We start from the raw sequence: 60,948 nt of genomic DNA, 5'->3' as shown, positions 1-60,948 counted from the left end.
TTCTCCAGAACCCAAAACCTTGGCAGGAAAAATGTTTTCCTGCAGCACCATCTTGTGGTCCCTGGTTTTAGTACTGGAGATGTTCCTCCCCTCTGCCTGGGCCGGGAAGGTTTTTCTGCACTCTTGGGAACCACACCCAGCTTTCAGCAGCCTCTTTTGTAGCCACAGAGGTACCGTGAGGAGCCGGGCAAAAATGATTGTGCCCTCTGGTAGCTGACCTGGGCCCTCATCGACTTCTTGGAAGGGATAGAAGGGACAAAGGAAAATTGAATTTGGTTTGATATGCATGATACAATCAGCAGCCTAGGCACTGGGGAAAAGACATGTTTCAGTTAGATGGGAGGGAACCCCATGCTGAAATTGTTCTTTAATATGGTTAGGTCCAGGAGCACAAACTACAAGTAAACAAAAACATTTTCTGCACGGGATCTGAATATCCAGTGTAAGCAGGCAGCCAATCAGCTGATCAGAGCATCCACCTTTCTGTGACATTGACAGTACAGTTTGCATCACACACAGACCTGTGAATAAATATCTGTGCTGTGACCCTAAGGTGGCAATCTTGACCTTCAACAGCAATGAAATAGCTCTTATGACATCTTAGGCACAGAGAGCAGTTATTTAAGTGATACCCATGGCTTGAAAGCTATTAATTCAATGCATTGTCCAGCTAACAGAGAAATTAAAATGCAAAATCAGAACTTTTGTCTTCTCCAACTGAAAAGCAAAGCTTCCAGCTTTTTAGAAAACCTTTGGAGCAAAGCTGCTGCATGGAAAAGGACAGGCCACATGTTTGTGCCCTGTGCTCTGGACTGCTGTCCCACTAAGGGGAACACAACCCTGGCTGTAAATTTTCATCTCACCTCCTCCTCTAACAGAACATTTGGCTTGTGCTCCTCTTGTTCTGGTGCTGCCAGGCACAGTGACTGCAGATGCACTGATTGCTCACACTTAGATACAGTTGGTTTATCAGTGTGTCCCTTTGTCAGGATGTTATGTGACATTGAAACAAGTTGTACTGCCATTGACATGGAAACTGGAGGAATTTACTGCCCTTCAAATCAAAATCATGAATAACCACATGAAATCCTAACTTCTGTGGAGCACAACTCACTCTCCATGATCACCAGCCACAGGGATTTCTCTGGTTTGTCACGTGCACAGTTCAGCTGTGACAGTGCCTTGAAATTCCTGCAGCAGGGAACATTCTTTTTCTTTGTCAAGATGTCTATATATGTGCTTCACCTTCCATAAAAATAATATCAAAAAAGAGCAAATACACATCAGATTTAGAAAGCAAACATTGCCCTATTCAGTTTCCATTGTTCTGTTGCTCCACATCAAAGAGAGTGTAATACCTTTGCTTACAAAATTTTAACCAAATCATCTGTAACACAATGCTCATGACAGTGGTTGCAATGTCAGCCTTTAAACCCCTGCATATAGTTACATCTGATCAGCAGCAAGCCCTTCATGAGATCACCCATATGCATATTCCACCCACATTACACTTGGATTTTAAGTGATCCACTTTTTTATGACTTAGGAAACCAAGAAAAATGTTTTAAACAAGGAATTATGAATGTACAAAGTTTCAAAGAATCACTCATAATATTTACTCTCCAGCTTAGGACCAAAGCTCCATTCCTGCCAGTTGCAGCTCTTGGAAATTCTGCTGCATGGACTTCACAGCCCCAAAGAAATATGACAAGTGATTGTGTTATTATGGGTGATATTGACTTCCACTGACATTCTTTCAGGTGCTCACTCTGCACTCAGCTGTCAAAAAGTGTTACACATTTGTTTCTTTTATTTTTGTTACACTACAGAGAAATGGAAAAAAATTGCATTTTGGAATCACCTACTTCAGGAGACAGGTCATCCTAGGATCAAAAAAAGTTGTGTGGTGCAGCAATACCCAGCAGAGAGAACAACTCCAGAGACAACACTCTCACAGTTTCCTTAAGTGCTCTATATTTTTGCCAAGCATATCTTTAAAGCAGTTGCCCAACAGCAGATTTCCCAATTCCTCTGTAGCCTGGTAAGGAATTAGCTGTTCTCCTCAGCCAGAGTAGCACTACTGTGCCGTGGGGCCATCCAGTATGGAACCAGAGCAAGCTTCCTCTCAATACCAATTGAATGAGTGACAGCACTCCCTTAATCTTTTTCTAAGGCTGACCCCTACGTTCAGATGGACACATAACTGCTCTCCTTATATCCCTCCACAGGGATGCTGTGGATGAAAACAACACTGACTTCACTGTTCAGGGGTTGCCATGAGCAGTTTGCCTCCCAGTGTTACCAGGTTGTTTTTTTGTACAGGAGGTATAGAATGAGTGCAAGAAACCAGAATGAAAAAAACTTTAATTGCAAAATCAATAATATTATCAAGGGTTAACAACTTTGTATTACTCCAATGCTAAAATAAAACATGTCCTTTTCTAGGAGAGAGCTAAATAGTCCTGGTGACTTCTGCTTGATTTTCAGGATCAGGTGGATGTTCCTATACACCAAAGGGAGAAAAAAAAAAATCCCAAACATGAGTGTGACTTGATTTAGGGACACCTTTACATTTCTGCCAAATCAATACTCTCCCTGAAATATTTCTTTATTGTCTAATGACCTCCCTAACACTTTATTATTTCATGTGACCTTTAGCAGGCTATAGCTTGGCATGGTCACATGAAGTAAATAGCATTTCACTCTCAGATTACATTTATTTCAGTAGTCAGTTGCTCTTCAGAATGAGGAAGAATGGCAAGAATGCCAAGGTGTGGAGCTTTGGGAATGCCCCAGCTACAAACCACCCTATCCATACAGGAAGAAAGGCTCCTCAGTGTCTGTACATGGATTTGCCTCTCCTGAAAGCAGCAGACCCCATTGTGTTTCCACTTTTCATGCTGCACTTCGCACGTGAGATAAGGAACACTGAAGTGGCAGAGGGCTTTACCCTCAGCCTGTCCATGGCACTGCTGGCAGCTCAGCACAGCAACCAAATTCTTGCAAACTCATTACCTCTCCCACCACAGGAACTGGAGGTGATCCCTGACAATGCCTTTGAGCAATTCTGCTGCACTGGCAGGCAGCAGGTATTTGGTAGTGCATATCTTTAGTATTCTACACAGACTCAACAGAACAACCCTAAACTTAGAACAAGAAAATACCCCAAAGTTAGTTTACCTTCCTTTTTTGTCATTTTGGTTCTTTAGGTCAGTCCAGTAAGTGGCGATGGATCTCTTCATCACGGCTCTTTTTTTCAGCAGCTCTTTTTTCCCGTGCAATTTTCTGTACTTTTTTGCTGATCTTTTGTAAAGGATTGACACAAGGACTGCAACATATTAAAACAGCTGAAACTGGTTGATTTCCAAAGTAGGAATTTAGAGAAGGTCACCTAACTTGAGCCATGAAATCCTAGCTCCAGTGAAAAAACCTCAAAAGGCTATAGTTGATTTCAGAGGCCATCATAAGATTCATCACCAGAAGAAAGATTAAGGTGAGGAGACGCATTTCAATGTTTTTCCCATTTCTTACATTTTTTTCATGAATTTCACCTTTTGATTCATACAGAATCACTCAGGACAGAAAATACCTTTAAGGTCATCAATCCCAGCCATTAACCCAGCACTGCCCAGTCCACACAGGGCACAGCCAGGCCTGGGACACCCCTTGCTGCCCAGCTCTTCCTGAGAGAGGAATTCCTGCACAGGGCTGCTTGTCTCATCCCCAGCAGGCAAGGATAGGGAGACAATGCAACCATGACCAGAAATTTCCCCAGTAACAAATTAACAAAATTCTGTTGGCTTCTTAACACAGCTGTACTAGGGATTGGGCAGGAATGAAGAAACTTTTCCATTCAATTTTTAAAATCTACTCCGTATTATTCAAAAACAGGGCTATTTAAGTGCACCTGCATTTTTCTAACCTTTAGTGTTTTAACCTACCTGTCCTTGCATGTAGTTCTTAAAGAAGACTAACAAAAGTGAGAGGATTAAGATAGGCTGGCACAGTTATGGGCATAGCAAAGCCATCAGAGCACAGCTCTAGACAGGAAATACTGCGCTGATAGCACACAAGGGAAATTGCCAATTGGCAGGGAACAGATGTGTAGATTCTGCTTCCTGCATGAGAAACACCATGGGAAGGAGGCAAACACACAGTTTGTCCATGGGGATGTGGAAAGTAACAAAGCCTCACTGGCTTGGGAAATTAGATCAGCTAGAATTGATCAAGTGCGGCAAGGAGAGGAGTACTCAGCTCCCTCTATCAATATTACAGGAGTTTCATGTTCCTATATTTTCTTTGTCTGGCCATGGTATAGAAACTTGGCAATTTACTCTAGAAGAGGCACAGTGGAGTTAAACAATTATCCCAAATTTCATCAGTAAAAGTCCTCTTATTTTTTTCCATAACTCTAGAGAACAGTTTTTACTTTTGTGCACACCAGTTGCATTTGTACACAGATTTGGCATTGTACACAGGACTCTCTCAACAATGACTGTATAATGTTGAAAACAAAATAATTTCTATCCAGAGAGGTTTTTGGCTTATTAAAGGAATGTTTCTCAAAGCTCTATCAACTGTCTCTAAAACTGGTAAAACTCAAAATTACAGTGTGGTAGGATTGCACCTTTCCTCGAACTTAAGTGTATGATATTGGAAATTTAAACCATTTAGCATCTGGTTAGTTACTGCATTAAAAAACAAAGCAAAAAATCAAGTCAGCAGAAGAGCAAAATTCCTAGCTTTACTGGCCATGAAAAACCACAGAAATGATCATTTAAACATTAATGTGAATTCTCCCAAAACGAATACATATTAATTCATTTTCCAGAAAATTTATGATAATTTCATGTCGATTCTTTGCCTCCTGCTTTCAGAGTCACTGATGACTCAGTGCAGCTATCTGTATGCTGAGCATCAGCTGTTGAGCACAGTGTAAGATGTAATGTGGAGATTTTCACAGCAGGTTTTGTCAAAACGTGGAACTCCACAGCAAACAGCCATCTGCCAGGCAGCCTCATTAGTAAAGTCTATGTGTGTGTGTATATGTGCATGTATATGATCCCACACAGACTACTATGTCTTAGAAGAATAAAAGTTTAACACTTGGAAAAAAAATCTGCACTAAAAAGACAATTCTGTCATATTAACCAAGTTGTAGCACCAGACATTCAATATGAACTACTACCTAAGCAGAATAAAACATAGTTATGTTAATTCATTCCATCAGTTTAATGACCTTGATGTTGTGGAGTTTACATTTTCCCTGCATCCTGAGAACACATACACATGCTGAAACACTTCACACTATCAGACACTAAACTGCTTGCATAGAACTTGCAGGCTGTGAAGCGCCCTATACATTAAAAACCCCACTCTGCATGTTAGAAACATTGGAGATCATTAATTCCCAACTCACAGCCCCTCTTCTCACTCTACTCAGGCCTCATACTTTGTTCTTCCCTTCCTTGTCTTACTGCATAACTCCAGGTCTGTCCTGGAGGGAATCTGCTTTTGTGTTTTACATGCAACTTGCCAAGCAAGTGAAGTAAGATTAAGTCCAAGTCTTTTATTTCCAGGTCTTAGAAAGAGTACTGGGGCATTAAATAACCTTTTTTTCTTTAAGCCAAATTGACTCTCTGTTTTATGTAGCTCCAAAATAGGATTCCTCTTTTATATTTGAACATTAGTTTCTTGCCCTTTTTTTCCCCCAATCTTGTCTCCCCTCACCTAGTTAAAACATGTCAGTTCTCCATATTTTCACCATTTAGAACCAGTACATCATAAATTAGGTCTGGTCATGTGCAAACACTTACCTTCTCTGCAAAAGGGCACAGCAACAGAACGGTAGAAATCCCAAAAACAAAAATCCTCCTCCGGTAATCAAAACCACTCGAATGGCCAGCTGCACGTCTGTGGAGCCAGCAGAAGTTTGCATTAGCTCTGAACAACTCTGATACAGACACTGAGGCTCAGGTGGCACAATCACCTCTAAGAGAGACACCTTTGGTGCCATGAAATCACAGCTCAGACAGGTGTTTCATCAGCAAACTCTGAGTGTACTCAGACACACTCATGCCTAAAGACTTCAGTAAATGCCAAGGAAAACTGCCACCTCTCAGATGAACTTAGAGTTGGACTCACCGATCACCACAAGGATCTATTCTAACTTAAATGTTTCTATGATTCAGCAGCACAATGGCAAAACAGTAAATGTTAGGAATGAGCTCAGGTGAGAAAGAATTGGTCTCAAATTTCACTTCAGTTGGAAAAGCACAAGTGTTTGTTTAGTTTCAGAGGCAACCAGGGTTTGGTTGAGCCTAGGGCATGGGGCACTGTTGAGTGGGGGGAATAAACAATAGTTAAGAAAACCAATCAAAGTCCTCCAGAAGCTGCTTTAAGAATGAAGACAAAATCTTTCAAATGAATTCTATTCATCTACTTCAGTTCATAACTTTTGTAGCATTTTCTTAAGGCCTCATTTATTCCCAGTGAAATTCAAGGCAAACTTCCAACAAGAAGAACCATTCAGTATGCAGCCTGTGACCAGCTGAGAAACACAACTGCCATGAGTCTAATATCTGCTAAGTGCTTCTATTTTGTCAACAGATTGCTACAAGGCAAACAGTAAGTGTTTGCATTTTCTTTGGACATATGCTGTGCATCCAGGAGCATTCAAGGAGCTCATTAATCTATGAACAAATAATTCTGTAAAATAGTCAGCCCTCGATATTGATGTCCAAACAATAAAAGCTAACTGGAATGAGGAATCAAGCAGTCACAGATGAATAAGCATATTTAATTTTAAAATTTGCTTCAGTATGTATCTCAAAAACGAGCAGAGGAGCTATAATTTTCATTGTACAGCTTTTCTTCTTGCTGTAGTGAAGTGCCTTTTATACAAACTATAAAGGGCCAAACTAGGACTGAATATTATTAAAACCTTGAATTTCTGTAATTTGTCCCTAATTAACAAACGATTCTGATAGCACTGAATAAAACTTCCTTCAATCCAAAGTTATCTAGCTGGTAGTAACTCCAGCTGCCCCAGCACTGGAATGTGGAGCTGCTCAAGCACAAGAAAAAATTCAAAGTCTTATTTTGACCTCAGCATGCTCCTGAAGAAGCACAAACAAGAGAAAGTGAATTCATGTTAACTGACAAGTAACCTTGGGGTTTCATATCTGTGTTAAGTCAGCTCATCCTAAAAATTGGGATATCACCTCTGAAATCATTGGAGGTATACTGAATTATACCAGGAAGAACTAAATCACTAAGTTTGAGATTATGGTTTCTTTTTACTAACTTATTATCCATGTTCAGCAAGATTGCTTGTGTCTGAAAACTCTTCCTACATTGTTGGTTTTTTGTCCTTGGATAAATTAAGAATTTGACTGGACACAGCCCCTGGGAAACACATTGTAACTAATGCTGGTAGAACAGGGAGGATTAACTATATGGCTGTGAGAGGTCCCTTCCACACCCAGTAATTATGCCTATAATAAAACACCTCTAAATTGTTTGCTTTTTTCAGTTTATTGAAGCAACCTCCATGAAAAGCAACAACTGTTTCTAGAAAGCTAGACAAATAGGAAAAGTTTAGACTAAAAATTAAGATTTTACACAAACCTTTCAGTAGAGCAAAGATAACTATGGTGTTATAAGGAAATATAGGATCTACAAAAAGAGCTTTTTGCATTTATATGAGGAAAAAAATCATGCCCACCAAGTTGATGCTCAAAGGAAAAAAGGAGGTAAAATGTAATGTTAAGGCTAAAATTTGATAATACAGAACCACTGACATTTTGGTTATAAGAGACTCCTGCAGATCATGTAGAGCAATCTTCCTCCTGAAGCAAGGCTACCACCAATATGAGATCAAGTGAATTGTATCTTTTCTATCCAAGTCTTGAAAACCTCCAAGGCTGGGGACTCCATCCTTTTTCTGATGAACTTTTCCCTCCCTAATGTCTGAGCTGAATTTCTTAAGCATCAGTTAGTGGCAATTCCTACTTGTTAAATCATCTGATTCTTCCAGGAAGAATTTGTGACTCTTATTTTTGTAACTCCCCTCCCAAACAGGCTTCAGTAGCTATTAAACAGCCAATTAGCCTCCTCTTCACCATGTAAAACACAAATCCAGTTCCTTCACTTTTTATTCACTGCACTTTCATGGAGTCACTACTTTGGATTAACCCCCACTCTCAGCAAACAAAGCCTTTACTTCATTCTTTGTAATGACATATGTGACTATATTTATTTGTATGGCACTTGTTCTTTGTTTGTACTGGGCTTGACAGTATCCAGAATATTTTCTATTAATTAATTGTTTCCTTTATTAGTATAGATGAAGAAATACATGCAAGCTTACAGTTACTTTAAAGAGAGGGGTGTCCTGGAAAGCCAAAGGTACAAACAGCAACAAGAACTATACTGTGTGACCAGGGGCAGGGATTGCTCTGGGGCAGCAACCCCGAGCAGCACACTCACCATCTCTCACTGGCATGTAGCACTGCTCCTCCTGGCCAATTCTGAAAGGACAGCAGTGAATTTTTGAGCATTCAGTCAGGTTCAGGCCTTCTACAGGACAAGGAGTTAAGAGTCGCTCATTGCTGAGGCGGCAAGCTTGAAAAAGAAAAAAAAACAAAAAACAAAAACAATGTTGGGTAAGATGTCTGTCCTGGGAGCAATGTGAAACAGAAGGAAGCCATCACTTTGGTGTATCAAGAATGTTTTGATTAATTAAATCTGCCATGACACAATATCATTGACATTTATATATGTTCTCTCCCAAAAACTAACCAATTTTTATATTGAAATTAGCAGAAAAGCTAAATCATGTCATAGAAAGTCTTCTGCAATTTGCTTTGTTTCTGTAAAGATCTATTACAAAGCTGAATCTAAACATTGTGGCACATTTTATACTTAGGTTGGGTAAAGTAAGTGAAAAAGACAAACTAAGTTTTCTGACTGTTCTGTTTCTAATTAAAAACTAGCAGAAATTTAAGGCTTCTTTTCTTTTTTGTAGGACTATATTACAACTAACCATCTCTATTTGGCATTTATTATTTGTTTCTGCAAGCAGCTGAAAAAACAGCTGCTATGAAAACCCCCCCACAATACAGTTAATGAACAACACATTTAAGCAGTTTTTGAGATTTCCTATTTAATAGCAGATTTATTGATAATCATGAGATACTCTGTGGGAATGGTTTGAATGTGTAAGATAGTTATAAATAGCAGACGCCTCTGTATATTTAATCCCTATAAAACATCATATCTCATCCCTTATGTTACACAGCAGCTGCAAAGCATCATTTGGTTCCAACAACTCCCCCAGGACTGGCTGTATTGTCAGTCTCACATTTATCAGAGACATTACTGGTAGCCAAATTCAGTTTATTAAAAGGGGGGGGGGGGGGGGGGGGGATCAGGATCTTCATCAGTCCTCCGTGTTTACTTAGGCCTACATGTGAGCAGTAGTGGTGGAGACACACTGATATTAATGCAGAAACACACCAAGTGAAAAGTGCATTTCTCCTTCTCACTAGTCTATGGTCTGGTTATGGAACCAGGCTGGCAGTTTTTATACAGAACAAATATATTTTGTGCTCCTATTATTTTGCTTTTTGATATTAGCAAGTTAGCATTGTGATTTCCAGTTGTCATCCTATTGCAGGGGTTCCATGCTGTTATCTCCTATTGCAAAAGTTCCATACCTTCTTGGTGTTTCTCATCATCAGCTGCTCAGAACACTGACTCTTCTTCACAAAGCAGTCACTGACTCCAGTTCCCCTCTCAACCAGCCACTCTTTTACAGCACTCTTCTTCTCATTGGGTACAGCTGTGGCCTGTTAAAGTCAGGCCTGCTCCTAATCCTTGATAATTGGCCCAGCAACTCCTTAGGGGTAAGATTACTTTCTACACTATCTTTATTTTCTTGTATTCTACTCCCCTACAATTTCCGTCTCTATAATTTTATGAAATAATGTAGTTCTTGTAATTTTACTTCAGCAGTCCAAAGGTGAGTGGATCACTGTAATCTAACAGGCCTGAAGCCTTCCTTAGCCACCAGAAGTGGGAGAGACACCAGTGTGGGACAAAATCCTTCTTTCATTCAGACTGTGACAAATTCCTTTTCTCTCTATGTGTACATGGGAAGACTGGAAAACTAGTCCAGATGAGATACAACAAAGCTAGGCATGGTGGATCCCATGCCAAACTTCCAGCATAATTCCAGCATTTCCAGCACAGTCACATCACTGGTGATGGAGGTTTTACAGGAGGGTAGCAATGCAAACAAATCTGTGATTGTCCCAAAGAGGCACTTAACAATCCTATTTTCAAGAGCTCTAGTGAGTTTTGCAGTATTAGACTGAGGGTTTTAAACACATGAACTGCTGACAGTGATGGGAGGGAGGGTGGACTGGAAGTGAGGCAGAAGTGGGAAGGAAGAGAGAAATAAAGCTGCAGGGTGAAGTGACACTTACTCATTGGACTGAAGAAGCTTAAGAAAGATTCAAATACACCTTTCATTGTCATGTTGGGTTTGCTGGGTTCCTCTGCACTCTGCTCTGAATCAGGCTGAATCGGTGCTGCGAGAACTGAAAGTTCACAATGATTAGCTCATTACCATCAAAACTATCCGTAATTAATTAAAGCAATGACATTTTCATACTGATTATTACTCATTAGGAAGGCATTTACAGTCATCAGGAAACTGTGTCTACTGATGGCTAGCAAGGTTAAGCACAGATGTCTTTCTGTTGTATTCACTTATATTGCTTTAAATTGCTTCATGAACCACAATGAGTAAAGAACTAAAGCTGTAAAATTTAAATTAAAGAATGCATTCAGGTGGAAATTGTCAAGGATAAAAAGCCCTGCTGCTCACCTATGAGGTGCAGGTTAGATGAAAAAGCTTGCTGCATGTATAGTTATATTTTTCCTATGCACACAAGCAGAACTTCTAACTTTTTAAAGATCAGACCCCAATTAAAACACAGAAATATGGTGAAAGGCACCTTTATCAGACACAACCAAACATGCATCTATTCCAGCTTCTTATTTCAGACAGTGACCTGCTGCAGTTGCATAGTAGAGCAAAACATCTCTAAATATAGAGGTACTGTTTACACAAATGCTGCTGATTTCTTACTCTGGGACTTCCCAATCACCTTTCATTTTCACTATTCTAAAAAAAAAAAAATGGGATCAGTAAACCTTGCTGCCTCCCTACATCTCTTTTTCATTACACCAAAAGTGCAAATCACAGTAGGACTCCACTGGCATTTAACCACTCCCCAGTGAGGGGGAAGAAAGAGACCCAATATTCCACCTGTTTTCCTTTTTCCTCTCCATGAGGGAAACTTACACCATCACCACTTTAATAGCTTTCAGAGATGGAGTTTGCTGAAAGCCATTTCATGGTGTTAGAGTCCTTGTGACAGAAGTGAGATCACAGCCTAACCAAAAACTCAGGTATTGAGCAACTTCAATCTTTTGGATAATTCTTCAGCAAGAAGAAGGAAAAAAATAGAATAATCTATAATTGGGGGAAAAAAAGAAAAATCAATGATCAACTGTGAAATAAAAGTAAGTTGTACTGACAGGGATGAAACCAGCAGGATGTATTTCTTGTACAGATGCACAGAGGGAAATAGGAAATATAGTTGCAGGAAAAAAAATATTTTGCTCTATTTAAGTCTCAGAATGGATCAATCCAATCTGAAGCAATTGCTTGTAATATTTCCCAGTATTTTCCAAGCATTCCCAAGACTGCTTGCTAGTCAAAGTGCTTGCTGCTTCTCTGAGAATGTTTCTGTCCTTGCAATACTCACGTGAGTGGATGCTACAAAGCAGGAGCAGGACCAGGAAGACCCACACCCAACGGGTGCCCAAGGGCAGCATCACTGCAATGAAACCAAGAGCAGTAATAGGTATGGGGCCCTGCATAAAACAAATTATTAATGTTCATATTTATGGGTTAGAACAAACCTGACAGTTGATTGCTGCACAGAGCAGGACTGCCTTTTTTTGCAAGAAAGAGGCCCAAACCCATTGAAAATATACGTGTATATATTAACAATAAATGATTTGGAAGAAATTAGTCATTTGAAGGGAGTTGAAAGGAAGTCATCTTGTTAACAGAGACTAGCCAAAAAATTATCTTTCTGAAGTATCCCAGAGCTGGACACCTGGCACTTAAAAAGATAATATTTAGCTAAAAATTTTAATGTGAGTTCAATGAACAGAATCAAGAATGAAGAATGAATAATTTTTGAAAGCTTAAAACTGAATTCTAGTTTAGCTCATTGAATTCTTCACTCTTTTCACAATTGGAGCATATGCAGAGCTTTGGATAGCATTTTTAAAAGGTGGTTCAAAATGGTATTAGGGACAAAAATACTTTTAGAAATCCCCATGTGATTCATAGTAATTTACCAGCAGGTTTAATCTGGGTTTTGTACCTGCAAGCAACCCCTGATGACTGCTTTGACAGATGCTGTATTTCACTTTGCCTGCCCCTCCTGTTTTACCCTAAAAAGGGCTTTTTTCAATTATTACCACTTAGTTCTAAAGACAGCTTAAACCTAGAGACAGTTTGTCTGTCTCAGAGAGACTGGGGAGGGGAGAGCCCTGTTTTCTGAAGTGCTGCACAGGGAAGAGACTGACTGCATTTCATGTGGATATTGCCCTTGGAAGGGTCAGCTCTTTCCGCACTCCTGCTCAGTGAGGAAAGTTCCCTGCCCTTGGAAGTGCCTGTGCTATAGAGGATTATACAAACCTGTTCTATCCCATAGAGAAACTACTTTGGTAATGTGAAATTATTTCTGAAGAGGGCAGGAATAATGTTTTCCAAGAGTCTTATTAAAATTTAATACCATTCATGACAAATTGGGAAAACAAGGGAGAAGGAAAACAAGGTAAAGAGAAAATTCTTTTTCTTGCCATTACTTACTTCTTTTGCTGTCTCCTCCAGCCATGCTTGAGCAGGGCATGAGCAGCTCCCCAGGGTGCAGCAAGCACAGACTGGCCCTGACAACCGTGGAACCACAGCACGTCACAGTCACCACCCTCAGTTCAGGTGCATGGAACAGGATGGAGCAACTGAGGGGCCAGAACAAGCTCAGTGGGCTTTGGGTGAAATTGGCCCCTGCTGAGACTGTTGGAAAGCCTCTCAGGTATTCTAATTCACCAAGTTAAAAACAAGTTCATACTCTTACCAGTCACACTCCAGTGTACAACACAGAAATATCACCTAATTGAGCAGACCAGGTAAGAGATCAAAACACACTCCTCTCAAATCAAAAAGTTCAGTCAGAATGCTTAAATTAGAGCTTCTCACTAATCCTTGAAAGGTGAATTAATTAGGTATTGCTTTACCAAATATTTGCACACTTGAAGCACAAATCTGACACACATCTTTCTTAGACTTGGAAAGTCAATCATATCCTGGGCTGCATCAGAGGGAACATGGCCAGCAGGTCAAGGGAGGTGATTCTGCCCCTCCATTCCACTCTCTTGAGACCCCACCTGGTGTACTGCAACCAGCTCTGGAGGTCTGGCCTGATATTAGCTGGCATAGAGTTAAATTTTCTTCTTTGTAGCTGGCACAGTGCTGTGCTGTGGAATTAGGATGAGACTAATGCTGATAACACTCTGATGTTTAGTTATTGCTAAGCATTTCTACTCTCAATCAAGGACTTTTGGGTTCCCCTGCTCTGGGAGGGGGCAGGTGGACCAGAAACCAGAAGGGAACATGGCCAGGATGGCTGCCCTGGGCTGGCCAAAGGGATATTCCACACCATGGCACATCACACTCAGGACATAAAGTGGACGAGAGATGCCAAACACTGCCCAGGGGTGGGCTGGGCACTGGTCAGTGTATTGAGCAATTGTATTGGGCAGCTCTCGCTCCTATTGGACTTAATCTCTCTTGCTCCTTCTCATCACAATTATTATGATTGTATTCTATTATCTTTCAATTATTAAAGTATTTTTGTATCAACCCATGAGTTTTACTCTCTAGTTTCCTCTGATTCCCATCCCCAGTGGGAGGGTGGAGGGGGAGGAGAGCACTGAGTGAGCGAGTGAGTGAGCAGCTACCTGCTGTTGCTGACTGGAGTTAAACCACAAGTTCTCCCCACATGAAGGAGATTTTCAAGCTTGCCCAGAGGGTCATGAAGGTGACCAGAGGCCTGGAACAGCTCTGCTCTGAATACAAGCTGAGAGACCTGGAGTGCTTCAGCCTGGAGAAGGCTCTGGGGACACATCAGGGCCCCTCCCAGTACCTAAAGGGGCTACATGGGAAAAATGGAGAAGCCTTTTATAGCAGGGCCTGTGCAATAGGACAAAGAGCAGCAGTTTTAAACAAAAAGAGGTTCCAATTAGACTAGATAGAAAGCTGAAGTTTTTCACAATGAGGGTGGTGAGGCCCTGGCACAGGTTGCCCACAGAAGCTCTAGATGCCCTGTGCCTGGAGGCATTCCAGGCCAGGCTGGATGGAGCTCTCGGCAACTTGGTCTACAGGCAGGTGTTCCTGCCCGAGGCAGAGGCTGGAACTAGAGGATCTTTAAGCTCCCTTCCAAACCCGAACATTCTAGGATTCTACCACTTCCATTCCTTGTATTAAGGAAAGGCTCTGAATAGACTGGGAGCAGTGTTTTTAAAATATACAGAAGCCCTAAAGTAAATGCAGATGTCATCAAATCAGCAGTTCCCCTAACAGATGAGCTGCCTAAAGCAGTTGCAGTTTACTACAACAGCCATCTGAACTGATAAGTGAGCCTGAAAAAACTTATATATTCACATGGGTTTTTTTCCTCATTTCAGCTAACTGCAAAATGAGTTTAAAGGGTGACTCTCTTCAACCTCATTTATATGCAGCACTACCTTACTAAAATAAGCAACAATACACAGTATCCTCAGTTTCATTGTTTCACTCTACACCCAGACTGGACTCAGCCACTCTCAGCGGCTCCCGTAAGGAGATACCTGGAAATGTCTGATCCCCAAGACTTCCTTTTCTGAAGCATATGATTTACATGTGAGATTTTCCATGCTGATTTACCTCATGGAACACTCCAGACAGTGATGGATTTTTGACATAGGACTTTTCAGACTGCTAAGAACCACAGAAAATCCCCCCCCCCCTTAAACAGAGCACTAAATTGAGTAACTACATTTAGGAGTGTTGACTTCCCTTGCTGCAGCTGTAGTCTACACCTGAGGCTCAGCCTGAGTGCACCAGGCAAAAAAGCACATCCAGACCCCAAACCACACCTTAATGTTTGTCCTAACCTCTCTTCAACACTCAAGTTCTTTGCATTTACAGACTACATCCATGTGATCATTTTTTGCTTTAAATTAACTGATTTTATTGGAAACCAGTTTCCTAAATGCAGTGCAAAACTGTAAGTAAACATTTTCTCCTAGCGAATTTTCAGTCAATACACAAAATTACCTATGATGGTTGTTCTTTCTTATAATCCAATTCTATACAGTACTCAAAGCACACAAAAATACTGCTTTAAAGTCTATTGTAAAGTAATTTTTAAACAATGTAAAAAAAGAATAATTATGGCAAACTGACTCATCTGGGTTTAACAGCAATTATTTCTATCAAACTATTTCAGATGAATGACCTTTGTAACTGTGAAAGCACAAGTGACAGATGTGTGATGCATTTTAAAAAATTGTTTGTTGAAAACCAGATTCATCTCCCATGCAGGCAAAAGATCCACAGTCCTCTATCAAAGACTCCCCCTGCCAGAGTAGAGCTGTTTCTGTAAATCACAGCATAAAAATATGTGAAACTCACATTGTGCTTAAGTCTAATGAACCTCTGGCAAGGAGAACCTTGTGATCCAAGTGGAATCTACTCAGAACACTAAGCTCAGGAGGTCTAACCTCACTTTTCCTAACATATATTAAGCTGCCTTAATATCTTAACTGTGCAAACACCCCTAGTCACCCCAATTTTCATGGGTGTGAATGTCTGGAAAAGACTCTTTGACTGGCATCTTTTAGGATAAAAATCTGTTAAGTTCAAGTGAATGATGAATAAGCTTAGTACACACTACTGTGGAAAAAACAAGCTCAGCCTTGTCACTTTTTAAAAGATTCTTTTAAGTAGCTACCAGAACCAGCAACACATCTCTCCCACCCCTTAACACAGGTATTCCACTGCAAGTCTTGCTGCTTCTGGAAATAGAAAAAACCTTTAACAATACACAGGATAAAAATATTTGATACCCATCTTCTCTTGCAGAATAGCAGAGAACTTAGCAAACTGTACAGCAGGTCTCCTGAAATGACTGAGGAATATTCACTGGAAACTAAAATTTTTCCTTTTAATATTCAATATTGAAGGGTTTTGCAGGGAAACATACGGCAGTTCAGGAAAATAAGCTGCCTTTCACAGTAAGTGCTTGTAGGAAGAAGCAAGGTCTACACTCAGTCCCATACTCACAGCACTCAATGTCCTTCCTGAACATGGTACACAATATTTGATATTAGGGACAAAGAAGGGCTGAAAAAGCTCCTCAGCAACTGATCCAAATAACTCCTGTATTTATGAAACTAAACCTATCTTCTTGAACTCATGAGTGCTCATATAAAGATTTTTATCTGCTTAAAAAAAAGCTGAATAAAGAGATTTTTTCCTTGACAAAGTTTTAATAACAACTGTGAATATCTTAACTCCCCACCCATCAGTAACAAAAATGCATTTGGTAAACAACAGAAACACAAATTTTCTATTTTTTTAAGCATTTCTTAATTCATAAGCTTTGAGCTCAACCTTCCTGAATTCAGACTGTGGCATGATTCACAAATACCTCTCACTCTTTCAAAGAACTTTATTTTAAAAATAATTTTCATTCATTAGACCGTACTTTATAATAGTTACCAATAGGACGGACCTGAACTCAAGCATCAGACAATTGCTGCACTTTCAAGTTTTGTAACAACATGACTTTTCAAAATAAATGTGTACATTTAGATTCACAGGTTAATTTGTTGAAATTTAATAACATTTTCAATCACTGGAATATGAACTGAAAGGGGTGTATGTGAAGTACACAAATACTGAAAAAGGCCATAACCCCAAAACCCACGTGGAAATGGAATGCAGCCAATTAGTCAGACTGTGGTTTAGGAATTTCACATTTACCTGGGTTAGCACCTTAGTGAACTCAACCACTGAATGTGAGAAATGAGTGCATGAAGTGTGACCACTCAACAGGTACTGTACCATTCCATGAGGCGACTGTGTCTTCTTGAGCATTTTGTGCTGTATTTTTGAAATCTGGTAGTATCTGAGATTTTTCTAAAATGTGTAAATAAACAATGGCTACAAGTTAAAGTCTAAACAAAGAAATACTTCCTACTTTCTGTCAGTTGAGATTTTTTAAAGCAATCATTCATAAGGATTGCATCAACATCAGTTAGCAGAGGAAGATCAAACTTTATTGAAACTGCTTGCATACAAAATATATTGCACTATAACCAAACAAATGTCAACATAAAATCCAATCTGTTGTAGCTAATATGTACAGAGAATATTGCCCAAGAGCAGTTACATTACAAGGTCAGTCTACCTTGGTTAATTATCTACAGTATTTTAAACCAAACAGCTTACAGATGATGTGTGCAAGGTACCAATTTCTGTTTTCAAATACTATACATTCCCAAAATAAATAACTAGAAATCAACATTAATGTTTGGCAATACTTTTTAAGACATTTTTATATTTGTTAAATCATGTGCAGTTCGTTGCCAGTTTTAGTATGCTCACCTGTATGCAAGGAAAAAAAAGAATGAAGAAAGCAAAGAAACAAAACTCACAAAATATATCAGAGGCAAGGTCAAGTTTGTACAATTCTGTACATAAACAGTGGCTCTCCTTCTGGAGTAATCTGAACAAAAATGGACTAAAATGAAGGTCTCTATGCAGTTGTGCCCAGTAAGTTTAACGTGTGATCAGAAATGAAAGAAAGCACAGCTCCTCCCACCACTTCCCCCCCTTCCCTGGTGTACAGCTGTACTTTGCATCAAATTCTGTGACACCTTCATATTGGCTGGTAATTAGGACCCTGCAGCTCAAAATATGAAGAACTTTTATTTTACCTTCAATATTTCAACTACTGTATCTGTAGTTGCCAGGGCATAATGTGGTGACTTTCTTCTTACCTCTCCTGAAATAGCCCCCAAATTAAAATAAGCAATTCAAAAAGTTTGGGAGGATGAAAACCATCAATGCTTTAGGCTGGTCATCTGGCCAAACAGCAGGCACCCACTACTAGCTTGTGAACATGTTACACTTGTTCCCTCAGTAACAATGAGTTTTTTAGTTTTCCACAATGGAAAGATTTTTTTTTTTAGTTTTTTTTTTTTTTAAAAAAAAAAGCTTCTGTACTGCCTACAAAGAAAAAAAATTACACCCCTTTTTCAATAACACTATTTGCCAAATCTTCAGTGCAAAATAAATTTCCTATTCTTATAACTGCCTAACTGAATGTTTATGTAAGGAAAAAATTATGGAAAGCATGCACTTGTCTATAAAGTACTAACGTCTGACAAGGATTGCTACATATATTTTACATTTAGTGTTACCAACTCATCTTCCCTGATTTCTGCATCCAAATATAATATTCCTACCTGCCAAGATATAAAAAAGGCACAGATCATACAACTTTTTTGCTAATGAAAATGACAATTGTTACATCACACAGATTTCAGGGTCCACCAAAATATTGAAAAAGGTGGACCAGAATGTGAACTGACACAGGACATAAAACGACATAGCATTTCATGAAGAACTGGTAAGTTAGATTGAAAACAGAAGCCAATTTGATTACTGCAAACACTATTTATTCTGAAAATTGAAATTGAGCAGTGAATTTGACCCGATGTGTTAAAATGGTACAACTGAACAGAAAGTTTACCAATGCACAGCTCAGTATTTTTAAAACAAACAAAAAAGAATCTTTCATCTTTTGAACTGCAATATGTACTTGGAAGCGATTTTCAGAAGTTCAGGTATTTTTATGCAAATATTTGAATAACTTCTTATTCTGAAAACAACTGCATACTGTTGATGTTAAAAAAGGCTAACAGAGAACATATGTTCATTTCATGCCCTGCGCCATCTTGCCTACTATTTTGTCTTTGGCCTAACAAGTTTCTCTAACATGGAATAGGAATTACTGAAACAGTATAGGAAGTATGACTTCAGAGTTATGCAGTTTAGGGGACTCCGTTGACCAGCGGCTGCTGAGCGTCCGCGCTGTCCGTCTTCTCCTTCTTGGGGTTCCGCTCCTTGCCCGTGCGCAGCCGGCTGCCTTCGCTCGAGGTATTCTGTAAGGTTTGAGTGTGGACACTCCTTTCATTATTGCAGTCAGTTCTGATCTGGAACAATTTACAGTTATACAAAGCATTCTCCTCCTTTCCTCCACCCCTGGGCGCTCTCGGAGCAGCAAATAGTGCCAGCCCCTCATGGCTTTGTTAAATGTATCCAGCTGCAGGGGAGGGTGAAAATTCTTTTCTGTTCAAAAAATGCCACATACCTGTGAGCCAAAAAATCCTCTGCCATCTACCTAGCATTTGGAGCTAAGAGAAAAAATTACAGTTTGTTTGTGCACAAAAGAGTTGAATTAATGTCCGATGGATCCTTGAAACATTATTTCAACTTCTAGTAATTTGATTTCCTACTCTTTATAAGCAAAAAGCCCCCAAATGACACAGAGTCATTTCATAGCAGCATCTCTGAATCTCAGATTCTACTCAGACCTTTTTGAATCTGAAAAAAAAAGATCAATTTAATACACCCAAAAAACTTCTGCAGTCTTTTTAAGTGGTCATAAAAAATTTCAAGAGAGCATGTTGAAAGCGTATTTTTATGCTTGCAAAGGAGGCAAATGCTTATTCCTTTACATGTAACATGAATTTTGCAACTTGCTCAGCCAAATCTGAACAACATGCAAGTCCTTATTTTCTTGTAACATGTTACTGCATCCAAATCTTGGGGCAATAGATAAAAGCCCCCATGATTTAAGTGCCTTATGTATTTTTTTTCAGCACCACATTTTCTCACTGCCTACTTCAAACTTGGTAAGGTAATTACTAATTAATTATAAAACTCACACGGCCATTATTTATTTTTTGTTTTGCAAAGTCAATTACTTGCATTTCATATCCCTATTCAATTACTACACCTTTAAGTTCAGCACTCCCATTTCAAAAACTAAGCACTGGTCACTTATTCAGTTTTTTCCCTTTCTTAACCAGGTTTTCCAAAAACCAAGCCAAGAGTCACCCTGATGCCCCTTTGGAACCCTGACTCCTGGTACCACCACACAGAGGCAGCAGCTTGCAGCACTTCTGTGTTTCTTCCTCCCAACTTAACTCATCCTATGCAGTAAGAGATGGTGGAAGGTTTGCAAGCTACCACTTACAGCAAGGACAGTTTCCATGTGGGGAAACTTAACATATATACATAAGGTATCACCTTGATAACTTTATGAAACAAAGCATTTGAAAAAATGTGGAAATATCTTTATAAAAAGCTTTAAAATATTTAAAGGTTACAAGATATTTCAAACCTGTTGCTTGAAAAGTTTCTTGATGTGAATTTGAAACTTACTTTCTAGACTGAATAGCCTTCAATTACAAATGTTTCATTTAGTAGTGGAGGTTGTTTCTGAAGTTTAATCTTTCTTACTCTGAGGATTCTGGCTACAACACACACTCTTTATATATGTTAAGGATTTTCTTCCCTCAGGTACACAGAAAATAGACAAAAACACAGCAAGAAATAAAAGCTAAAATCAAAGCACTAGTAAGAACAGAGACTGAAATCAAGCTGGTTAGTACATCCTTGGGACTTGTCATCAGTTTTTTATCAGACAGAGCTCAACAGCATTACAAAATTGCATCTTTACACAGCTTGATATATTTAGAGTCCTGAGCATCTGCATAATTTTGTAACACAACTTTTGTAGATGTGATTAGGGAGTCAAAGAATATGGAATCACAAGGCTACAGTATCACTCACAATGCACAACAGAAGACTCTACTGTTACTATAGGACACAATGCAATTTTAAGAGTACAGACTTCCCACATGAGCAGGGTTACCTCAAGAGACCCGTCCGCTGTCCTCCCTTTCGCCTCTCTTGAGTTGCGCTGACGGTTGTCTGTTCGCGACTGTTCGTCATTGCCTGGAAGGAGAATTCCACCAAGTTGTTCAACACAGACATCATCTTCTGCCACTTAAATTTTACACAAGCACAGGAGGCAATTCAGAATTTTCTGGCTCACGAACAAGTATTATTACTAACATTTAACAGCTCTTAAACTATGGGCCAGGAATCACTAAAGAAAATGTTCTCAGGTGATGATGCAGACAAAACCTCAGTGTTTTAAATCACTACAGTTTAAAAAACACTGACTAGTGACTGGAAAAAGAACACTTCTCAAAATGATTAACCACAGAAGAGAGGTACACAATCAGCAGTGCTTAATACCTTCTCATTTTTTAATGGCTTATAAGCTTCCTAAATTATACATTACTGTCTTTATTATGCAGCACCCATATTTTGAAAAAAAAAATAATCAAGAAATAAGCAGAGCTGCAGAATAAAGTATTTTAACCAATAAATATAATGGAACATCATATGTTCTTGTATATATATTTAGCTTTTTAAAGTTCTCCCATGTTACTTTTGCCTGGTCCTTTCCATTGAACACCTAAATTACAATGTTATCCTGTTCCAAGAAAATCAAATATAAGAAGATGTGAATATGGACAGCTGAATGAGTAAAACAGATTTTAAAAGATTTTTCTGTATCTACATACAAACTAGAATTTGATTCCTTGATGTTGATGTGTGATAGACAAACTTGAGCCAAGAGGCATTTTAGGAAAACAAATATAGCGAAAACCCCCCCAAAACTAAAGCAGGTCAAAAAGAATTATACCACTCTGCTCAATGCTCGACACATCTGAAACAAAACACTCCATTTAAAAGACTGACAAAGTCAGGAGAGGCCAGCAGATGGGGAGTTTGGAGGATGAGGAAAGGAGCAGCCGGCAGAAGGGAGTTTGCTTTAGGATTCGCTCACTGACAGCCGCTTCCAAAGGGAGTCTCTGCTTTACCTTTGAATCCTCCGCGGCCCCGCCCGCCCTGGCCTCGGGCGCCGCCGCCGCGCCTCCGCCCGTCCCCCCGGCGCAGGTAATTGTCCCGCTCCTCCTCCGCCGGGGCCGCCGACCAATCGCTCAGCTCGTCTCTGTGATCAGACTCTGTTTCAGAAGCATTTGATGCTTCAGAATTAGTTCCTATCAAGAGGATGAAAAAAATCCAAACACGCCAGTGTAGCTTAGCATGGAATTACTATAGTAGAATGCAAAATGTATATATTTAAATTCTTTCTTTTTTGTTAATGGACAGTTTTGGGATGTTTTTGCCTCTATAACATACATAATACAGAAAAGTACACAATATATATTACTTCTTCAAAATTCAAGACAGACTAATAAAAATTAGTTGTGTGTTTAAGGCTAAATAATTGTGTCACATGCTTAAAATTGGTCTTATCAGTATATCAATAGATTACTGAACATACTACAAAATGTAATAGACATCTAATAAGACATAAGTGTAATAGACTAGACTCCTTCGTATTTCTACAACTGAAAGTTGTGAATGTAACTTGTCCTGTCTCCTCTCACCACTGCAATTCATCTATGAAAAGAAAAAAATTTCATCATGAAACAGCCTGTAAACAGACTACAAAAGAAGAGAACAAAGTCAAAATGCTAGAAATGTATCAATTCAAATAAATGGCCATTGCAATTTTTCCAATTAACAGATCACCTTTATTGACAAAAGCTGGTCCTTTCCCCATTTTTTCCCCCCATAACCCATATTATTAGCAAAGTGAGTTCACATCTTCTAAAAATAGTAAACATCACAAAAACATTAATTTTGTATATGCAGAACGTAAGCTATGATTTTCTTACAAAGTTCACACTACAGGCCTTTCAGTCAGGACAAACACCAGCTGACCTACATTATGGATAATGAAGTAATAGATTGCTCTGAAGAAGCACGATCTGGAAAACTATTCATTAATGCATTATCCAAGGTTTCAAAGAGTAACACATTATTTTGGTGAGTATGGTCTTCTATTAAAACATAAAAGTTCAATTTATTATGAAGAAAGTAGCTTTCCTGTAAATTGAGCTACACAGTATTTTCACCTATAAATATTTATATTAGGATAGACCCACGCAGGCTTAAATGAAAACTGAGACTTAATGGTCAGGAATTGTTCAAAATATAGCTAAAACAACAATCCTTGCCCTAAGGAGTTAGGGAATAACTAGTTATGCTCCATAATGTAGGAGACAGAAGCATGCTGTAAGAAGCAGGAACTGCATGGAAATCAGTGTAGATTACAGGAAAGCACTACACTTGGAAGTACTTTCTTACAGCATAAAGCTCTGTATCATCTTCAAATATTAACACTCAATAGTAACTGCATTGTAAACGGCTCTAAGTCCAGTCTTTTCCAAGCAGTCACAAAAGCAGGAGGCCTCCCTGAGCAGTGCAGGTGTCCCTGGAGGCACCTACCTGAAGCGTAGCCTGGCCCACGCCGGCTGTGGCCGCGGTTCCGGTAGGGGCGGCTGCCGCGGCCGAGGCCGGGCCCGTCGTCCGTCATGTACCCTTTGTCCTTGTCCGGGCGGTTCGAGGGGGGCCGCGAAGTGGCTCCGATCTGGCGCAGTTGCTCATCAATCTGCAATCGTTCCAAACGCAGCTGGTCCACCTCCTGTGCAAACACAACCAGCAAGTCATGGACCACCACTATGTAAACCATCTGCACGTGCACACACACGGGTCTCAGAGAGAAAAACCACTGAAATATTACAACTGATTAATACTCAAACAGTAAATCAGCTTTGAGAATAACTTGCCTAACAGAAAGGCTTTCAAATGTTCAAGTCCACGTGCTACCAACACAATTCTTACAGTGGCACAGTTGACAAGTTTAGGTTTGTATCAAGAAAAAGCATTCAGATCAGAACACAAGCTCTTTACACTGCTGCACATAACACCAGTTATTAAACAATTCTGATGTAACAGTATTGTTCCTTAAAAGGCACTCTGCTGTTAAACCCTACACAATGATAATGAACAGTATGAGGAAGCATAAAAGCATAGAGAGAAAAGTGCTGTAACTCAGACACAGAAGCATCAGCACACAGCACCCTTCCCACATACAACTGGGTAAAAGAGATACAGCAACACATATTCATGAAGTACCTTTGCTAGTTTCAGATATTATCTAGCTCACATCAGAGTGGCAATCTCCTTTTTCTTTAATTAGGGAGAAATCTATTGATAGAAGTTTCATTCTGACACTGTATTCTCTGCAGGTCACCTAGCCCAGCCAGGACTTTGTTAAGATGCTCTGGTACTCAGGAATGCACTCCATCAGTGACTTGGTGTATGGCTCTTCTCTCCCCCTTAAGATATTCCCTAACTCAACCTTCCTTTAGGAAGACTAAGACTTCTTGCTCCTGACTCTCCCATTGGTATTAGGGGCTGATGTTCCTTAGGATGAAACTTATAAATAAAAAAAAACCCTAAAACTGAGGATGACATTCAGCATCTCATCCTTCCTGTTTGTGAGCAAGTTCCCATCTCCATCCAGCAGCAGGCCTGTATTTTCTTTGATATTCCTTTTGCTGCCAATATCTCTGCAGCAGCTCCCCCTGTTCCCCTTCACAGCCCTTGCCATATTCAACTCCTGACGGACTTCAGCTTTCCAAACTCATCCCTGCCCACACACATTGTGTCCATTTGATTCACCTGTCCTGACTTTACTCCTGGTATCCTTGGTTTTCCTATATTAATTTAGTCACAGGTTTCTTGCTGATCCCTGCAACCCTACTGTTACTTTTGTGTGAACACCTGCATATCAAGATGGACTATTCTTGAGCTCAGAGGTGATGCTTTAAGAGCTGCTCTTCTAAACCTGTTTTCCTTCCAGGAATCTATCCTATGGGATTCTTCCAAGCAGATCCCTGAACAGGCCAAAGTCCACCTTCCTGCAGTCTGAGGCTGTGAATCCTGGTCTAAGTCAGTCCTCTCAAGATCCTGAAAATTCACTACAGTCATTCCAGCCAAGTCTGCTTTCTTCTTTTTACAGACCAAGAAAACCATGACTCTGAGCTGATACAGTACATTTGATGCTGATGCACTATTATGTATCTTTTACAAAAAGTTTGCTTAAATGAACTTGATTTTTAGTATTAGTTTTCATCTGGTTCTTCTCTGCCTCTGTCTTGTGACACCTGCAGAGCTGTTGTACCTCTGCTCCAAAACACTGACAAAAGCAGAATTAAAAGGTAAAAGTGACTGAGTTGGTAAGAAAACAAAAGTTGTTTCTTCTCCTGACTTCTTTGATTACCTGTATTGAAAAGTTTAACAATGTACAGAAATTTTAGCATTCTAAAACATTCACTGATGGCTACTGCACTGACTGGACATAAACCATGAATGATCTGAACGGTTTCAAAACAGATGCAAGAGTTTATTTAATTAAATGAACTCAAAGCTGTCCCTCCTGTTACATCTGGCCATAACCACCACAGGCAAAAATAACTATAAGCAACAATATGGGATATTTTTTGCTCCCTATACAACAGACCACTCATCACAGACTACTGAGGAAGTTATGGAGCCAAGAGGCAAACACAACATATAAAGCTGAGTTGCCTACAAAACATACTCAGGTATGAAATGTCAATTTATTACAGAAAAAGTAGTTTAGCATTTTTGCATTAAAACAAATGTCCACTCTGTACAAGATTCTGCATGGAAGGCCGTTTGCTCTGCAGCTGCATGAAGGATTGGCTACTCTCTCATATATAAAGCTGGCAGCACATTTTGACAGATTTTTTAATTTTCTTACTCTTTTGTAATGTGCATCCTGAAAGATGTTGTCATCCCATTCTTCAGATAAATTATTCTTTTAAAAACATTTCATTTTCAGACAGAAAACCTTTTATAATACTAATTGTTCAACAGTCTCAGGATCTGAACAGTTTATCATCATCACACTGTTACCACCCTAAGTATTGATAGAAAAAAAATCAGTGGTAAAGCAGCATCATTATCCTCACCTTTAAATAATTAAGATGATAATCCAGAAGAACAGTTGCATTAGTGATGCTATCCTTGGTTCCTACAAACACAAATGGTACCATGCCCTAAAACACAGAAACAATAGGCTTTGGTTATTGATAAGGTATTGAATCCTGAATTAGGTAATGAATTCAAACTACTGTAAAACCTGAAAACAATTCTTACACCATGAATAAGCAAAAACGAAAAAGTGAGACAACAGTCTATTTTAATTCTGATATTGACTACACCATGTACTCTAATTCCCTTTTTGCAAAGAGTTTTTTTTCAATAGGCAGATTTACATCATTTGCATCACAATGTCAATATTTATTTTTCTGAACAAGTGAAAAAGAGTCAATTTAGAACACTATGTTTTCCCCCTTCAAGCTAATACCACCTTTGCTGACTGCATCCATTCTCTCACAACAGCTCCTTTTGGTCTACCTTTGATCTTTTAAAAAAGTAAATCAAATTAACATTCTGTCACAAAACAAAATCTGATCCTTCTTGAAGATCTGTACAGCTGTAAAAAAAGCGCCAAAAAATATTCAAGGAAGACTTAGTACTTCAGGTAATGATTTCTAACTTACAGTTCTTCTACCTTTCAAGCATGTGAAGTGATTCAATAAACACATGGAAAATATAAATCTGGAAATTCTAAAGTCTGAAATTATGACACTGAGAGACAAAATACCTAAAGATTAACTTAGGTAGCCAAAGCAGGTGAAAACAAAAACTGTCTAGAAGGTTCCACTGAGTGTGGAAAACAAAGTAAACCTTAGCAATAGAAGGACAATTTCTACACCAAAACTTCTGACACTCAGCCAGGTCCCTGCAGCATTTCAGAGGTGTGAGTGCAGCCCACCCAGGCCCAAGAAGTGAACCTGACTGTTCCAGCAGCTGCAGCACCTGGGCAGGAGAAGCTTCACTGTGGACTGCAGAGGTTAAGCTGAGCATCTCCAACACTCAGCTGCTGAAGCCCATGCCACTGCAGAGCAGAGCCTGGCACACCTGCTGATTATCTCAAAGATTGTTCTGCTATCTCATCATTACCTCTACAGAAGCCTTTCATTTTCACTGTACACACACCCTTTACAGAACTGCATTCCAAAGGAAGGTTGGCTGCAGAAGTGAAATCATGTAAGACACTAATGTCTTAAAAATTAAAAGCACACTGTGCTGAGATTGCCCAGGAGTGGCCAGTCTATAATTTGTCTCCCCTTTTAGGCTTGTGTTTGGTTTTCTTCCCCCATCCCTTTCTTTTACAGGCAAACCCCTTACATTAGACCTTACACATCTACATTAAGTAACCAGGAAAAATAATATATACACAGTCCTCTAGTCCTAAGGAACCTCAACATTAACACTGACTTTCATAAGCATTAAAAATTCTTCAGCCACAGGCATTGTTGACAGAAATGTTTTATTATCTGGGGTATTTTAAGTTTCATAAATATTTTATACAACCTGATAAAGAGCAGTGAAATTTCTACTAAACTGGCACTAACTAGCTCACAGTATCAATTATTAAATGATGACAAGACAAATGATTTAAGAGGGCATTTAAGGAAACTGCTTCTGTTGCTTCTGGCAGTGCATTCAAGGTATGACAATGCCAGCTATTAAGAATATGAGCTGGTAACCATGTCAAGCAATTTCAGCCATACAAAAGCAGCAAAGTGCTTATTTATTGAGCCTTATTTTTGTCTTCAAAGCAAAAGTACCTATGTTCAACTTGGCTGCAGTGGGGGAAACTGAGCAGCCCTCACGTGCATACTAAATACAGAGATAAAAGTAATATACATTACTGTAACAAACAGTACCTATCTCATTTTAAAATATGAAAAGCCTGAAGATAGCCTGTTATAAAATAATGGGATGTATAAAACTGCACTTCAAACTAATGGGCAGTATTCTAACATTTCAGTCACATAAAAAGAACCAAGTGCTGTATTAAAATTTAATTGAACTACTGTTCTACTACAAGAAGAAAGGCTGCAATATCCAAATTTACATATGGAAAGATTATTTGGATTTTATAGTTGAAATAAAGCTGCATTCAATTTACAAGTACCAACTCTTACCTGTTCAAGTCTGATCCAGGTTTCTGAGATGACACAACTAACACATGAAGCAGTGCAAGCAATGCCAGTGTTAGTAATGTCATTACAGGTAAAAGAGAAGTATGAATGCAGAGCTTGACAGGTAAAAAAGACCTTTCAAGATAATCCTTCAAAGCTGCATTTTGGACAGAAAAATGTAAGCAAATCAGCTTTTTCAAGTCAGAATTAAAAAAATAAAAAAGCCAGACATACTCTCTGCAGCCATGAGTCCTGGCTCTTTTACCCTTCTGTGATTCTCTAGCCTGCAGCAATAGCAGCACCCTCTTGCTTATTAAACTAATCCCATTTTATGCTGCAGGAATTTTTCTTTAGAAATTAAATACGACTGACCAGTGAAACCTTTAAGTCTAAATATTGACCATTTACCTTTTCAGACAGATGTAAAACTAGTAGAATAGTAAAAAAAACCCTTAGTAATTGCCTAGCCACTCTGTATAGAAAGATGGAAATTGGATTGTGGATTTCCACTAAGTCCTACAGCGATAAAACAGCAGAGGAAATAACTACTCAAGCAAGAATATAAGAAACCACATTTCATAGCTTATCCAAAGTGCAAAGGTTCTTAGCTGGTACATATTTGGATTCTGAGGTAAATGAAAGGCAGTTCAGTTTTCTTTAAGCACATTTCACACCTGGAACTGCAGGGAGTCTTTTTGCATTGAGATGTCAAGACCTTCATGCTGTAAGATTTTTTGCATACCACAACCTTGCCCCTCAATGCAGCCCTACACAGAAGTGCCTCAAATGACAATGTTTGAGACTTCATTCAGGCCCTCTGCAAGGCTGCCAGCCCTCCTGTGCAAACCTGGGCTTTCAAAGTGTTCATGCTTGTTTTTTCTTTAGGTTATAATTTACAGGCTCTTGTGAACCTAGGTAGTATTTTTTAAAAGCAGAGATTTAACATAAGGCACAAGTTTTTCATTTCAACAGAAAAAAATTGCAATGAAAAATTAAACCAGGTAAAAAGCTAAGAAATCAAACTCAAAGAAGATTAATGAATGAAATCAGTAAGTTTCATATATATGGATTTATAGCACATGCTGGGAAATGTCATTGCTTCTAACAGGAACCACATGAAATCTCTAAGAAGGTGCACCACCAATAAATTTCACAAAGCTTTTTTCTAAAACAGAGAAGCCAAATTTATATAAAAAATTATATTCCAAATTTTTATTCCTCAGCATTAATAGAAAAAGATAGAATCCATGAGAAAACACATTAATCACTTATCTTACAACTACAAAGATACAAGGAAGAAATTACTTGATAATTGGGTAGAATATAACCAATTAACAAAAAGAAAAATTAAATTAACTGAAAACATACCTCTTCTTGTGGAATATTTTTATCATTTTCAGCCTCAATTCTCACTCTTACAACGCCAGATTTGTCCACTATCTCCTGAATCAGTTTTCCATTTTTTCCTATTACTTTTCCTACAGAAAGAACATACAGAACATTCAACCTGAGAGTATTGCTATACTCTAATTAGACAGGACTATTTAAGTGCCAGTGCAAGAACTTGATCCTCTACAACAAAGATTTAGCTAATAAGCCACAAACTAAAATGTTCACATAAGCTTGTGGTGGTAACTTATAAAACATATTGATTACAGAAATACTTGATACCTTGAATGCTTATTTGGCTTTGCTTTGGTAGGTTTAAAATAACTTCAAAAATTACAAATATTTCTGTTTGCATTTAAAATAGCCAATCAAAACAAACAAAAATCATTTTACAGTGCCTTAACATCTGCTGGAACTACTCCTTGTGTAAGCAAAACTTAGTTCATTTACAAAATCTTAGTTGATCAAACACTACCAAAGATACGGTCTGAGGCAGATGTAAAATTCTCTAAAACTGAGGTTTTCAGACATTTTTGCCAGTAGTTTATAATTCACTAAAAATTCCAGGATAAAAATGGAAATAAATTATACTCCAATGCCAGTAATGCAGACATGTATCTTCTGAAGCAGACATTCTACTGTGAGACAAGGAAAATGAAAATTTAGCTCTCTCCCATCTCAGCAAAACAACGTGCTGCAAACTGGCAGGAAAACGAAGCTGCCTGGGCTGTGATGAGGGAAGACACATCCTTCAATCACAGCTTTCAAGAAAAGCTTTAAAGAGTGATGTCAAACATGTTTTCTGGATGGAACAAAAAAAGTATTTTTATTTAACAAACTGTTGAACATGTCTTAAGACATGATCGTTTTTCATTGGCACATCACTAAATTAGAGGTAAAAACCCCAAGTGCATAAGAGCTACTGTTTGACTGATACAATTAATCCATGAAGAAGAATTTAAATACCACTTTTAGTTACAAGAGACTCCTATTGCTCCTATCATTCAAAGCTAAATAAAGTTTCATTTTTGTGTTTCAACTTGTCTGACATGAATATTTGCAGAAAAGATGACAAAATATGCCCAGTAAGTTCCTCCTCAATGACAAAGGCTGTTTTGATTATCAAAAACTATTTCTGAGTACTTTATCTGAATACTTTATTTCATTATATATTACTGGCAAATGGAACAGCACCTTACTAATAAATGTAAAAAAGCCTTGGTAATGATTTAAAAAATAAATCACTCAAAACCTTCACAACTTACATCAGTTACTCCAATCCAAGCTTTTGTGAGGATTTGGCAACACACACAAATATTTTCAAATAAAAATGTCCATACAGACTTTAAAAAATAAATACCATCTTGGGTGGGTTTCTCCTTTGTTTGACTTTTTTCAGTTTGAATTTTTAAAAATATAATTAAATAGAAAAAGGTGGTTTGTTTGCATTTTCTTTAGATGAAAAAGTATCAGTATATACATCTATCTAAAAAAGCCTTCTGCATTTTTAAAGCAAATTACTAGGAATTTTAAATGCCAAATTATTCAACATAGCTTATTTCAGACATAATATAGGGTTAAGCCAAAGTTATATTCTAAAGGATCCTTGTCAAGAAGAGTAGAAATGAAAACCTGCCAAAGAAATATAATTGCTAAGTTCTAAAGAGAAACAGACTTTAAGACCTCACATTAAAATAATGATGGCAGCTTATCATTTTCACTTATCACCAGTAAAAACAGGGGGGAATAAAGAAGGGAAAACTGTTTTTAATCAATTCCAGAGCTGAGCTGCCACATTCCTTAGGACTTGTCCTGCTGCAGAATTTCACACTGCTTCAACACCAGATTTCATACACTCCCTGACAACCTATTAAAGCATTTGCTTTCAGGGCTATGTTTTACCATAAAATGTCTTCTCTGCTCTTTTCTAATCTACTGAATGAAATAATGTATTTTTATTTTGCTCTGTAGCATCAAAAGCTTATTAAAATACTTCTCCACATATACAAGGGCTGCGTTTTTAAGACATTTTTAATTGTTTGGCAATGGAAGTATTTTAAATTTTCTTCATCACTGATACCTAGTTCATCTCACAGTGCTGCTTCTAAACATCTCTAAAAGGACAGGGGAAAAAAAAAACAAATATAAGTCAAAGAAATTATTCAAAATATACTTGGAAAATAGGAGACTGCAGATTCATCTCTTCTATAGCTCAACTACTGTCTGGACTTGTTTGGGGGAAGTAAATAATTCTCTAGCTCAATCCAGAAATTATTCTACCTTGTACTTGAGCATCAGCACATTGCTTCCAGTTCAGTGCAGTTCTCAGAAGGCATTTTTCCTTACTTCCACACAGGCAGCCTCCAGAAATGACTTACCTACTAAATTCCTTGGGACTTGTATGACATCTTCAGCAAATTCAAGGTAACTTCTTGCCTTTTTCACAGCATCTTGATCCTACAATAGAAAGAAGTGTAAGAAACAAGACACATTTCCCCAAGGTTTTTGTTCGCTTGTTTCCTTCAGGTATTTTCGGAAACGACAGAGAAGGGAACTCACCTCTCCATAAATATGGAATGTACAAGTATCTTCATCAAGATCAATGGCAGTCACTCCAGGGACTTTTCTGGCTTGCTGAATATTAGCACCATGAGTGCCAATGGCCAAACCCATTAGGTCTTCACGTACTACAAACTGTTCATGGAACCGGGATGCAAGTTGCCTAGAACTCTGAAGAAAAATCTCATGTCAGCTCCCTTTGATTGTCTCTCCAGCACACTGGAGAGAGAAATCAACATAAATTTCAAGCCTATTATTCAATCAGGTGCTTAGCCTACTTTTTATTTACTCAATCCCTTTACTGCTCTTATTTTAGCTTCAAAACCACCAAGGAGTCTCCTTCAGAAATGTTTTAAATGTTAACATAAGGCTGGCCTCTAGCTGTGTTGACACCTCCATTCTGAATTACCCTTTAATAGCTACAGCTATCAGGTGTTACTAGGGAAGACAGCACTCATAAGGTAGTGAAACAGTAACTGTGGTGATTATTAAAGCAAACCTTACAATCTCCAAGAAAAAACCTGCACCAATTTCAACAGGTGGGTGAAACTGTAATAACTCAATGACTGACACAATTATATATAAAACAGAGCAGCTGTGGATATCTACTGCACTTTAAAAAAATGAAGAATCCGTGCCTATGCATGACAACACAAAAAGTGTTTGAATTCAGAGAACAAATACGTTCAGAATTTCAGCCAGGAATCACACATCTACCCAGACAGAAGGGTCATACTGAGCACTCACAAGCATGAGCATAACAGAACACAGGAAAGCAACAATTGTTTAATGCATTGTGGGAAGACAGAGAATTTCCAACTGTGATAATCTATTAAGGAAGGAGTGTTTTGCAAGGAAGAAACAAGATAAAAGCCAAGAGATATAATCCTGTCCATGTTTCTGCATTGCAATTGAAGCTGTAACTACTGTCAAGACATACATAAGCACACTTCAAATTAGCAGTTCAATGTCAGCAAAATGAGACCCACTTGATGCTCTAAAAGCCATGTTTGAGAAGTAGAGCCATGCAAGTCAAGAAGATAATATGCAAAAAAGAAGGTGCAACAAATAGGAAGAAAAAAACTCCACTGAACAAAAGAAGCTGGTCTAGCGATAATGACTCAGGAAACAAAATAGGTAAAACTGCTGGAAGAAAAGAAGGGGCAGACTTTGAAAGCTCAGTGACTATGAGACACATAAAAAGGTTTACTTGATGAAAACAGTGAGCTGCTATTAGTAATGCAGTAAAGCCCAAAGTGTTCACTAAATATTTTTTCTGCAGATGGACATGTGCAGTCTGGTATGTCAGTGTCTCAACAATAATCATGAGTATGATTTTTATTATCTGAAGCTCTTCCTTTCAACTTTGGATGAAACTGATTTTATATTTACTCTAACTACAAGAAACACAAATGCCAAAATGAAAAATAGCAGCCAACTTCTGTCACACAAATTTTAACTGTATATATTTATCTCACAACCTTTATTTAAGTACTTAGGTAGAAACTGAAGTTCAACAATGGTTTTCCAGTGAGAACCAAATCAAGTTTGAGACTTTCACAGCAGCAAAAAGACTCAGTGCTACAATGACAAGAAGAATCCAAGATTAGTTTGGGAAAGGAATCAATGACAACAGTTGTTAGTGCATGTATTTGTGGGGGCATGTAAAGAGAATTAGCTCTAAAGAGGCTGTTGTTCTTCCCACCTCCAAAATAATACTTTGCACTTCAAGAGGTAAACTGCCCACACAACTGTCAGTTCTGGAGGATAAAGAAGAATGATTACTGAAGAGCTACAATGGGGTGCTCAGTAAGGAACACCAGTGAGGAGAAACTGGTCCATCCCTCATCTTGAGAAAAATGAAAACCCAAACAAACCTAGATTTCAGCTCTCAAACACAGAAATCAAGATACAAAAGAGGGAAGAGCAGAAGTGAGAAGTTCTTGTAACAGTGAGTATGCCCACTGGACACACAAGGGCTGAACATGACATCCCACTCCAAACAGATGGAACCCCTGGGAAAGGGGAATGAAACCTGGCTCTGCAGAAACACTGCTGGTATACACCTGTGTCAAACTGAGTTACAGGAGTTTAAGTGGTATCTCTGATTCTTGACAGTGAATCTAAAAAGTTTTCATAAATATTGCTATTTTTTCTAATTCGTAGATAGGAGAAAAACCATGAAGAAATGTTAATCCTGGTGTATAAAAAAAACCCTCTTATTTCCTTGCCTACTCTTTTCTTTTTTTTTTTTTTTCTTTTACCCATGGACAAGGATGACTCAAGCTTCTTGCCAGTCAACACCCACTCACCAGTCACAGGAGTATCAGAAGCTGTATCTGCTGTAAGATTATTTCCTAACATTTTATCTATAGACAAACCTATCCCTTCATACATTCTACCAGCATCAGTTTTCACCCCCTTCATCTCATTTTCACTGTATTATTTTGCTAGATCCAGTTCTAGTCCTATCAGGATCATAACATATTCACTCCCATCTATTTTTAAAGCTACCAAATATATGGCATTATTTGTGCAATGATGGCTATTTTATGCTTCAAAATATGAAAGAAATACACATGTATGTGTATCTACATAGCTGTATTCAATCCCCCACAAAATCCTGCTGATGAGTCTTTGAAAGAACAGGCCTTGTAACTGTAAAGATCTTTGTTGGATGACACTTCCACCTGCCTTTTTTACCACCCAGATTATTATCAATACATCAATACTTTCACCTCAATGCAAGTCCCACCAGCTAAGAAACACATCAGGGATTTTTTTTATTATCTGTTTCACTCAAATTACTTCAGGGAAGACAAGCAACATACCTCCAGCTGTTTGCTGGCTTCTTCATTTCTCAGTATCAGGGATAGCTTGGTGCGCAGACTCCGAAAGTGCATATCAATGAGCATGTTGGCTCGCTTCGTGGTCACGTCGTTGATCGACTGCATTGGGAATAAACACAACAGTGCTTTACACATGGACTCGTGAAACAAACCACTGCCAATGCTCCAGTAAAACATTTGTACTTACCAAAATAATAAGCTGGTGGTTTTCAGAATCATATGTTACAGAAAAAGCTCCAACTGCCTTTTTGAAGTCCTTATGTGCAGATTCTTTGGCACACCTAGGAATAAAAATGTAACAAAGTTAAAAATAGTAACCACTGCATTTATGGTTAACAGCCAAAAAGATTAATTCCTTAATACAAAGAATGTAAATAAAGATTTGCAAGCTGTCCCTTTCAAAGCAGGTGTTATTTTATTCTATTCTAATTTATTTTACTAATTTTTTTTTCATTTGCTTTCACATGAGTAGGATTAGAAATATTTCAGAAATTTTCTGTATGTAAATCTGTGGAATGACAAGTTAGACAAAACTACATTAAAAACTATAATCACTATGATCAGCAAGTTCAAGATTTCAAACACATCATGAACCATTAAAATGTGTGATTTCATTTTAACCCCTGCAGCATTCTAAGGACCATATGCTCATCTCATGCTGTGCTTGGCTTCTCCAGGTTTCCTGTGTCTACTTGTGTATGCTGTAACACTAACTTCAGGAAGTTTTAGTCTAACCTGAATTTATAACTCATCCCACACTGAGACAATAACATACATCTTAAGGAAAGCAGAAAGTGACCTGAAGGTAAACAAGGGGAGTCAGTATTATTGTGACTTTTAGAGCTGTAACTACATTACAACAACAGGTCCATGGCCTAGGAGAAAGTTAGCTGGCTTTGTATCATACTCTGGGAGGTTTCATTATTGTTCAACTATTCCCAGAGCCATCATCAAATAACAAAAATTGACCAAGAATGGATTCAGATTAACCTGTGCAGACCAGTGAACAGTGCTAAGAGTGAAAATCTTAATCTGTATCACACATAAACCTTAAAATTTTGAAGAAAGTGTTTCTTCCTCCAGGAATAAACCACAATTCAAAAAATCATTGTTTCTATTTCTGAAGTATGACCACATGAATATTTGTATTTTTTACATTGCAATAAGTTAATTTAGAGTGGTAGAAAGCATTATTATTCTTCTTGTCTCAGGCTTAAGAAGTTACCCACATTCTGAAACAAGTTATAAAGAAACGCTTGTACTTACATTTGCCTTAAATCTTCAGGAACTGCCAGTTTGATTTTATGAAAAGTATCTTTTGTTGCGGGTTTATTGGGGTTCACAGATCTCAAACGCTCAATTGTGACAATTTCGTTGTATGTAGCATCACAGGCTGCATATTCTATTACGTAGAACTGATATAAAAATAATAAAATCATCCAAGCCACATATTTTATGACATGAGTGAGCATTACACTATTAAGGAAAAGGTACTTTTGTTAACTGTACAAGTCAAATTTGACTTCTCAGGTTAAGGTTAATGGTAATTGCAATTGTCCTAATCAAGAAACTCTTAAAAAAATGAATAGAGATTAGTTCAAACCATAGTGTACATCAATATATAAAGAGAAAAGAAAGAAAAAAGTATAAGTCAATATAAAAAAAATATATATATGTATATATGCATACTCCTACCTCACCCTTTATCATTCTCACTTTAGCCAACCACCAACAGCAGGGTTCTTTTTCATTTGCCCTGGAATAAACCTGAACAAAATACATACATTATATCCTTAAAAGACATCACAAAAGCTGACACTAATATGATCAGGAACTCCATAGGAACAAAACCCAGCAAAACATCTTAGTACAAAAAGTCTCTGAGCACAACACAGAAAGCATGTAACAGCAAGATTGTATGGACAAATAATAATAAATAATACAGTGCCCAATCTACTGCAGTAGCTGCCTCAGTCTTGCATGCAGTTAAAAGAGAGATAATTCAGACTTTTACATCTGTTAATATTTAATCAATAGTATTTCTAATTGTGTGTAGGTCTGATGAAGTCCTACCAGTGGGTGAGAGGGAGGTTACATATCTGCACTTCTTTAGCACATATATGCTATCAGCCACACCTATATTACAGAAGTTTTGCCATTTTCTTATTTTTCAAATTAAAAGTCTATAGAGCATGCAAGCAGAATGCAAATCTTGCAAGCCCTCTTTCTTTAAATTAATTATGAAAATAAATGTTACAATTTTATAAAATAAGGAGGTTTTAGAAATATGCTGTTTAAAGTCAATCTCTTTGCATATACATGTAAGTATTTACATATACACATATATTTCTATGTTTTTATGTACACACACATATAATGCAAATTATGATTCAGCTTGAAGCTTTGGTAACAGAGACATTATTACCTTACAGCTTAATAACCACAGTTCATTCATATTTCTGAATTAAATGTCCTAAAAAGGACTGATCTGTAAACACTGCAACATTGATCACGTCTATAAATCAGCCTATTTGTAACTCATGGTACATGGAATTGTACACGGCCTTTTGTGGTACATGGAATTGGCATGGTTTATTACTGTCAGACTCTGGCTTTGGAGATGTGCCTGACACTGTGCTTTCTGCAGTACTTGGAATCAAAGGAGGTGACATCACCTAACATGGAAGCAAACCTTCCGTGGCTTGGCTGACATTTTTCACAGCAAGTTCTCTCACTTCTCAAGACAAGAGCTGTTAATGGAGCATACACACCTCTACTTCATCGCTTTCATTTATGTCTTTATTATAGCCTGCAGGTGGTGGGAACCTCACATCATGGAATGGGATTTGTCTCTCTGGTTGCCAGCTGCAAACAAAAATCACTGTGAATGCTCTAAATATTTTCATCTTCTTTGTAAACAAAGTCAAACATTTTTAATCCAATAATTTTACAGTTTCAAATTCAGTGGAGCTTTTGTGCATATATGCATTAAAGGTAATGTGATCCAATGTATACATAATAAGAAAAAAAATCACATCTAAATGACCACTAAGCATCTTAAATGAAACCCTGATTCCCCCTGCAATCTTTTGAATCTTCTAGTAGAAGCCCCTCCTCTATTTACAGGGATGGTTTTTAACCCCAACATTAGAAACACAGATAAAAAACATTCCATAACATATTTGGACACTTCCTTCAAAAGAGGTCTGTATCTTCTATTTCTTTGGTTCTACTACAGGTAATGAAAATTTGATCAGGATCCAGTCTGAATACTGTTTTCATTTTCAGTTTCTTCAATGGAGACTGGATAATTTTAGTTTCTAGATGAGAAAATTGGTATTCATCATTTATCTATAGAACAAATTTTGTAATAATGGAATCTTCTAAAACCAAGGCAAGACATTCACACGTGAAAGAGTCAGTAATAGTACAACTGCTGACTTACTCAAACATAGATTGTCATCAGGTAAATTCAGTGACAACATGATTATCTTCCCAGTAAAACCCATGTTACTATGGTTTTGCACTTGAAAGTATTTAAATAATTTATACAGAAAGTTTATACAGAAATATTTAAATAATTTATAAGTATTTAAAGGCATTTATACAGAAATATCACAAAACAGTAGATACTAAATATAACTGTAAAACATGCCAGCAGCAAGTTTAGTGTATCTAATATACACTACTCTGCACTAAGCCATATTTAGGTCAATCAAATGCAAGGTTGATACTCTGTCATTTACAGGTACAACACCAGCAATACACTTACTTGTTTTCAAATGAAACTGTTATTGAATCTTCATGCACATCCTTTACAAATGCCTGTGGAGGAAACAAAGTATAATTATGTCTGTTTATAGACACTTTTAAAAGTAATTTTAAGCCTGTAAAACACCTCCTTTCTACAAATATTGATGACTCTCACAATGAAAGTATGTTTTAAAGTCAACCTTTTTAATCTTGCAACAGACTTATATAAAACACATACTGAAAGCTGATAACCTCCTTGGGTCCATGATTGGCAGCACACTGATACACAAACAGAATGCCTCAGCTGTGAAGACATTATTTCTACTTTTTAGAAGCAACAGGAAAGGTTAGTAGGAAATGACAAGATAGTTCAAGATTTTTAAATGTTTGGTTTTTATAATCACATTTAATGTATAGACAGGCACAGAAATTAAACATCAGTATTCCTCAAAAAACAAATGACACCAAAGCCCACAAAACCTCCAGGTCCTGTCTCTTCCTTCTTTACCTCAAAGTACATTTGAACATTGCACCAGCAAAACTCATCTATATCAATTTCAGCAGTGTCTTCCCCATATTTACTTCACCACACTAAGTCTGTAGAGCACAAACTTTAGATAAATGCCCTGGGGCCTCCCTTCCCTTGTCTCCTGGGGGAGGGACAGCAGCTGTGCTCTCCGTGCCACCACAAAGCAGAGACAGAACTAGAATTCAGCACTGAGGGCTCCTCCTGCCTTAAGCACTCCACTGCCTGATTTGGATTTGTCAATATTTAGCTTAAAGCCCCAAATGCTTCCCCCATTCCCCATCTACAGAACAGCAAGACCAGCATACTCACAACTTTGGGATGTACCAATGAAAATATTTTTCTCAGCATGAAACAATGGAGGTCACAGGTTAACCAGGGATGAAAAGATCATGGAGGTTTTATTCTTTATTTTTAAAGGACCTCTATGAACTTCTAAAACAAGGTGCTGAAGTGCTGAGTATTCCACTAACATTAGTCCACACATAGTATCATTGCAAGGTAGGTAAATAAAAGCCCATGAACATGAAAGAATAGAAAAATTTTTTCTACTAATGGAGATCCACCTTCGTAGATTAAAAACATCTCAGTAAATTGAAACTAATTTAGCAGCAACTACCACTTCTTTGGAAGAATTAATTAATGAACATTTTATTTTTCTCCATTTTATTATTCTTGCCCTTGCAAGCTTCCAAGACAAGAAGAGATCTTATCTCTTACAAGAAGGTAAGAGTCTCTCTTATTTGGAACCTAAATGATTTTTAAGAAATTCTTTTGCTATTTTTGCTTTACAAAGTACTCCAAAATATTTCCTGAGTTGCAGCAGTATTTTAGTATCAAAAAAGAGCAACACCTGACATGGGCTAATACAGAGCTCCAAGAACTGGCTAAAATGAAGTGGTAATACATGTGAATGTCATCACCCAGAGTCATTCAGTACAAGGAAAAATCCATCCAGGTTGAGAACTGAAACATAACCAATGCCACTGTGAAGTTGAAGAAAAGAAGTCGAAGAAAAGCCACAGTGATAACAGCAAAAAATTATTTTACACCTTGCTTGCCTCTCAATACTCTTAAGAACAAGACTTATTATTGCCAGCAAACCAAGGAGACTTTTAAAAGTCTCCAAATGTATTTGCATAATTATGAATTTCAAAATTCCATATTCCTTCAAAGGGGATTACAAGCACAGCTGATGTTTTTCAATGCCATGGTATAAAGACGACTTAAGGCCACATCTCAAGATCATGTTCATAGCAGTACAGAAAAGGTATTTACATGAAGAGGCAACAGAGCTCTCAGGTGATCATTATTGATACATTTAGCTCATGTTTCATATTGTGGTGTATTCTGTAAGAAGATTCCAGAACTGGAGAGGCATTTGAACAATACAATAGTAGTCCTGACTCATTTCACATTACACAGATCACCTTCAAAGGCTTCACCCACGTGTCTCCAATGGTAGTAAAGTGCCACTTATTCTTCCAGATGCAGCTGAAATGAATGCCTTTAACACCTGAAAACCACTATGATCACTACCAGACAGTAGGCATGGCTCCTTTGTGCCACAGACTGGACAAGGATTAATAGTAATACTCAAGTATGTAAAAGCAGAGATTATTTTACAAAGCAAATTCCACAGAAATTATACCAGGAACACTTAACAGCCTTCAGGAGAACAGGGAAGAGCAACACAACTCATGCCCTGAGAAACAACCTGTTCATACCTAATTTTCTCATATTTATAAAATGTCAAAAAAAATCACCTTTCCTTGTATGAAAGGTACTTTGGGAGAAGTCATCACCTTTGTGGTGATGAAAACACCAAAAGGTGTCCTCATCAGCACTCTGAAAAAGTGACAGAAAATGGCAGAAAAGTTCACAAGCACAGCAGCAAAGAGCAAGACTACATCTCATATCCAGAGAGAAATGGAAGAGAGCTCCTAACTTCCAATACACCTTGAGCACAATCCTAGGGGCTACAGCAATATACCTCATTAAGGGTAATAATGCTAAAACCTACCATTAATGAGTAAACCACGATGTGCAACAAATAAATCTAAGTTAAGCTGAAGACTAGCCTGGACCTTCAAAGAATTTAGCAATTGTATTATCTGGAAACAGTAAAAGTTGAGAGATACAGCTGGCTGAAAGAGGAATGAACTACAGTGTCCTGTCTGAGCTCTCCTTAAACAGCTCTTGCACATTGCTTTGGTCACAATGCAGAAATCAGAGGGAGCCTGAACCAGGAACACTGGTTAAACTGCTGACCTTACACTGGTAGCATCAATGCAGACGCTGCCAGGGAAAACCACAAATCTGAATTTCTTTAGCTTACACCAGGTTCAGAAGAGTCAGCCACAGAAGCAGATAAATACCTGGTTTTCCCTTCAGTCTGGCCAAAACCACTGATGTCATAACTCTGTGGTTTGTCTTTTAATTAATAGTCTCGCAAAATTACAAGAGTTCATTGGAATAAATTTATAATTAATTACAAAGTGAACAATGCCTTGCCAAATAACTAATTTCAAGTATGCAATATATGAAACATGTCTGCACAACTCTCTGTGATCTTTATGCTTAAAACCATCATGCAAAATATTTTAGTGACTATTAATACAGTCCTTAATATTTGGGTGTCTAATCCTACCTATCCAGAAAAGGGGGTTCTCCTTGTTTTCAAGTTTCTTGTGACACACAAAAATGTCAGACACTTATCACATCAGTTTACCATCATCTGGACCACAGCACCATGTCAATTTTCCTCCAATATGAATATTTAAACTGATCTGTAGCACAAAAATTGGACTCTTCAGCACTATATATTTCAATTTGTACATTTTCAAACAGAAAAGGTCTGAAACATTTCTAAGTTTTCCTTAAAAAACTAATATTTCAGCAGCAATGCCTTTGGGAAACCAAAATTAATACTTATCCAAACTGTTTGTAAGTCTTGTTTTTGTAATTCTTGTGAAATTACACACAATGCTAAAAAGAAATGAAGCCTTTAACACCATAAACCAAATTCACAGACAGGACAAGCCAGCCCCAGATGTCAGTAAAGGCAGAGAAGAGGCTCCGATCTCACAGGAGTATCAGGAGAAACACAATCACCATTCATCAGCCATTTTTAGATAAGGAGTGTAAGTAGGCATGGAAATTCAAACATAAGGGTGCAGATACATGAGCTGAAAATGCACCCCCATGAAGGGACAGAACAGTGGCTCTGATGAATTTGGACACCAAGATGAAATGCCTTAAAAACAAAGTGAAACTGGACAGAAGCAAAATGAGGTAACAGGACAGTGAAAGACTGAAGCAGCTGACATACCATTATTGCTAACAGCAGAAATAACAAGAAAGAGTACACAAAATTGTGAACAGAAGCACATTTTGTAATGGCAAAGGTTGATTCTTCTTCTCTAATGTGGGAAAAAAAAAATCAAATTTTCTACACCAAATTTGACTCTGAGTCACATAAACCATTTCATTTCTCTCCATGCTTCAGATATTATAAAGTAAAAAAGTTTAAAGCATGGCATTTCTCAAACACATAAACATTCACATTCTAAGAACGGCTATAGCTGAATATATGGTTTAAATTTTACAAATTATTTGTTTAAAAAATAAGAATTATTGGAAGCACCAGCATATTTTTATGCTAAATGGAATGATGGACACTTCAAAGGGAAAAATAAAGGCTTCAGCTGCCATGAAATTTTGCTTTTTTAAAGTCTGCTCACATCATCAGATGTGAGCATTGTCAACCATTTTAATAAAGGAGGATAATTAACTGTAAGAAGGGAAAGTAGGGAAAATATGCTTTTTAACATAAAAAGGCTGTGTTGATAACAAACGTGCATCTACTGTTAGTGTAACCATTGTGTAACATTTCATACCTGTTGGAAGGAGAATGTCAAAAGGGAACTCGGTGTATAATCAAGTCTGAGAAAGGCTGGACATACAAAGGAACAGAATAGGGAGAAGAAAAAGTCACAGAAATGGTCACCAGACAGGGAAAAAGCGTACAGGTGGTCATCCTCAGATGGACTGAGCAGACAGCTCATGAATGTACAAAGAGACTGCAGATATTGGCTGAGGTGTCTGGATGGAACAGTGAAAGAAAAAAATGGATAGAGGGCCACAGGAACAGCTGCTAATAGTGAGACCTGGAGTAATAAAGTGGTAAGAAAGATGAATTATTTTATCAGCTGTAGCTTCAATGAAGTTATCTATAAAACCAAGCAAACGACAGCAAGGCGCTGAAACTACTGGGATAAAAAGTGGAAGATTTTCACAAGGTTACAGAGCAAGAAGTGGCAAAAATTGGGTTACAGACAACACAGAGATATTAACAACAAACACCATCACAAAACTGACTGCCTCAAACGGATGTTTTCCATCTTTAGCAGAGGACACAAGAGAGAATCACTCCCAAACTCAAAAAGAAAAATCAATCCCATGTTGGAAAGGCATCCAGCACGTCCCCTTTTAGAGGGAAACACCTCAAGATAATCCCAAAAAGATAAGGCAAAGGCTGTCTATTAGTCCTCTGTGAATAAGAACTTCAAAACCCAATTTACTACTCCCATACAAGAAAAGAGATTAAGAAGATATGTGCTAATACTGCACACCTTCAAGATCTAGTTACCTGGCTGTGAGCTGCAAAAAGGCAATTTCCTCTCCCTGGATTCACAGTCCTGGTGCTTGTTGGACCAGGCTTCATGGAATAAGTAAGGAAATCTAACATTTTCTTTCCAAGGATTCTGGGCCCAAGCACACAGCAAGTCATGACTAAGCATGTCTAGGTACCAGACTGTCAATTATCCCTGAATCATGCCCACTTACTGCACTGTGCTTTCCATGGAATCATTCATCTTAGGCAAGGAGGAAAAAAATCATCAAAGTACAGAGTATGCACTAAGCAGTATTTGAATTCCATTCAGAAAGAACCAGCCTGCACTACAGCAGTCACATCAGCACACTCCAGTATTCCAGTGCACCTGACCAGAATGAAATTTGAATTCAGATCTCACAGCTGGCTATGAAGGCATCCTCCAACCATCTCCTATGCTTTGTGTGGGACATGAATCCTCTGGATGTATCTCAGAAAACACTGGTTTGTTACTTTCAGCAGGGCTTATGTGGGCAGTTTTGTACTGTAAAGATCCAGATGATGTTGGTGGGTACACTCAAAAATGTTTAGGTCCTCAGAGAGACCTGCAAGGAGGATATGAAAAGCTGAAGTGTAGGCACAACTGGGTGCCTACTTGAGCCACTTCATCCCATCCTGACTACAGCAGCCTCATACTCCACCCCCTTCCATGTCTTAGTAACAGGAGAGGTGTATTTTTCCAAAAAATTTACGTATTCTCATTAATTCAGAATTATTCAAAGCCAAATAAATCTTCACCTGTTATCAGTAAAACATGAGATTGAATAAAAGAATTGTTTTGCTTTTGGTTTGTTTGAAACATTACTGCTGTAAATCACTTCTCAGGAGGCTGCTTAAAGAAACTTGTAAAATGGAAAAATAAAATCATCCTGCAATTAACTTCACACTTGACATCACTGCACACTTCTTGCTAGGCTGGGTCAACATACATTTTTTACAACTGAATTGCCATCTCTAAGATGGGCATAAAATTCACAAGAAAAACATTAGATATATTACTTTATAACAGAGTGTTAGTCAGATATCATGACGAAAGAGAAATCTGTAATTAGAATTCAAGTAATTCAAATTAGGGGAAACCACAGGAAAATTGCTAGTTTATACTGAATATTATTGCATGAGAGTGTAAAACAACTCCCACTCTTTTATTCTTTAAAAATAAATGTTGCATTTATTTTAAATGTGATGCTCCATCTCAAGAGGTAATTCAGGTGAAGACAGATAAATCCATATGCCCATTTTTCCCTTTAGACAATTTAACCAAAGCTGCTTGGTTAGTGAGAAAGAGCAAACAAAAAAAAATCCTGTCAAAATTTCTAGAAGTTAAAAGATAAACATAACCATACTGCTTGGGGCAATGGCTGGTTAGAACCTGGGTGCACTAAATCATGACCAAGCTTCCATGAACATATGCTCAGATTAAGCTTTCACCTACACACAAGGGGTATTGGGCCCCCATGGTGTCAAATCTGAAAACAAACAATTAAAGTTTCAGAAGCTTTCAATTCTCCCAGGTTTATTCAATATTTGTCACTAAAGAAAGTACCATGTCATTATTACCATCATCTCCTTCACATCATTGTGTAACTATAATTTGATGAAAGCCTCATTAAAAGTTCTAATGTGCAATGCATTTACTCCTTCTGCTTCTTTCTGACCAAATACTGTACCTTTAAAAACCTAAAACATTTTTAGAAGTGCTAGATTATTTAATTCCAGGAAGCAATATACAGATCTAGAACTTTGACTACAGCACCGTGAGCTCACAGGATGCTTATTTACCACTGATTTGTATCTCATACTGCTTCTTTTCTTTTTTGAAAAAAAAAATTATTTTCAGAATTGGATAGCACACAAATTTTAAAAATAAGCTTTTAAGAGGTCTGTTTTTCTTAGAAAAACTCAGAGGTGTTGGAACTACATCATTTGGCTATCTACCTGGCTTAGCACAGGAACACGTGAGTGTGAAACTCTACCCGGTCCCTCAATGCTAACATAAATATTGGATGTTGCACTATAACTAGGCCCAATTTTTAAAGTCCTAGGATCATTTAAACCATGGGAAACCTGCAGGAACTGATCCATGGCTGTTCCTGGTATGCTGATAAGAGGTCAATGAGACTAGGCCCAAACCAACCATATCCGAATTTTATTTTCTGTAAAACTGCAAATTATACCCTATTAATACGCTGATTAATACAACTCAACTCATGCAAAGCCACACAATACTAGACGGTATTAATAAAACATATTCAGCGCTCATATGTTCAAGGCTCAGGGTTGGCTTTATTAAGCATAAGGGCTGGGAAACAAACATGCAATGCCACTAAATAATTTCAGTAAGAAGAGGTAGATTTGATATCTATATGTATTCAGGGACTCAGCACAGATAGATCTGGCCAAGCAATGCTGTCTTTAATATCACCAGGCATGGCATTAGGAGCAAGAATCCACCACAGCGTTTCATCAGGAATGTGCATTAACGAGGGCCCCCCTCCTCCCCGCCTTGCAGGCCGTGCTCATGCAGTGCAGCTCTCCTGGAAACCCGGACGCCGAGAGAGACTTTCCTTAAGTAGCGACAAAAGCTGAGGATTTAGCAATTAATGCCCCATCCCAGGGCTGATCCTCGCTCAGCCCGGGACGAGGCGGCCCCGGGCGCCCCTTCCCACAAAGGGGGAAGGCCCGAGGCCTCCCCGCTCTCGCTCCTCATCGGGCCTCGAGTCCGCTCAGCGCCGGCGGCCCCCGGCTCGCTCTGCGCGGCCACCGCGAGGGACCCGCCGCGGCCTCCACCCCTGCCTGCTTCTCCCTCCTCCTTCCTGCCCCGGGGCCTCCGCTCTCCCTCAGCGCGGGGAGGAGGAGCCGCCGCCGCCTCCTCCTCCTCCTCCCGTTGCCGTGCCCGCTCCCTCCCCTGGGGCCCGGCCCGGCCGCGAGCACCCGGTACCTTGTAGAAGGCCCCGTTGGAGCCCCGCACCTCCACCACCAGCTCCTCCATGTTGTGCGCGGTGCGGGAGACCCGGGCCCGGCGCCGCCTCCCTTCCCTTTCTCTGTGCCGGCGCAGGCGGGGGAGGAGCGGTGTGTGTATGCGGGGCGGGGGCGCTCGGTTCACGCCGAGCCCGGGGGTGTGGCCACCCTGGGCGGGAGCGGGGGGCAGCGCCGGGGGCTCCGCTCGGCGCCGCCGCTCCGGGCCCGGGGCCGCCGGAAATGAAACCGAAACGGCGGCGGGCGGCGCGCGGGGGGCGCGCGCAGGGCGCCCGGTTCGCACGCGAGCGCTCGGGGCCCGCGTCACGTGACCGCGGGAGGGGCGGGGCCGGGAGCGGGCCCGGGGCAGGCGCGCGCCGCTCGCTCGCCCACCCGCCGCCGCCGCCGCCTCTGTAACGGCCCCGCGCGCGCGCAGCCGCAGTGGCGCGGGGCGCGCGCGAACCCGGCAGTTGCGGAGCCGAGGTCCCGCCTCCCCCCCTCCGCCGCACCCCGCCCGGCGCGCGCCGAAGTGACCGCCCTGGCGGCCAATCGGGTCGCGCGGTGCCGCGCCGCGCGCCTGAGTGACCGGCACTGCCGGCCAATCAGATCGCGCGGCCTGAGCGGCGCTGGTCGGGGCGCGCGGCACCCTCAGCCAGGCCCGTATGGCGGGGGGTGTGTGTCCGTGTGGGGCCGCGGCCCCGTGTCCGTGTGCCCGCCTCGGCCCAGGCGGGGGCGGTGCGGGCGGTGCTGAGGCCTGAAACGGCGCCGAGTAACGGCCCCGGGGAGCGATAGCCTTGCGGGGCCCTGGGCGAGGTGAAGGGAATGACGGTCCGAGCAGCGCGGGGGCTCCTGGGATGGAGGGGGACATGGCGGCTGGGCCCGTGGGGTTGGGGCTTGGTCCCTCAGGGGCTGCGCTGTGGGGGGAGAAGGCTCATCTGTGGAATGGGCTCTGCCTGCTTGGCCATGGCAAGGAGTTAACAATAAATATGAATTGAGCACACACCTTGAGTTCTTTGTGCAGTTTTGGGCACCACAGTACAAGAAAGAGCTCAAGCTCCTGTCCAAAGGAGGCCACGAGCATGGTGAAGGCCCTTGAAGGGAAGCCGTGTGAGGAGGCTGAGGGCACTTAGTCTGCTCAGCCTGGAGGAGACTGTGGGGAGACCCCATCACGGCCTGCAGCTTCCTCCTGAGAGACAGACACTGCTCTCTCCGAGAGAATGGCCTGAGGCTGCACCAGGGCAGGTCCAGGTTGGATATCAGCATCAAGGTCTGCACCCAGAGCATGGTCGAGCACTGAACGGGCTCTGCAGGGCAGTGGTCACAGCCCTAAGGCTGCCACAGCTCAAGAAGTGTTTGTACAATGCCCAGGCACGGGGTGGGGTTCTTAGGGCTGTTCTGTGCAGGGCCAGGAGTTTGATGATCCTTGCGATTCCCTTCCAACTGAGGGCATTCTGTGATTCTGGGAATCGTGACTCTGCCTTAGGAATGCTCCTGCTCCTGTAGGGCTGGTTCTGCTGGAGACCTGAACAGCTCCCAAGGGTCTGGCACCAGAGGAGCTGAGCTGAAGGGATGATTCCTGTGCCTTGCCCTGTAGCAGTTCCTGTGTTCAACACACAAGTTCTCCATGTAACACATACTATTATTTTAGGACTGTGGATTCCATAATTTTGGGAAAGATCTCCAATATCATCGACTGCATCCTTCAGCTGCACTTAAACTCCCATGGACATTTCAATGTGACATTGCACATACAGCCCACTGTAGAGCCTGGTGCTGAATAAAGAGCTCCTGTATGATGGAACATCTACAACTTAGAGTGCACTGGCACAAAAGCTTCTTGTTCAGCCTTACATTAGCCCTGCACAAACATTAACATCTTTATGTTTTCTAACATAACTGCAAAGAATCAGAGAGGGAAAAAAAATCCCCTTTATGCTCAAAAATCACAATGTATTACTATGGTTATGATTTCTCTCGCTGTGTGTGATGCTCTCCCTACACAAGTCATGGTGAAATTCTACACCCATTGCACTCATTAGGCAAGCAGTCACAGGATTGACCTGCTTGGGGATGGCAGAGGGTCCAAGAGGAACTGAAGGAAAAAAAAATGAATAGAGGAGCAATGACAAGTGTTTTTGTACAGATAAAACCCCACTAGACAGATTAGGTCTTACAGAGTCTCCATGAAGGAATTTAGATGCCATGGCTCACTGTTGTGACTTGTTCATGTTTGGGTTTTTGTTTTTGTTTTTATTTTGTTTTAACTGGAAACCATGTAAATGGTTCAACTCAACATTTCAACAGTTGCCAGGAGTGATGATGCCCAGCTCTGAAAATTAGATGAAGTTTTGTTGGTTTTCTTTTTTCCCATTCATTGTTTGTCATAATAATTCTCTTTTTAATTAAATAGGTTGCTGTCATGAAGGCAGATTATCTCTGAGCAGTCAGAATATGGAGATGTGTAATTTAGCTCTTCCAGTGATGATTTCTCTACTCTCCCCAAGATAAAAGCTGCTGTTCTGTATAATCTTCCATAATGCTTAACTTAAATTTTCCTTGCCATTGCTTAACTTTAACATTCTTTATTTTGACCTGACTAGTGATGTTCTAATCCTTGTCTCCTTAATGAGAGCATGTACATATCTGCAGAGCACACTCCCTAGTTTGTCTGCTCATTTACTCCTAACCTTTCCTCTTGCTTTTCAAATTACTTATTGTTTTCCTATTTTACTTTGATTTTTACTTTGAACTATCTTCAGACTGACCTGTCTGTGCCTTCTGCAATGTGTTCACAAATTAAGTAACTAGTTCTTAGATAGACTTCCAGTAAAGTAGATCTTTTCCAATGTGTCTTTATTTCAAATGTGGTGACATTATAAAAATACATCTCAGTAATTCCATTACAGTCTTTTACTATTAAAGGTAAAATGTTATTTAATTGAAATATTAGACTTCACTAATATATAATCATAGAATCACAGAAGGTTTAGGGTTGGAAGGGACCATGAAAGATCATCTAGTTCCAACCCTGATGTGTGCAGTGCTTCTATGATTTAACCAAAATTCCCCACCCCTCCACCTCCTTGAATTCTTTCATATTTCCCAGTCTCTACTGACCTGTCCCAAGTCCTAGGTCTGGTCCTGGGGGTCGAATGGAAACCCAGTGTTTCTGTTTCTTGCTCAGATCTGCACAGCTTGGTGCTTGCAGGCTGATCTGCTGGCTGGATTTGTGCTCCTCATGATTTGAAATACCTCTTTTCACTATCCAAATAATTAAAAGGCAAAATAAAACAACTTTGGCTTTTATTCACTAATTGATTCACTCAAATGGTTTCTTAAATATTTATAGAGAATGTAAGAAAAAGGTCTCTTCCCAACTCCTCAGGAAAGCTGAAGGACAGAAAGCTCAGGTGAGTGACACTCCTCAGTGATATCACAGGATATGACCCTTGATCATTGGTACCAGTTTAACTAATACTTTTCTCTGAGGATTTGTATCTTAGATGTTCCAGCTGTTCATGGACCTTCACCAGGAAATGCCAGCCTTGATTCCATACATTGAAGGAGTTAAGAATTTAAAATGTAACCATTGGTGCCACCGTTTCAGAACAGCAGCAACCATCAGAGCCTTCCCCAGCACCCTCCCTGCTCAGTGAGAGACTCTTCCCATAGACACTGGGCTGAGAGTGACAGGAACTACTGAGTATTATCCTCACCTGGAGAGATTTACCTAAAGGGATGGCCAGAACTACAGATAAGAGTTACTCATGAAACAATCTTTTAAATAGATGATAATCCAATTAACTATCAGAGTCTCTTAATGGAATTTTATACAGTCTTCCTTACTTACCTATTTTGGGCTTCAGTCTTGACAAGACTCATAGAGATTTTAACTCAGCTTTTCAAATTTCTATCTGCTGGTTTTCCTTGTGCATTACTTCCCATGGCAGCCTCTCCTGGCTGACTTCATGATGATCTGTGGCATGCCATACAGGTGATGCTCAGACCTCCATATTTCCATTTAAGACTGGAAGTCACAATATATGTATCTTATTTCTGATGTGATACTGAGACAAAGGGACTTCAAATGCATGTGAGATACATAGGATTGTGAGTTGTTTCAATGAGACTAAACAATCCAGGCTGTTGTCTTTCAGTTCAAAAGTTTCAGGGAACAGAAGACTATTACATTCTGATAAAGATGCTCAGATGTTCTTTTCTTGCTAATTTGCATGATATCCTCAATAAAGGCTTTTCTATAACCTCACTGAAATAGTGATGTTATAATAACCAGATCAGCACTTGGAAGAAGCAGTTACAGTTAATAGAGATACAAAGATGAAAAACTTCTTATGCATTGCTTTATGAATAATCAATAATAGCTGAAGGTTAAATATAACCAAAATATTGCAGTTTTATTAGCTTCTCCTTGGCTGAAGTGATACACACAAGTGACAGATATCCCAATCAGGGTGTAGAGCAGTGGGTATTCCCAGAGCTTGGGAAGACAGGCTGAACTATACTAGGGAGGATTTGAAATGTTAGTGTGTGTGGACAAGAAATCAGATTATGTGATGCCTGTTCATTCAGTTCTTTGAATAGATAATGTGAGCTTTCTCTGGGAATGCCAATAAAATACTCTGTGAGGTAGTGTTCATGTGGAGAGGCAAAAAAAGCAGAACAATCTCAAAAAGACAAACCTGAATATTGCAAATGATTAAACCAAAAAACCCTTCATTACATGTATGAGGATGGTTGGTAATCTTTAACCTTGTAAAAATATATTAGTGGGAAGAGCCAACTAGTCTATTTTCTGTCTTTATTTAAACTGACCTTCAATGAAACTTGACTGTTTCTTTTATAAGTCATTAGTTCACCTCTGCCTCTGAATATGTAGTTTTCTGCGTAGTAGCCAGGGAGTAGAGAGCCATCCAAGGGTCATTTTTACCACAGATTCTACTGTAGTGTAGCTATATGTTTCCACGAGTGGTTTTCAGTTTCTCTGGTGTACTGTGTCTTGCTGACCTCAATATGGAAACAAGGCTGAGGGATTTAAGAGTACTTTGTGCCTGCAGGACAGAAGCCTCCCAGTTTCACAGAGAAGAGTCAAAGAAATAAATACTGGAATCTGAACTTCAGGAGATTATTAAAATTTTTAGATTACAGAGATATCATTTGCTAAAAATATGTGGTTTTGAAATACTACCTATTAAACTGTCAATCTCTAGCTCAGTTTGCTTATTCCAAAAACAACATTGTCATTCAACTCACCTGTGAAATAATTGTGTTAGTGGGTAATCTCTTTCTTATTTGCTTTATGTTATATTATTTGTTGGAATAACAGGTCTCATTTAAAATTAATAGTAATTTCTGCAGTCTTCCAGAACTATGGCTGTATATCACGTTGGTTCACAACTCTCAGTAGCAGATTTTCTTTCTTTGCATGTCAGTGAATTTAAAAGTGTACTATGTAGCATTTTGCTGCTTAATTATTCAGTTTCAGCTCCCACTCATAAGTTTCCACCCTCTTCTCTCGTAACCCCACAAATGCATTTATCATTAGACTAAACCTGCATGTCATTTCCTCTGCAGAAGCATATTGGTGTTGTCAACAGTCCTTTTGGACAGACAACATTCACATTCATATGGAAAACTGCATGTTGGTTTACTCAGCTAATTTTTTTAAATCACTAACCAAATAACATGAGATGAAAGTGAAAATGAATTATGTGTATCTTGAATATCTCTGAATTACGTATATCTTGAAAGTTAATTAATTTAAACAGAAAAAAACCCTCAGAAGATGTGGGATACAACTGGTTAGAATGCAATACAAGAGAAATGTTCTGTTTTTTCCTGTGGTTGGACACCTCCATAACCACCTCTGTGGTGGTTAACCACTGCCCTGTGTGCAGTGTGTGCTGGGTCACACAGCCCTCAGTTCAGGTCAGGGGGTTCTGGATGTTTCTGGAATACTCATCTGAGTGTATAACACAGATCGAACATACAGCCTTTGAATATGAGCTTTTTTCTCTGAGAACTAAAACCTTAAAAGTCTATGATCATCATAACTATAGGCATTGATGCTGTGATTAGAAAAGGAAAGATTTTGGTGCTTTGATCTATCTGGAATGGATTTCCTTCATAGAATTAAGAATTGTATCCAAAAGTTACTGGCACGAAAATGGCCCTGATTCTCTTGACTGTGTGGAGAGGGAGGCAATGCAGCCCTCCATTGCAGTGGCTGTAAGCAGAGCCTTGGGTAGCAATGCAGATGGAGATGGCTGTGCTGTGGTCGGCACACCTGGATGGACTCCACAAGGGTCTTCTCTGAGTTTTCGGCCAGCCCCTGTCTGTGTGTCAAAGGGCAGCACTCATCAGTGTGCTGGGCTTGCATGGCCAGGTATTGGTAGTGAGTGACAAGGGGATCACAGGCCTGGCAGGTGAGAAGCTGCCAGAAGCTTCCCCCAGGTCTGACAGAGCCAATGAGAGCTCCAGGATGCACCTGCCCCTGGTGCCAAGGTCAAGCCCATCAGGAATGATGATAATGCTTCTGTGGTAACACAGGTAAGAGGGGAAAAAAAACCTGAGTGGGAGTAGTTGTGGCCAGAGAAGAGAGAAGTGAGAATGTGTGAGAGGAGCAGCCCTGCAGACAGGCAGGGCAGTGCAGAAGGAGGGGCAGGAGGTGCTCCAGGCGCTGGAGCAGAGGTTCCCCTGCAGCCCCTGGTGCTGCCATGGAGAGGCTGCTGTGCCCTGCAGCACAGGGGGGGCCTGGCAGCAGGGATCCAGCTGCAGCCCGGGGAGGAGCCCAGGCCAGAGCAGGGGGATGCCCAAAGGAGGCTGTGAGCCATGGGAAGGATGTGCTGGTGTCCTGCTAGAGAGAGAAGCCCACGCTGGAGCAGGGATGTGCCCAAAGGAGGCTGTGACCCATGGGAAGGCTGTGCTGGAGCAGGCTCATGGCAGGGAGGCCCCATGGAGAGAGAAGCATGTTTACCAGCAGAGGTTGTGACCCCACAGGGGACCCATTCTGAGGCAGCTGTGCCTGGAGGACTGTGCCCTGTGGGAGGGACTCACACTGGAGAAGTTTTCAGAGTGCTGTCTCTCATAGGAGGGAACCATGCTGGAGCAGGGAAAGAAGTTCTCCTCATGGCAGACCAGCAGCAGAAACTTGAACTGGTGAAGTGACCATAAACCTGTTCCCTGTTCCTTGGCATCTCTGGGGGCAGGAGGTAGAGTATTGGGAACAAAGCCCATGAAGGAAAGAGAGGTGGGGGGGGGAAGGTGTTTTTAGGATTTTTTTTTTACTTTTCATTTTCCTGGTGTGATTTTGATTGGTAATACATTCAACTAATTTCCCTAAGTTGAGTGTGCCCAATCAGCAACAATATCAAAGATGGAACTCACGAGCTTAGAAAGTCTAATTTTCTAGTCAATCTAAACTAAACTAATTTTCTAGTCAATCAAAGTTTTAGTCAATAGAGTGACATTTCTAGATTACTTATCTGATTCTATAACACAGAACATGGGCATGTTTTTCTAGCACCCATTGTAAATCCTTTGGGTGACCATCAGGTATTTGTTTTGCTATGTGCAGGAACAGGAGGCTTCAGTCTGAAGCTGATACAGAGATTTATGAAGGCTGATGAATACCTCTCTTGAATATACTGCACTTTTAGCTGAAGTTAATCTGAAAACATCACATGACTCTTTCCAATCCATAGCAGAATTCCCAGGGATGTCGAGGAGCAGTAAGTCTGTATTTCAAAGGCTATATATGCCAGTACATTTATATGGCCTTAATGTTATTTGTATTGACCCTGGTGAGAACTGATATGGAACTACTATATAAAATGCCATTCTCTGGACAGACTGTGATATTTAACTTCCTATTAGAACCATATGTAACTTAAATGATTTGTATTTTCCCACTAAATTGTTACAGAAAACAATGCTGTAATCTTATGCAGTGGCAACAGATGAAGTGTGGAAAAAAAAACCAACAAGCAAAAGGAAAAATTACCCTTCAATAGCAGTATTTTAGTTATGCTTTTTTGTTGTAGTTGGTTTTGTTTGTTTTTGGTTGGGTGTTTTTTGTTGCCGTCACTTGATACGAGCAGAACGAGGCTGCAGTACCGGGCTGCGGCCACACGAGGGCGCCCCAGGACCGGCCGTGCGGGGCTCTCCGGGCCCGGTGCCGGTGTCGGTGCCCGGTGCCGGTGCCCGGTACCGGTGCCCGGTTCGTGATGCTGTCACTGCATTCACATCGCTGTGGGGACAGCACACCGCCCCAGCTCCCTAAATCCTGCCTCCGGACCGCCTCGGGACTCACAGCGTCTCACAGAACCCAGGAGAAATGCTTGAAACAAATGACACACTAAGAGCCTATAATACCTTTATTTTTTGTTTTTGTTAATGGTAAATTTAGACTATTATAAAGGATTTTTTTTTTTACTATGGTGAATGTATTTTAATTTTGAGAGCTGTCTTAAATAACATGACCTAGAGTGTTCTTCCGTTTCTTGCAGGCTCTCAGGAGACTGTCAAGCACTTGGCAGTACATGTGTCAAATCCTGAAGTTCCCTTATGTACCCTTTAACTGCACTAAACCTATTTTACTTTAATGGTCCTGTTCCTTTCGGCTTAGAGATCTTTTTCATTTTCACAGCCTTTCGAAGAAAATCTTATGTATTGAAAGTTGAGAGTGAGGTTTTGCTCTCTTGGGTTGCAATGAAAAGTCAACTAAATTTTCTCATTCAACAGTAAAAACTTTGGTGCTGCACTCTTTACACTTTGAAAGGCTCCACTTCAATGATGTATCAGTTAACCAAAGCAAATGAGATTTTCAGCAGACCATCACGACATTAAAAGGAAAGTTGCCAAAGTAGAGTTTTGTCAGAACTCATTTGTCTCCCCACTTTATACATCTGCTTTTGTTAATATTATTGTCAAAACATCTAGTCCTGTACTAGATTTTATATTAACAATTTACACCTTTACAAAGGATTTGGCAGAACTCCAGTGTTTAGATGTCAGTTGTGATTATTGATTTGCATTTTGAAGAGGTGTGATTCACTCAGTGCATCAGCTTTCCTTTTGTACATGTAACATCTTTCAGAAGAGATTTCAGACAGCGAAGGAAAACAAGACTGGTATATTCATTTTATGAGTGCTCTCTGAATTTCTTGGAATAAGAAAAATTGCTGGGCCTGGGAGCTAGTGAAAGAAAATTTTAACTTTGGAAGGAAAACTTCAGATTTCAGCGAGGGAAAGACAGGGCTCCTCTTGCAGAGGTGTTTTCCTCTGCAGGGGCTGTTTTCGTGTTGGCTGCCTGAGAGTGTGGGCAGCTTGGCATCCCCTGGGCTAAAAAACAGAACCTTGGGTTGGTGACATGCAAAAAGGAAGCACAGGTAATTTTCTCACTCCAGAGTCAGCAGCTCCCCCTCTCCACCAACACTGGGGTCCTGTGACAAGGTTGTTTTGGTGCAGGCTCTGCTGAACAGAAGTGCCCCAGAGCTTTCCTACTGTTCTAATGAGGCCAAGGCTCCTCCTGTCATCCCCTGCTTCAGTCTGCAGCATCTCAGCTGCCCAGCTAAGAACAGAGTTGCACTGCATGACCTTCAGACATGCCTTCCACTATAAATTATTCTGTGATTCTGTAATGGTGCAGTAATTCTGCATCTCAGGCATGTTCAGATATTCATGCTATTTGATGGAACAAAAAGTGATGTCCATGTCCAGTTTTCATTAAATATTAAAATGCCACATCTGTGGTTAAAATAAAGCTCAAGAGGCACTATTTTTCTTCTTTATTGACTCTTTCAGTGCCTTTTTAAAACTCATCTGCTGAGTGCATTGCAGCAGATGTGTGAGTTGGAAACTGTACCAGAGAAAGATTGGAGTGTGGACACAGGTTCTGCCACACAGGATTTATAGGGATGTCAGGTGTTGCTGAAAAGTAGCTGATGAACATGGAAGGATGTTGGAGAATTTTGCTCAGACATGGCTTAAAGAAAGAGGCCATGAAAATATACAGCTGATGGAAAAGTAAAAGGCAGCTGTAAAGCTGCAGTTCCCAAGCCTATTTCTGTAAATAACTAGGTTCTCAGGCACATTTTATAAACAGCAGGATTCTCAGACAGTCTTCTCATAACAGGTAAACATTCTGTCCTTGGGAACAGACATGGAGGTTGAGAACCCTTCATATCAGGGTGAGAACACAATTCTTGGTTTCAATAAACAAACCACAGGTATTGAAAACAAAGGGAGGGGTTAATGTTTGCTCAGTAGCCTATCGTGAGCTCAAGTTTTGCAATATGTATGATCTTAATTAACACGGTTATAAAAACGTGCCTTTTGGATCAATAAATCTGGAGTCGATGCTGATCAACAAGGATGGGTCGTCTCCCTTCGCTTTCAACAGAAGGATAAAATAACAAAAGACACAGTTAACCAACTGCTGAGAAAAGCATCTCTGAACAGAAGAAAAATGTCTCTGAAATGGCTGTCTAACATTTCCCAGGAAGAGACAAACGTTATCAGTCCAAATCACAACACACCAATTGTTCTTAGATGACGTTATGATGAGAGGCAGCCTACTCGCTGAAGGAATTTGTCTTGATGAAACAGTGTGGCACTTTCATGTAAAACAGCTTCCAAGTGATATAAACACAAATTATGTTTATACCAAAATTCATAAGAAATTGTGTTTGTACCAAAATTCCTAACAAGAAACTTCCTATGGTAAACTGTAAAGTCTATCAAAGCCTTTAGTTATGTCACTCATAAAAGGGAAGAAAATGAAGGTAGTCAAAGCTTTTGGCCCACTGGAAACTCATTATGTGCTTTACAACAGCCTGAGGAGGAATATTACAACTCTTGTTACTTGAGGAGAGGAATTGAGACAATATTGCTCATCAGGTAGTGTCTCAACTATTTGTTATTGATTGGACAAAGAATAAATAAATCTCAGCCTCTGGGCTAAAGCATTAGGGAATATGACAGTTACCAAAATGATAGTGAGAGTTTTACAGACAAGACAGAAAGAAATCTGGATGATGCAATGGAGAGGAGGATGAAAGGCCAAAGAGAAGAGATCACTGAAAGGGATGAAAATCTGATTCTGTAAATGAAAAGAATTATGTACTGGTGGTCAAGCAGCTGTATAAGCCAACAGTTTGTGGTGGTGAGGCTGTATGGAGTGAAAAAACAAGATACTCACTGAAAGAGCAGTGGCAGGGAGTCTGTTTGCCCATTCGCCCTCCCCCATGTCCTGCAGGAGTCCTGGCGAGGACAGCAGGAAAAGCCACCAGGTGTGGTTGGGCTGGGGACAGCAGCGTGGGCAGCTATGGCACAGCATCTCCCTGAATTATCCCTCAGGTCTGTCGTAATTAAGCAACCCAGTAAGACAAATATCAACTAAAAATGATTCTTAGTAAAGTCAAGAACAGTTTTGTTTGTTACCTGAGTAGGAGCAGAGTAGACCCAGCAATGTTCTGTGTGTGAAACAGATCTGTCAAACGTCAGCCCTGCTCGGGTATATAGAAATTAGCTATTGCTGATGGGTTTTGCTATAGCTGTTGCTTTGATTTTAACTTTGACAGCTTCCCAACATGAAAAGGAGTTATTAATAAGTCATTCAGAGATTCTGTTTAATGGGAAAAGGGGATTGAGAGGCTGTTTGTGCCCCTGTGGTTGACAAAATTGTGCATCAGAACCGATCAAGAATTATCCAAGGAGAAAAGTGAGGGTCTATATTTAGATAAAAATACACAGGGCATTAGGAAGACAGAAAAGGAACCACAAGTGAGGTCTCTCTAAGACTGTTTTCAGTCTAAATTAATTAAACAGTGATCAGGCAAACATCAATGATCCTTCTACCAGGGAGAGACATTTCCAGCTCTCTCAGAGCCTGCAGCACATGCTGGGCAAACCTTTCAACCCTCCCAACAGCTACACATCTTCTTTGCTTTCTGCAGACAGGAAGGCAAATCCCAGTGATTGGGATCAAAATTAGAGAGACACTGCGGAAAAAAAGGGTAGAAAAATCCTCAAACTTTACCACATAAAATAACAGAACTTAGGCTGTTAGGGTTTGGGGGAAATTTTTTGTTTTCAGGATATGAATCTGTGTAGATGGAAGAAAATCAGGATGTTCTTCAGTAGCTATTTGTAGGGAAATACCTATGTTAATAAAAATCTCTGCTCCATGAAAACTTCACTCTACTTGGTCTATGTCAAATTAATCACCATTAGGAACTTATCCAAACTGATTAAACTTACAACAGTGTGTCTGTCAAAATATGAAGCCTTGGTTCCTAACCTGTATTCTTGGTAAATGGGTGCTTATCAGATGGCAGTCTTAATAAAAGAATAATAGGTACTCATTTTTAACTGTCCAGCTACTACACAGAAAAGTAAAAATACAATTTTCCCAGGAAAGCATTTGCATTGCAGTTGTTTGCTGTCACCTAGAACTGCTTGCTTGACCAGCTATTCTTGTGCAAAGAGAAAAAGAAAAAAAAAGCTTTTTCAGCTAGAAAACAGGATTAAATTTTCTTTTTGGTCAGTACTATAAAACAGAACAACTTACATTAGTTCCCATTTTCCCTTATCACACCATAGTTTCAGATACTCCATAGTGTAAAAACATTGGGTTTCCTATCTCACTGTGAAAGCCTGTCATTAACAAGTGATTATTCAATTTATTGCTTCTTTTTTTCCCTTAAATACAGCATGAGCCTTCAGTCATATAAAACAAACTAATTATAATTTCTTTAGAAGCATTGCTGAAGGTATTTTGTCCTGTTTGGTAGGCTAGGGGTGATTGACACTAGGAGGTTTGGAGATTTTTTTTAGAAGTTGGATTTATTTATGGATTTTTGGTCACTTTCCACTGTAGGCTTTGATAATACAGGCTAAACACAGGAAGGTTTTATCCCTGCTAGGACTAAAAATGTAAAACAGAATTTTTCTTTTTATTAGAGTTTGTCTTCTAAGCCAGAGGCTACAGTAATAACAATAAGTGAGATAATTTTGTAAGCATTATCTGTAGGAAATGTAATAAAATAGCTACAAGAGGAAATGTGTTTGGAATTATCTTGTTGAAAATATTATTCAATATGTTAGAGATTAGAAACAATAACATCATGTTTCCTGTGGTAAAAATGTGCTAATAAGAATAGTTATATTAATAGCATTGTTGCAGGCAGCCTGTATTGTTGGAGTGTGACATCCACTAAAAAAAATGGGTTTTTTAGACTACTTATATTTAGATTTTAACATTGGAAGAAATAATCAAGATCTCTTCCCTTTTATCCTAAGTTTTCACTGCAGCTGGTTTTGAGAGCCATAAAGTTTGAGATTTCACTTTGCAGACTGCATCTGTAGCTGGAATTCTTTTGTTTTAAAGGCTGTGTTGGTTGATGTGTTTGATCCCACCCAAAGGCTTCAGGCTGCTGTCACTGCTCTGGAGTACACAGCAGACTGGGTGGTGTGGGTGGGGGTCCTCTAACACCAAAATAATTTATTGCATCAGGTACCAACTCGGGTTTCTGAGTGCATGGTTGAGGCTGTGGCTTATAAAAGAGAAGGATGAGCTCAGGATAAAACAACAAGCCCTGCTTGGTGGAAAGAATGTAAAAGCCAAAGAAATAAAATCATTGGAAGAATCAAAGAAATAGAAATAGTGGACTGCATCTAGAATACTGTAAGAATATGAAGTATTCAGCAAATAATTCAGGTTTAACATACTGACTTCCCAGATCTCTTTGTCAGATTTCTGCTGCTTTCTTTGGTCTATCATTCCCTATTTCCTTCCCTATTTGATTTTCTATTTTCTATTTCAGACTTCTTTCAAACTTATCTGCAAAAAGGCAATATATGCCTTTATTTTTTGTTTTGTGGCTTCTGGCAATCAGCTTCTCAGACATTTCCTGCAGTTTTCTCTTCCTACATGTGCTGCC

At 39.6% G+C, this 60,948-nt stretch overlaps 2 protein-coding genes across 5 annotated transcripts; both read right to left on the bottom strand.

Annotated features, from left to right (window-relative positions):
- Positions 1-2,347: 2,347 nt before the first annotated feature.
- Positions 2,348-10,560, bottom strand: LOC131564062 (fmr1 neighbor protein-like). 2 transcript variants are annotated; one of them, XR_009275347.1, is made up of 5 exons: positions 9,720-9,783; positions 8,491-8,625; positions 5,817-5,913; positions 3,181-3,328; positions 2,348-2,503 (listed from the first exon to the last, which is right to left on the bottom strand). XR_009275347.1 is itself a non-coding variant. In XM_058814320.1 (5 exons), exons 1-4 carry the CDS (start codon positions 10,540-10,542, stop codon positions 3,211-3,213), a joined length of 402 nt encoding a protein of 133 aa, XP_058670303.1. In that variant the 5' UTR covers positions 10,543-10,560; the 3' UTR covers positions 2,348-2,503; positions 3,181-3,210. The 2 variants fall into 2 exon arrangements, 1 of the variants encoding a protein (XP_058670303.1); XM_058814320.1 differs by lacking the exon at positions 9,720-9,783 and adding an exon at positions 10,491-10,560.
- A 6,890-nt stretch (positions 10,561-17,450) lies between these two features.
- On the bottom strand, positions 17,451-47,238 carry FMR1 (fragile X messenger ribonucleoprotein 1). 3 transcript variants are annotated; one of them, XM_058814416.1, is made up of 15 exons: positions 46,971-47,238; positions 38,848-38,900; positions 37,847-37,940; positions 36,771-36,842; positions 36,342-36,490; positions 35,263-35,356; positions 35,058-35,174; positions 32,227-32,397; positions 32,046-32,124; positions 29,647-29,756; positions 26,194-26,280; positions 23,639-23,834; positions 22,162-22,305; positions 21,141-21,223; positions 17,451-19,413 (listed from the first exon to the last, which is right to left on the bottom strand). In XM_058814416.1, exons 1-15 carry the CDS (start codon positions 47,019-47,021, stop codon positions 19,252-19,254), a joined length of 1,662 nt encoding a protein of 553 aa, XP_058670399.1. In that variant the 5' UTR covers positions 47,022-47,238; the 3' UTR covers positions 17,451-19,251. The 3 variants fall into 3 exon arrangements, with proteins under 3 accessions (XP_058670399.1, XP_058670398.1, XP_058670400.1); XM_058814415.1 differs by having other exon boundaries at positions 22,162-22,341; positions 46,971-47,236; XM_058814417.1 differs by having other exon boundaries at positions 17,451-19,362; positions 22,162-22,341; positions 46,971-47,235.
- Between the last annotated feature and the right edge of the window lie 13,710 nt (positions 47,239-60,948).

This window comes from Ammospiza caudacuta, chromosome 14 (assembly GCF_027887145.1).
Source record: "Ammospiza caudacuta isolate bAmmCau1 chromosome 14, bAmmCau1.pri, whole genome shotgun sequence".
Classification (NCBI taxonomy): Eukaryota; Metazoa; Chordata; class Aves; order Passeriformes; family Passerellidae; genus Ammospiza; species Ammospiza caudacuta.
The sequence above is the reverse complement of the archived record's forward strand: the minus strand, read 5'-3'. Positions and strand labels throughout refer to the sequence as shown.

Coding starts and splice junctions, on each gene's coding strand:
- LOC131564062 (XM_058814320.1), bottom strand. CDS start 10,542: ATGACAATGAAAGGTGTATTTGAATCTTTCTTAAGCTTCTTCAGTCCA. Junction 8,626..10,490: donor AAGCTTCTTCAGTCCAATGA/GTAAGTGTCACT, acceptor TTCTTTTTCAAG/CTTGCCGCCTCAGCAATGAG. Junction 3,329..5,816: donor TGTGCCCTTTTGCAGAGAAG/GTAAGTGTTTGC, acceptor AATATGTTGCAG/TCCTTGTGTCAATCCTTTAC.
- FMR1 (XM_058814415.1), bottom strand. CDS start 47,021: ATGGAGGAGCTGGTGGTGGAGGTGCGGGGCTCCAACGGGGCCTTCTAC. Junction 38,901..46,970: donor CCAACGGGGCCTTCTACAAG/GTACCGGGTGCT, acceptor TTTCCTCCACAG/GCATTTGTAAAGGATGTGCA. Junction 35,357..36,341: donor CCTGAAGATTTAAGGCAAAT/GTAAGTACAAGC, acceptor TTTTATTCCTAG/GTGTGCCAAAGAATCTGCAC.